This window comes from Salvelinus namaycush, unplaced genomic scaffold (genome assembly GCF_016432855.1).
Source record: "Salvelinus namaycush isolate Seneca unplaced genomic scaffold, SaNama_1.0 Scaffold18, whole genome shotgun sequence".
Taxonomy (NCBI): Eukaryota; Metazoa; Chordata; class Actinopteri; order Salmoniformes; family Salmonidae; genus Salvelinus; species Salvelinus namaycush.
Genome location: NW_024058563.1, coordinates 725,715 through 797,803, shown reverse-complemented (window position 1 = coordinate 797,803; position 72,089 = coordinate 725,715). Strand labels below are relative to the sequence as shown.

Genomic DNA, 72,089 nt, shown 5'->3' with positions numbered 1-72,089 from the left:
TTCTATAAATGTGCCATTGCAAAATGTCTCTATTGAGCTATAGCTTGGTGATATGTACCACTGCTTTGTTTTGTGATAAACTGGTCAATAAACCCGAGTGACAACAATGTATACAGTGCATGTCTCTACACACACACACGGACCAACTTTCATTATAGTGAAGTACAGCCTTTTTGTAATTACACTTTGTACCAGTAACAACATCCAAATATTTTACCTGCCAACAAATAAATGATGTTATTCCTGGATGTTTCAGTTACTCAGTGGCCTGGATTATGGCGTAATTACTGCACTTACCTGATATCTTGATACTGTTTTAATAGACCTGTGACCATTTATTTGTAGAGTCATCATTATCACTTACCATCATTTAAATGTGTAACCGGTAGACACTTTCTAATGTTCCCATGCAGGTCGCCTTTATTGTATCTGTTCACACCGAAAATGTGCTGGATGAACAAACATGCCTTATAGATAAGGTTACCTTGTTTACACCAGATCGTGTTTGGGTGGCACGGCAACAGGTCCAAAGTCAATCAGTTACTAACAGCTCCCACCTTAGACTCCCAAACAGAAAAGCTTGTTAATCTGTAGTTGACATAGCTAATAGAATGACCTATCTGGTGTGGATGTTTGCTCACCATGGAGATAGCAGTAGCTGGGTGAATCATTCACACTTGGACAGTCTGAGCTTCATTGACATAACAGCTGAAACCCCCCCGGCGTTGGATGTTCCGAGCCCCATTATACATAACAGTGGTTGGACGATCTACCTGGGTGTTGGAGCCCCATATACATAACAGTGGTTGGACGATCTACCTTGGTGTTGGAGCCCCATATACATAACAGTGGTTGGACGATCTACCTTGGTGTTGGAGCCCAATTATACATAACAGTGGTTGGACGATCTACCTTGCTCTGGGTGTTGGAGCCCCATATACATAACAGTGGTTGGACGATCTACCTTGGTGTTGGAGCCCCATATACATAACAGTGGTTGGACGATCTACCTTGGTGTTGGAGCCCCATATACATAACAGTGGTTGGACGATCTACCTTGGTGTTGGAGCCCCATATACATAACAGTGGTTGGACGATCTACCTTGGTGTTGGAGCCCCATATACATAACAGTGGTTGGACGATCTACCTTGGTGTTGGAGCCCCATATACATAACAGTGGTTGGACGATCTACCTTGGTGTTGGAGCCCCATTATACATAACAGTGGTTGGACAATCTACCTGGGTGTTGGAGCCCCATATACATAACAGTGGTTGGACGATCTACCTTGGTGTTGGAGCCCCATATACATAACAGTGGTTGGACGATCTACCTTGGTGTTGGAGCCCCATTATACATAACAGTGGTTGGACGATCTACCTTGGTGTTGGAGCCCCATATACATAACAGTGGTTGGACGATCTACCTGGGTGTTGGAGCCCCATTATACATAACAGTGGTTGGACGATCTACCTTGGTGTTGGAGCCCCATATACATAACAGTGGTTGGACGATCTACCTTGGTGTTGGAGCCCCATATACATAACAGTGGTTGGACGATCTACCTGGGTGTTGGAGCCCCATATACATAACAGTGGTTGGACGATCTACCTTGGTGTTGGAGCCCCATATACATAACAGTGGTTGGACGATCTACCTTGCTCTGGGTGTTGGAGCCCCATATACATAACAGTGGTTGGACGATCTACCTTGCTCTGGGTGTTGGAGCCCCATATACATAACAGTGGTTGGACGATCTACCTTGGTGTTGGAGCCCCATATACATAACAGTGGATGGACGATCTACCTTGGTGTTGGAGCCCCATATACATAACAGTGGTTGGACGATCTACCTTGCTCTGGGTGTTGGAGCCCCATATACATAACAGTGGTTGGACGATCTACCTTGGTGTTGGAGCCCCATATACATAACAGTGGATGGACGATCTACCTTGGTGTTGGAGCCCCATATACATAACAGTGGTTGGACGATCTACCTTGCTCTGGGTGTTGGAGCCCCATATACATAACAGTGGTTGGACGATCTACCTTGGTGTTGGAGCCCCATATACATAACAGTGGATGGACGATCTACCTTGGTGTTGGAGCCCCATATACATAACAGTGGATGGACGATCTACCTTGGTGTTGGAGCCCCATATACATAACAGTGGTTGGACGATCTACCTTGGTGTTGGAGCCCCATATACATAACAGTGGTTGGACGATCTACCTTGGTGTTGGAGCCCCATATACATAACAGTGGTTGGACGATCTACCTTGGTGTTGGAGCCCCATATACATAACAGTGGTTGGACGATCTACCTTGGTGTTGGAGCCCCATATACATAACAGTGGTTGGACGATCTACCTTGGTGTTGGAGCCCCATATACATAACAGTGGTTGGACGATCTACCTTGGTGTTGGAGCCCCATTATACATAACAGTGGTTGGACGATCTACCTTGGTGTTGGAGCCCCATATACATAACAGTGGTTGGACGATCTACCTTGGTGTTGGAGCCCCATTATACATAACAGTGGTTGGACGATCTACCTGGGTGTTGGAGCCCCATATACATAACAGTGGTTGGACGATCTACCTTGGTGTTGGAGCCCCATATACATAACAGTGGTTGGACGATCTACCTTGCTCTGGGTGTTGGAGCCCCATATACATAACAGTGGTTGGACGATCTACCTTGCTCTGGGTGTTGGAGCCCCATATACATAACAGTGGTTGGATGATCTACCTTGCTCTGGGTGTTGGAGCCCCATATACATAACAGTGGTTGGACGATCTACCTGGGTGTTGGAGCCCCATATACATAACAGTGGTTGGATGATCTACCTTGGTGTTAGAGCCCCATATACATAACAGTGGTTGGACGATCTACCTTGCTCTGGGTGTTGGAGCCCCATATACATAACAGTGGTTGGACGATCTACCTTGGTGTTGGAGCCCCATATACATAACAGTGGTTGGACGATCTACCTTGCTCTGGGTGTTGGAGCCCCATATACATAACAGTGGTTGGACGATCTACCTTGCTCTGGGTGTTGGAGCCCCATATACATAACAGTGGTTGGACGATCTACCTTGGTGTTGGAGCCCCATATACATAACAGTGGTTGGACGATCTACCTTGGTGTTGGAGCCCCATATACATAACAGTGGTTGGACGATCTACCTTGGTGTTGGAGCCCCATATACATAACAGTGGTTGGACAATCTACCTGGGTGTTGGAGCCCCATATACATAACAGTGTTTGGACGATCTACCTTGGTGTTGGAGCCCCATATACATAACAGTGGTTGGACGATCTACCTTGGTGTTGGAGCCCCATATACATAACAGTGGTTGGACGATCTACCTTGCTCTGGGTGTTGGAGCCCCATATACATAACAGTGGTTGGACGATCTACCTTGCTCTGGGTGTTGGAGCCCCATGGAGATAACATTAGTTGGACGATCTACCTTGGTGTTGGAGCCCCATATACATAACAGTGGTTGGACGATCTACCTTGGTGTTGGAGCCCCATATACATAACAGTGGTTGGACGATCTACCTGGGTGTTGGAGCCCCATATACATAACAGTGGTTGGACGATCTACCTGGGTGTTGGAGCCCCATATACATAACAGCGGTTGGACGATCTACCTTGCTCTGGGTGTTGGAGCCCCATATACATAACAGTGGTTGGACGATCTACCTTGCTCTGGGTGTTGGAGCCCCATGGAGATAACATTAGTTGGGTGAGTCATCTGTACTTGGAAAGTGTGAGTTTCATCTGCATAACAGCGGTTGGAAGACCCAGCTGCGGCCGGAGGTGTCAGCTCTGATTGGATTGTATGAGCAATGTTAGATGAACAGGGGGTGGAAGACCCAGCTGCGGCCGGAGGTGTCAGCTCTGATTGGATTGTATGAGCAACGTTAGATGAACAGCGGGTGGGCGACTCAGGAGTTATTGTACGATTCGAGGTTGTGTGCATAACATCGGAATGGACAATTCAGCAGTGGTTGGACGTATCGGAAGCCCGTAGAAACAGCAGTGGTTGGACGTATCGGAAGCCCGAAGAAACAGCAGTGGTTGGACGTATCGGAAGCCCGAAGAAACAGCAGTGGTTGGACGTATCGGAAGCCCGTAGAAACAGCGGTGGTTGGACGTATCGGAAGCCCGTAGAAACAGCGGTGGTTGGACGTATCGGAAGCCCGTAGAAACAGCAGTGGTTGGACGTATCGGAAGCCCGTAGAAACAGCAGTGGTTGGACGTATCGGAAGCCCGTAGAAACAGCGGTGGTTGGACGTATCGGAAGCCCGTAGAAACAGCGGTGGTTGGACGTATCGGAAGCCCGTAGAAACAGCGGTGGTTGGACGTATCGGAAGCCCGTAGAAACAGCAGTGGTTGGACGTATCGGAAGCCCGTAGAAACAGCAGTGGTTGGACGTATCGGAAGCCCGTAGAAACAGCAGTGGTTGGACGTATCGGAAGCCCGTAGAAACAGCAGTGGTTGGACGTATCGGAAGCCCGTAGAAACAGCAGTGGTTGGACGTATCGGAAGCCCGTAGAAACAGCAGTGGTTGGATGTATCGGAAGCCCGTAGAAACAGCAGTGGTTGGACGTATCGGAAGCCCGTAGAAACAGCAGTGGTTGGATACACAACCCACAGTGAGACATTGAAACTAGGTCACCTCAGGTTGACACCTAAGCAGTGAAACAGGAAAGATACATATAGTCTACCTGATGACACATTGTGGTGATTACTTCAAACGGCCTTGAAGCTTTTAGGAGGAGCCTCAGCTACATATATAAGATTAGTTACACAGACAGTGGAAAATTCAGTGTATATTTGCAGCTGAACCATGAACATGGTGTGAAGTACTTTACAAAACAACAAGAATTAGAAACAAAAGATAGAATGTCACATGACGTTTATTCAACATATAATAACAGAGGCGAATGGTACTACCAGCATCCCAATATGGGCCTAAGAGTTGAGGAATATACACAGTTGAGGGAATCTACACCCTCTCCCTTGCGCAACATACAGCAGAGAAGGTGGCATGAAAGAGCCTCTAATGACAGGCTGTATGACACAGAGGACCACAACACATATCAACACGACCTTCTGGTTCCACACAATGTACCTGTGTACCCTAGACACCCCCAACCCTTTGACTTAAGATGTAGGTCTGACAAAAACAGGTTACAACAAGTTAGTCATGACATAGGACTGTCACCGAAGACCAAGGGTTACAATGGACCGCCAACTCGGTACAACAAACGGCCACAAAACGTTTGTCATGCTCCTACTACAGCAAAGGTGAAACGCCGTATACCTCTGGAATGGATCCCTGTGAAGGACAACCTGCCAAAACACAACGCAAGACTGGTGAGAGACACGGACATCATGACAATGTCAGCAGCAGGCCCCAGCCCACCAGGGGCAGCCGTCGGTCCCACCCCCCAAGGGACAGCGTCGGGGCCCAGTCTCCCAGGGACCACAGCCGAGCTCACACCACCAGCGGCAGCAGAGACATGACCCATAGTTCTGTCAACCGTAGGCGAAGCAAAGAACCCAATACAGGCCTTAATGCTCAAAGGTTGTGTCCCGAAGTCTCCTGTAGCAGCGGCCGCAATGGTGGTCTTGGTAGCAGCGTCACATCAGCAAAGATTGGCAGATATGAAAACAGGTTTGCTTCACAAAGCCGCAGCATGCCTAGATCACATAGACCGTCCACTGGCCCACATCAGAAACCTGTGACTGTGGACAATATTAAGAAGAGATCGGTCGACATGTCCTACAATCAGCCTGGTTCTCAGTCGAGCGTTAAAAGTGGTTGCAGAAAGAGGGCCTGGATGTTCAACAGGAGACCAAACAACAGTGAAGAAGTAGACAATAGCACATCAGTGGTTCTACACCATGTCACGGATATCAATGAGGAGGCTAACCTACCTAGAGAACCCGGTGCAGATGATAGCGGAGATGAAAGCGATGACTCCAGCAGTGGAATCGGGGCTAAAGTACCTACAGAACCCGGTGCAGATGATAGCGGAGATGAAAGCTACACAAGTTCCTCCAGTGACTCTGTTCACACTAGCGATGATGACAAGGAGGACTGTCACAATTCTGTACCCAAACATGTCGCGGAAAGGGTATCCTCTCCAGTCAAACATAGTGTACCTATCAAACAAAAAAGTACCAGAGTGGCTGGAGTCCAACAAGACCCTGATACTGAACCATGTGTATCTGCTGAGCCAGAGTATCAGTATACAGAGGATGCTGCCTGTTCTGGGACGGTATGCACTGTGCCTAATTCCACCACAGATGACACAGAGCCTGAGTCGCAGACCCAGACCCAGGAGCCAGACTCTGATGAGACAGGCCAATGATGTAGTGTCTGCTGAGACTGTGTCTGCAGAGACGCAGACCCCAGACTCTGCTGAGACACAGACCGAGGAGCCAGACTCTGATGAGACTCAGACCAAGGTGCCAGACTGATGACACTCAGACCAAGGAGCCAGACTCTGATGAGACTCAGACCAAGGAGCCAGACTCTGATGAGACTCAGACCAAGGAGCCAGACTCTGATGAGACTCAGACCAAGGAGCCAGACTGATGAGACTCAGACCAAGGAGCCAGACTCTGATGAGACTCAGACCAAGGAGCCAGACTCTGATGAGACTCAGACCAAGGAGCCAGACTCTGATGAGACTCAGACCAAGGAGCCAGACTCTGATGAGACTCAGACCAAGGAGCCAGACTCTGATGAGACTCAGACCAAGGAGCCAGACTCTGATGAGACTCAGACCAAGGAGCCAGACTGATGAGACTCAGATCAAGGAGCCAGACTCTGATGAGACTCAGACCAAGGAGCCAGACTCTGATGAGACTCAGACCAAGGAGCCAGACTCTGATGAGACTCAGACCAAGGAGCCAGACTCTGATGAGACTCAGACCAAGGAGCCAGACTCTGATGAGACTCAGACCAAGGAGCCAGACTGATGAGACTCAGACCAAGGAGCCAGACTCTGATGAGACTCAGACCAAGGAGCCAGACTCTGATGAGACTCAGACCAAGGAGCCAGACTCTGATGAGACTCAGACCAAGGAGCCAGACTGATGAGACTCAGACCAAGGAGCCAGACTCTGATGAGACTCAGACCAAGGAGGTAGTGTCTGCTGTACCCAAGCCCCAGTCTACAACTGAACCATCGTTCCAACAACCTATTGGTGAAACATGTGAAATGTCTCACAATGTGCCTGAATGTAGAGTTGACCATGCAATTGTATTAGATGCGCCTGGGTATCATGATAGGGCTGATGAAGTTGTCTCTGCGACAGAGCACGTAAACAGGGCCTGATGTGCTACCTCAAAGGAGCTTCAGACTGCCGTGGATAGCATCACAGCCATGTCTGGGTGTGATACATCAGAGGAGGTTACTGCTGCCGTGGATAGCATCACAGCCATGTCTGGGTGTGATACATCAGAGGAGGTTGCTGCTGCCCTGGATAGCATCACAGCCATGTCTGGGTGTGATACATCAGAGGAGGTTGCTGCTGCCCTGGATAGCATCACAGCCATGTCTGGGTGTGATACATCAGAGGAGGTTACTGCTGCCCTGGATAGCATCACAGCCATGTCTGGGTGTGATACATCAGAGGAGGTTACTGCTGCCCTGGATAGCATCACAGCCATGTCTGGGTGTGATACATCAGAGGAGGTTACTGCTGTCCTGGATAGCATCACAGCCATGTCTGGGTGTGATACATCAGAGGAGGTTACTGCTGCCGTGGATAGCATCACAGCCATGTCTGGGTGTGATACATCAGAGGAGGTTACTGCTGTCCTGGATAGCATCACAGCCATGTCTGGGTGTGATACATCAGAGGAGGTTACTGCTGCCCTGGATAGCATCACAGCCATGTCTGGGTGTGATACATCAGAGGAGGTTACTGCTGCCCTGGATAGCATCACAGCCATGTCTGGGTGTGATACATCAGAGGAGGTTACTGCTGTCCTGGATAGCATCACAGCCATGTCTGGGTGTGATACATCAGAGGAGGTTACTGCTGCCGTGGATAGCATCACAGCCATGTCTGGGTGTGATACATCAGAGGAGGTTACTGCTGTCCTGGATAGCATCACAGCCATGTCTGGGTGTGATACATCAGAGGAGGTTACTGCTGCCGTGGATAGCATGACATGTGTCACGTAAGTGTAACTATTACACACATTGTGTTATTACTGAATAGTAATGTATTGCCTTTGGGTAGAGGGGTGACTTGTTTCTGCCTTGTGTTATTACTGAATAGTAATGTATTGCCTTTGGGTAGAGGGGTGACTTGTTTCTGCCTTGTGTTATTACTGAATAGTAATGTATTGTCTTTGGGTAGAGGGGTGACTTGTTTCTGCCTTGTGTTATTACTGAATAGTAATGTATTGCCTTTGGGTAGAGGGGTGACTTGTTTCCGCCTTGTGTTATTACTGAATAGTAATGTATTGCCTTTGGGTAGAGGGGTGACTTGTTTCCGCCTTGTGTTACAGGGGTACCGAGAGAGCTCCGGATGATATGCTAACCGATGTGGAATATGCAAATGCCTTTCAAGAGAGTGAAGTGTCCCAAGCATCCGAGCCACATTTCAGTAGGCCACAGTGGAACGTTGACTCTTGTCCAGGTTCAATATTTTCTGCTACAACCGATCCCCTTCCCACTATGAAACCACCTTCAAGCGCCATCTGTAATGAGGTAACCCAGCTTACAGATGTGGAACTCAGCACCTTCAACGCCTGTATTGGTGACATGGCCCCTCTCGGGTACCCAGAGAACTCCATGGCTGCTCTTGATAGGGTCTGTCGTGAATATGTCTTTCAACAACAACAGTCGGCACAGCCTCTAGAGCCCCAGCAGGTTGAGGTGCATCTGGAAACGTTTCATCAAGTGCCGCAGCAGGAGGCCCGGGTCCTACATCCCCAACAACCAGCATCTCAAGTGCCTGAAACTCCACAGCAGACTGTTGATATATGAGGGTTCAACGTGTGCAAACCCAAGCCAGTGACATCTTCACAGTCGCAAAGGACATTGTTCCCCACACCACCACAATCCGAAGCAGCTGTCACCTATGAAGAATCCGTGCCTGGTCCCAGCCGATATAACCTGTACAGCGACGGGGCTACCGTGTCGTCCATTGCGATGATAATCCCTGTGATGAAACAGTTGATTATATGCGCCACGTGTAAAAAGAAGTTCAACAGAGCGTTCATCTGTAACAACTACTTGATTCAGCTGAACAGGCCCGTGCAATGTGCTTGGGGCTGTGTATTGTGCAGACTGTGTTACAGTGAACAAAGTGGTTGTCGCCTTCACAATATATCGTCCACAAGGAGAGAGAGAGAGAGAGAGAGAGAGAGAGAGAGAGAGAGAGAGACAGAGAGAGAGAGAGAGAGAGAGAGAGGGGGGGAGGGGGGGTAGAGGAGAGATAGAGAGAGAGAGAGAGAGAGAGAGAGAGAGAGAGAGAGAGAGAGAGAGAGAGAGGGGGAGGGGGGGGAGGGGGGGAGATAGAGGAGAGATAGAGAGAGACAGAGAGAGAGAGAGAGAGAGAGAGAGAGACAGAGAGAGAGAGGGGGGGGGAGATAGAGGAGAGATAGAGAGAGACAGAGAGAGACAGAGAGAGAGAGAGACAGAGAGAGATAAATAGAGAGAGAGATACCACTCTAAGCACCACACCCTTGCCAATTGTCCCTGCTCTGGAGAATGTAGGAGACTGGGATCTGGAACTCAACATAGATGATAAGTTCAAGACTGACAAGGAGGTCAACGTCCATGTGCAGCTGATTATGAATGAGGACCAATCCTCTGGAGTTGACACCCTGCCAAGAGGTATGTATATTACCATGTGCAGCTGATTATGAATGAGGACCAATCCTCTGGAGTTGACACCCTGTGAAGAGGTATGTATATTACCATGTGCAGCTGATTATGAATGAGGACCAATCCTCTGGAGTTGACACCCTGTGAAGAGGTATGTATATTACCATGTGCAGCTGATTATGAATGAGGACCAATCCTCTGGAGTTGACACCCTGTGAAGAGGTATGTATATTTCCATGTATAGATATATCGGTCTATGTCTATGTTATACTACAATGACGAGCCCTGATCATGTAGCTGGACTGACAGTGTTCTCTTCCCACGCAGCGTTCAACCATCTCATCACAGTGAATGACACCATGTCCTTCAGGTACTGGGTAAGCAAAGCAATGCCAGAAGAGGTGGCCTACAGATATGTCTGCATCCCTCATGTACCTGGGTTCTGGGATCAGGTTGTGGCGGGAACCCGTCCCCTTCCCAGAACGGAGAAGCTGATCGGACCTGATGACTCCTTACCGAGATTGTTCAATGTGTCACTTGGGTCCTACAGGTTTCATTGGTGCTGTTTTGTCTTGAAGAAACAGATCATTTTGACTATGTGGTGCACTTTGTTGCCCAGGAGAGGGCAGTCTAAGGTAGTCACAGTTGTTGACAACACACTGAGAAACCTCACCTCGAGCATAGACTTTAGAAGAATGGTATTCTATCTTTGTAGGTGGTTTACAGCTCAGTACGTGTCACCACAAGACAGGCGGCTTAACCTTGTGTTAGATTGTAAACCCAGTGAAGGTGCTACTTTGGTCCATGTCATAGTTTTGTTTGCCTCCAGGATTGGGATGGAAACAGTAACACCTCACCTGGCCCAGCAATGGACCAAAGATGATAGCAATTACTGTTTCAATGGTAGGAATGCCAACAGCATGTTCACATGCCCCTCAGACGGTAATTCAGGAGGTAATTACATCGATATTGTTGAGGAGTTTAGCTCCTACCACAACAGTGGCGATGATGTTATTGGTCTCACTCACATGTCCACAACCACAGAGTGTTACAGCTTCCTTTAAAGTAGAGCAATGATGTTTGTATAGTGTTACCTCAGCCTACAAGAGTCTACATGTGGGACCGTGTGGTGACATGATGCCTAAAGGTTATTTTAGGTCTTGTTTGACAATGGGCCCTGACTGATAAAAATTAATATGGTGATGTTCTCAATGTCACATGTTTACGATTTTATACCTTACTTTAATTGACCATATTACACCTGGGTAATGTGTATACCCTTTTGTATCAGCCAGCCTTATATATCTATTGCCTTGAAATAAAATATGTCTTGCATATACATATATCTTGGTTGTGTTTATTTGAAAGATGACAGCGACACCACATTTTGAAAGACAATTGATGTGACAGTAATTGAGAATGAACTGCCTATGATCGGGTGCACATCTATGTGGATTACTCAGTAGACACTGGTTCTGTGTTGCATTCCCAGCCTTAGTTCTACACGGCCAGGGTCCGTTATCACCGCCAGAGGAAATCAGAAGCTATTTCATTCAGCACAGGGATCTATCTGTGTACTGTCTATTTAGAACTTACAAAGGAAGGTGCTACTCGCCTCCCTATGTCAGTGAATCTGCTGGTCTTTCCATGTGATAGGGTAGTGGGGTATATGGTATCACTGTCGTCGTCGCTGTCCTCATCGTCGCTGTCGTCCTGGTAGTAGTGGTAATAACCACCACCTCGGTTTAGGTTGCTCAGGGTTGTTAGCCTGTCTCAGCCTGTTGCTACACAGACAACATAAGGCTCTGAACAGCATCCAGCTGGAGGCTCGGCTCATAAGCTGCGCACTTTGTAAGTATACGGGAAAGCACGTTGGTATCGTGAACCAGACATCAAACGCTTAATAGTACAGACACCTTGGGCTATCCGATAGGACCGTGCAGGGAGATGACGAGAGCTACTACGAGCGGGTCCAGAGAGCATCTTTTCCGTTGCGAGAAGGAGCTTGCCGAAGCCGCTCTGGAAGACAGAGGGAGCTCCTACGTATTAGACATCTTCAGAAAACGTGAGCTTAGTCATCGTGAAAGGGTTCAGTGTGACAATGTCGACTACGAGCGTTACGGGTTGATCCCTATCCATCGGGACGTCAACTCCTAGGCTTACGTAAGTAAGGGTTTGGAAGTAAGCATTTCAAGGTAATGCCTACACCTGTTGTGTTTGATGCAGTTGACAAATACAATTTGATTTAATTTCATTTTAACTATGCGTTTAATACACTTTATGTTGGTGTTTCTTTTATTTTGGCAGATACAGTACATGTACTGTATGTCTTTTTGATAGTTATTTTTGTAGAAACTATTGATCCTCTTTGGCTAAATTATGCTCTGTTGTATTTTAAACATTGAGAGCGGGCTCCTGTGGTTGGATTAAAAAAAAATATATAATTGTAAAAAGTATTTATTTTGTATTTGTTTTGCCCCTTGGGCCCCATACGGGCTTGGTCCCAGCTCCTGAATCACACATTTTACTAGTCACATTTATTTATTATGCAGTTTATATATTTTTTATTAATCAATTAATTAAACAAGTGTCCCCCCTACCTCCTCTCCTCCCCATCTGACAAATAACAAAGTGTCCGCAGCAGCAGGCCTCTACACTCATTGAGAGTGGGCTCCTGAATGCCCCTGTGGTTGGCGGTTGCAGTAAAAAATAAATATATACTACATACTGTATATTGTTGTATTTCTCCGGGGCCCAGGCCCAATAGCCCAGGTAAGCCAGCCCTTCCTATGTCAGAAAATAGCCAAGGCCTTTGACCTTATTCCTATTTGTTTCTGGATCAATCAATACAATTTCTGAATCCTTAAAATGTACATTTTGGTGTCTTGAAGTTTCCTATGACCTATAGGCCGAGGGAAATGCATTCATTTTGCAATGTATTAGCCTATTTCTTAGGTCTATAGAATATTTACTACACAACTGAAATATCAACATCAGTCATGTCGATTGTATAGGATTCCAGCGCCTTGACAGATGCACACACACCACTGTGGTGACACGTCCCCTATATGACTATCTCTGTCCCCACGTTGTGACTGCCCCTCCCCCACTCCACTTTACCGCGCAGAGCCAGAGAGGGAAAATCACTTTCATCTGGAGAAGCTCGTCCGTTAACACCGGGCGGCCCATCTGCAGGTCCCCGCTGTTCCTAAAAGAAAGGTGAGCAATATCATATTTTCAACAATTGAAATGATATGGAAAGTTATTTTCATGCTGTAGTACAATTCCACCACCATAAATCGTTGTATTGGTTTATGAACTATGTTAGCCTAGTTAGCTTGTTTGTTGCTAGTGCTAATGGTCGCTCACTATCTAGCTAATGCACTAGTGAGCCAATGTTGTTGACATTTGGGCGGGTAGCTTGATTAGTTAACATAACTGTTGATAAAGAGACTGATATTTTATGGCTATTTCAGTCAATTCTATCAGTGTGGTTATAAGTAACATGCATAGACAGCTAAATGGGACACGTGCTCCCCATAGATGAACTTGAGACGGTAGCAGTTTGATAACATTAGATGGTGTTAGTTTAGCGAGCTAAAGTTGGCTGGCTGGAAACCAGGGGTTGTGCACCCCACCTTGCATCTCATAGCAGAGTGGAAGAGGGAAAGTCACAGATGGAATTTTTTACTGCTTCTAACGTGCTTGTTTTGTAGTCATCTAACAAACATACATTATGTCTCTTATAAATTGTAGGTTAAGCCATGAATGTTGATTGTCTGACAGCCTTGGTATAGTTAAGCAGTAAAGCACAAGGAAAGGTTGAGGACTGTTCTTACGTAAGAGGCAACGCAGAGTGCCTGCCTGGTTACAGCCCTTAACCTTGGTATATTGGCCATATACCACAAACCCCTGAGGTGCCTTATTTCTTAAATATACCACCGTTTCAGCCAATCAACATCCAGGACCCAAACTACCCAGTTTATAATGTCTGCTTTATTCCACAGATTAAGGATTTGAGTTGGCCTGACGGAGAGATCTTCCAGGCGACTCCGGCCCATGGAGGATGCAGAGCATCACATCAGATCAAACATTGATAAACCAGTACTTTACCAGCGTTTTATCAAAATCTTTAAAGGTAAGGTGAAGATTGAATATATTTCTGACAGTCCTAAATATGACAGCTATGAATTAGATGAATCAGATGTACATTTTAGAGGTTAGTGGGAAACAGTGAATTGGGATATATGGGCACAGTCACCCAGGAAAAAAGGTTTAAAGGAATAGCCATGTCTTTGTATTATGGTCATAGGATTCTTAAAGGTCCACTACAGTCACACGATGCTCCATCTGAAATCTCCTTCCACCTGAAAAGGCCCACCTTGAAAACCAATCATTGGTTTAGAAGACAAAGTAAGAGTGACAACTGAATCTAGCCTCTTGAAAGACAGAGCAGTGCATCCCCCTCCCTAAACCCCCTGCTGCACACCTGAACCTCATTTTGATTGGCAGTGATATGTGTGAGATCACTTTTAGACAGTGTGAGGTCATTTTATGAGAACAGCTGTTTTTGGAGAAGCTTGACAAGTTGAATGGGGTGATCATGTGACCGGAGTGGACCTCCAGACAGTGATTATTCTCTGTAATAATTGACAAGCACAATGCAATATCTCCTAATGTTTGTATTTTGTGTCTGCTAAGGACGGGGAGTTTTTGCCACTGAATTCATATCCAAAGGAGACTTTGTTGTGGAGTACCGAGGTGAACTGCTTACACAACAGGAGGGCGAGGTCCGAGCTGATCAGTACAATGATTCTGCAAAGGTGTTTCTTTTCGATTTCCAATGGAAAGGAAGAACATGGTGGTAAGTAGGATTGATGAGAACAAAATAAACATATTAATGCCTTTTGAGATCTAAAAAAAGCAACAACATTCAAATGGAGACAGACATTTAAATGGTTGGTGGCACAATATGCACTGTAGGCCTATCTCAGGCCCAGATCCTAATTTGACCGTGTCCCTGACCTAAACAGTAAGGAACAATATTAGTCTTCAAACCAACTGGTTCGCTATCAGAGCATCTGCACTCCTTTGTTAAACAACAGTTAGGGACTTTTCTGCCCCTTTTCTGGAATAGAAACCCTGTGCTGCAATATCTTCATTAAACTGTGACATGTTATGTTTCTATGCAGCATTGATGCATCTGAAGAAGACTCCTCCTTTGGGAGACTCGTTAATGATGATCACTAAAGACTCAATCTCAAAATGAAGGCCATACAAGCAAACGATGAGCCACACTTGTGCCTCTTCGCGACTCGAGATATTGCAGCTGGCGAAGAGTTGACTTATAGTTACGGTGATTCAGACTGGCCATGGAGAACACAGGTGAGGAACTTTTTTGCTAGATGAAATTACCACCCATCTTGGAAGAGCCGGGAGGATGAGCAATTCACTACCCTGTCATGCAATATGTTGTGATGCAGACAGTGTCTCTTAACTACTAAGATGTAATTGATGTCTAATTGTTGTCTTGGTTCACTTATTTCAGGTCATCAAAACTGAATTGTCGTCCAGCCCAAAACCTGGTAAGAACTTTACTAAAGTCATAGATCAATATGAGTTTATTTTTTTCTATTATCACATTTACTATTTCACTTTCACAAATACACATTTATAGTCTAACATCAATTGCACTGGAATGCAGTGCACTTGTTACATACATCAAAAGTTAACTAAATATACAATACATTCAAATATATGAAATAAAAACATTAGCAATAAGAACTCAGTAGTTAGGCTCTTGTGGGCTCATTTAGTAGCTCAACTCATGAGGGATTTGCTCTTCTCCTGAAAAGTTCAGTCCTGCATCTGACCAGAATAGGATGTTCAAAACTAAACGCTACACCAGGCATTTCCTGTGTGCTTTCTTATACAGTAGGTCCCCAGATGTATACAATGCATTAGATCACGTTTTTTGATTTGAGGGGATTTTTCAGTGTTTTAAAAATGTTGATTATGTTTCAGCATCCAGGGGTTTGTCAGTTTCTACAAAAACAGTCTCTTAGTGCATAGATGTCTGTGACTATTTTGCCTGTTGGTCACAGGCTGGGAGCAGAACAGGGGCTGTGGCAGAGCAGAGCACTTAGGGGTGAAGTCCCTTGCTCAAAGGCAAAACAGCAGTAGGTAGTACACAGGGATACACCGGTAACCCACCGGGCTTCAATATCACCGTATACTACCTACTGCCGTTGTGCCCATCAGCAAGGCACTTTACAACACACACATCACAGGCTGATAGCAGGACAGGGGCTGTGGCAGAGCATCAGAGCCCATCAGAAAGGCACTTTACAACACACACATCACAGGCTGATAGCAGGACAGGGGCTGTGGCAGAGCATCAGAGCCCATCAGAAAGGCACTTTACAACACACACATCACAGGCTGATAGCAGGACAGGGGCTCCATAAAATTATTGTTCTCTGTAATAATTGTGCCCGAGCACAAAACAACATATATGTAATTTTTGTCCTGTCTAAATCTGCCATGTCAGTCATTTTTAATTCCAACCAGAATAACCTCATGTTTTTTGGTCACCTGAAAGTACTAGTCCCGTGCGAATCAACATCAAGTTTTATTTGTCACATGCGCCGAATAAAACAGGTGCTTACTTACAAGCCCCTAACCAACAATGCAGTTCAAGAAATAGAGTTAAGAAAATATATACTAAATAAAATAAGTCAGCTTTTGCAGACACGTCTCGCCCCGCATCAGTATAGAAAGGGTCCCTAGCAAACTGCATCAGTATAGAAAGGGTCCCTAACAAACTGCATCAGTATAGAAAGGGTCCCTAACAAACTGCATCACCTTTGTGGGGAGACTAAAATCATCAAATCTTGTTGCAAAGTTACAATGTGTATATCATTGACCGCTAGCCAGAAATAGCAATGTTTTTCTTCCTTCCTCGTTATGCAGACATAAGCACACCTGGCACCATCGAGGTGCAGCTGTTTACTTTCTACACGGGTTGTTATTTTTCAGTTTCCTCCTAAGAACAGATTGTAGTGGTAAAATAAAAAGGGATACATTTCTTTGGTGCCATTTAGGTGACATTGATCTCCAAGCTTCACTCCAGTCAAAACGGGCTTTGCGAGTGTTTGATTCCATTCATTTGCTGTGGGCTGGCGCTAGTGCTCCAGCTTATTTGTATTTAAAACAACTTTTTAAACTTTTATTTAACTCGTCAAGTCAGTTAAGAACAAATTCTTATTTTCAATGACGGCCAGTGGGTTAATTGCCTTGTTCAGGGGGCAGAATGACAGATTTTTACCTTGTCAGCTCGGGGATTCAATCTTGCAACCTTTCGGTTACTAGTCCAACGCTCTAACCACTAGGCTACCTGCCGTCCCTACACTCTAACCACTAGGCTACCTGCCGTCCCTACACTCTAACCACTAGGCTACCTGCCGTCCCTACACTCTAACCACTAGGCTACCTGCCCAACGCTCTAACCACTAGGCTACCTGCCGTCCCTACACTCTAACCACTAGGCTACCTGCCGTCCCTACACTCTAACCACTAGGCTACCTGCCGTCCCTACACTCTAACCACTAGGCTACCTGCCGTCCCTACACTCTAACCACTAGGCTACCTGCCGTCCCTACACTCTAACCACTAGGCTACCTGCCGTCCCTACGCTCTAACCACTAGGCTACCTGCCGTCCCTACACTCTAACCACTAGGCTACCTGCCGTCCCTACACTCTAACCACTAGGCTACCTGCCGTCCCTACACTCTAACCACTAGGCTACCTGCCGTCCCTACACTCTAACCACTAGGCTACCTGCCGTCCCTACACTCTAACCACTAGGCTACCTGCCGTCCCTACACTCTAACCACTAGGCTACCTGCCGTCCCTACACTCTAACCACTAGGCTACCTGCCGTCCCTACACTCTAACCACTAGGCTACCTGCCGTCCCTACACTCTAACCACTAGGCTACCTGCCGTCCCTACACTCTAACCACTAGGCTACCTGCCGTCCCTACACTCTAACCACTAGGCTACCTGCCGTCCCTACACTCTAACCACTAGGCTACCTGCCGTCCCTACACTCTAACCACTAGGCTACCTGCCGTCCCTACACTCTAACCACTAGGCTACCTGCCGTCCCTACACTCTAACCACTAGGCTACCTGCCGTCCCTACACTCTAACCACTAGGCTACCTGCCGTCCCTACACTCTAACCACTAGGCTACCTGCCGTCCCTACACTCTAACCACTAGGCTACCTGCCGTCCCTACACTCTAACCACTAGGCTACCTGCCGTCCCTACACTCTAACCACTAGGCTACCTGCCGTCCCTACACTCTAACCACTAGGCTACCTGCCGCCCCTACACTCTAACCACTAGGCTACCTGCCGTCCCTACACTCTAACCACTAGGCTACCTGCCGTCCCTACACTCTAACCACTAGGCTACCTGCCGTCCCTACACTCTAACCACTAGGCTACCTGCCGTCCCTACACTCTAACCACTAGGCTACCTGCCGTCCCTACACTCTAACCACTAGGCTACCTGCCGTCCCTACACTCTAACCACTAGGCTACCTGCCGTCCCTACACTCTAACCACTAGGCTACCTGCCGTCCCTACACTCTAACCACTAGGCTACCTGCCGCCCCTACACTCTAACCACTAGGCTACCTGCCGTCCCTACACTCTAACCACTAGGCTACCTGCCCCCCCCCTCCACTCTAACCACTAGGCTACCTGCCGTCCCTACACTCTAACCACTAGGCTACCTGCCGTCCCTACACTCTAACCACTAGGCTACCTGCCGTCCCTACACTCTAACCACTAGGCTACCTGCCGTCCCTACACTCTAACCACTAGGCTACCTGCCGTCCCTACACTCTAACCACTAGGCTACCTGCCGTCCCTACACTCTAACCACTAGGCTACCTGCCGTCCCTACACTCTAACCACTAGGCTACCTGCCGTCCCTACACTCTAACCACTAGGCTACCTGCCGTCCCTACACTCTAACCACTAGGCTACCTGCCGCCCCTACACTCTAACCACTAGGCTACCTGCCGTCCCTACACTCTAACCACTAGGCTACCTGCCGTCCCTACACTCTAACCACTAGGCTACCTGCCGTCCCTACACTCTAACCACTAGGCTACCTGCCGTCCCTACACTCTAACCACTAGGCTACCTGCCGTCCCTACACTCTAACCACTAGGCTACCTGCCGTCCCTACACTCTAACCACTAGGCTACCTGCCGTCCCTACACTCTAACCACTAGGCTACCTGCCGTCCCTACACTCTAACCACTAGGCTACCTGCCGTCCCTACACTCTAACCACTAGGCTACCTGCCGCCCCTACACTCTAACCACTAGGCTACCTGCCGTCCCTACACTCTAACCACTAGGCTACCTGCCCCCCCCCTCCACTCTAACCACTAGGCTACCTGCCGTCCCTACACTCTAACCACTAGGCTACCTGCCGCCCCTACACTCTAACCACTAGGCTACCTGCCGTCCCTACACTCTAACCACTAGGCTACCTGCCCCCCCCCTACACTCTAACCACTAGGCTACCTGCCGTCCCTACACTCTAACCACTAGGCTACCTGCCGTCCCTACACTCTAACCACTAGGCTACCTGCCGTCCCTACACTCTAACCACTAGGCTACCTGCCGTCCCTACACTCTAACCACTAGTCTACCTGCCGTCCCTACACTCTAACCACTAGGCTACCTGCCGTCCCTACACTCTAACCACTAGGCTACCTGCCTCCCCAGCTTAGCCAACGTTTGCTTGCCATTTTTCTTCCTTGACCTTTTCCATTGTCCAGCCTTCTATAGTTACCCACTGTATTGTCCAGCCCAGCCTTCTATAGTTACCCACTGTATTGTCCAGCCCAGCCTTCTATAGTTACCCACTGTATTGTCCAGCCAGCCTTCTATAGTTACCCACTGTATTGTCCAGCCCAGCCTTCTATAGTTACCCACTGTATTGTCCAGCCTAGCCTTCTATAGTTACCCACTGTATTGTCCAGCCCAGCCTTCTATAGTTACCCACTGTATTGTCCAGCCCAGCCTTCTATAGTTACCCACTGTATTGTCCAGCCTAGCCTTCTATAGTTACCTACTGTATTGTCCAGCCCAGCCTTCTATAGTTACCCACTGTATTGTCCAGCCCAGCCTTCTATAGTTACCCACTGTATTGTCCAGCCTAGCCTTCTATAGTTACCCACTGTATTGTCCAGCCCAGCCTTCTATAGTTACCTACTGTATTGTCCAGCCCAGCCTTCTATAGTTACCCACTGTATTGTCCAGCCCAGCCTTCTATAGTTACCCACTGTATTGTCCAGCCCAGCCTTCTATAGTTACCCACTGTATTGTCCAGCCTAGCCTTCTATAGTTACCCACTGTATTGTCCAGCCCAGCCTTCTATAGTTACCCACTGTATTGTCCAGCCCAGCCTTCTATAGTTACCCACTGTATTGTCCAGCCCAGCCTTCTATAGTTACCCACTGTATTGTCCAGCCAGCCTTCTATAGTTACCCACTGTATTGTCCAGCCCAGCCTTCTATAGTTACCCACTGTATTGTCCAGCCAGCCTTCTATAGTTACCCACTGTATTGTCCAGCCCAGCCTTCTATAGTTACCCACTGTATTGTCCAGCCCAGCCTTCTATAGTTACCCACTGTATTGTCCAGCCCAGCCTTCTATAGTTACCTTTTCTATTGTCCAGCCCAGCCTTCTATAGTTACCCACTGTATTGTCCAGCCCAGCCTTCTATAGTTACCCACTGTATTGTCCAGCCAGCCTTCTATAGTTACCCACTGTATTGTCCAGCCAGCCTTCTATAGTTACCCACTGTATTGTCCAGCCAGCCTTCTATAGTTACCCACTGTATTGTCCAGCCAGCCTTCTATAGTTACCCACTGTATTGTCCAGCCAGCCTTCTATAGTTACCCACTGTATTGTCCAGCCAGCCTTCTATAGTTACCCACTGTATTGTCCAGCCCAGCCTTCTATAGTTACCCACTGTATTGTCCAGCCCAGCCTTCTATAGTTACCCACTGTATTGTCCAGCCAGCCTTCTATAGTTACCCACTGTATTGTCCAGCCAGCCTTCTATAGTTACCCACTGTATTGTCCAGCCCAGCCTTCTATAGTTACCCACTGTATTGTCCAGCCCAGCCTTCTATAGTTACCCACTGTATTGTCCAGCCTAGCCTTCTATAGTTACCCACTGTATTGTCCAGCCCAGCCTTCTATAGTTACCCACTGTATTGTCCAGCCCAGCCTTCTATAGTTACCCACTGTATTGTCCAGCCAACCTTCTATAGTTACCCACTGTATTGTCCAGCCCAGCCTTCTATAGTTACCCACTGTATTGTCCAGTCAGCCTTCTATAGTTACCCACTGTATTGTCCAGTCAGCCTTCTATAGTTACCCACTGTATTGTCCAGCCCAGCCTTCTATAGTTACCCACTGTATTGTCCAGTCAGCCTTCTATAGTTACCCACTGTATTGTCCAGCCTAGCCTTCTATAGTTACCCACTGTATTGTCCAGCCAACCTTCTATAGTTACCCACTGTATTGTCCAGCCCAGCCTTCTATAGTTACCCACTGTATTGTCCAGTCAGCCTTCTATAGTTACCCACTGTATTGTCCAGTCAGCCTTCTATAGTTACCCACTGTATTGTCCAGCCCAGCCTTCTATAGTTACCCACTGTATTGTCCAGTCAGCCTTCTATAGTTACCCACTGTATTGTCCAGCCCAGCCTTCTATAGTTACCCACTGTATTGTCCAGTCAGCCTTCTATAGTTACCCACTGTATTGTCCAGTCCAGCCTTCTATAGTTACCCACTGTATTGTCCAGCCCAGCCTTCTATAGTTACCCACTGTATTGTCCAGCCTAGCCTTCTATAGTTACCCACTGTATTGTCCAGTCAGCCTTCTATAGTTACCCACTGTATTGTCCAGTCAGCCTTCTATAGTTACCCACTGTATTGTCCAGCCCAGCCTTCTATAGTTACCCACTGTATTGTCCAGTCAGCCTTCTATAGTTACCCACTGTATTGTCCAGCCCAGCCTTCTATAGTTACCCACTGTATTGTCCAGTCAGCCTTCTATAGTTACCCACTGTATTGTCCAGTCCAGCCTTCTATAGTTACCCACTGTATTGTCCAGCCCAGCCTTCTATAGTTACCCACTGTATTGTCCAGCCAGCCTTCTATAGTTACCCACTGTATTGTCCAGTCAGCCTTCTATAGTTACCCACTGTATTGTCCAGCCCAGCCTTCTATAGTTACCCACTGTATTGTCCAGCCTAGCCTTCTATAGTTACCCACTGTATTGTCCAGTCAGCCTTCTATAGTTACCCACTGTATTGTCCAGTCCAGCCTTCTATAGTTACCCACTGTATTGTCCAGCCCAGCCTTCTATAGTTACCCACTGTATTGTCCAGCCAGCCTTCTATAGTTACCCACTGTATTGTCCAGTCAGCCTTCTATAGTTACCCACTGTATTGTCCAGCCCAGCCTTCTATAGTTACCCACTGTATTGTCCAGTCAGCCTTCTATAGTTACCCACTGTATTGTCCAGCCTAGCCTTCTATAGTTACCCACTGTATTGTCCAGCCAGCCTTCTATAGTTACCCACTGTATTGTCCAGTCCAGCCTTCTATAGTTACCCACTGTATTGTCCAGTCCAGCCTTCTATAGTTACCCACTGTATTGTCCAGCCTAGCCTTCTATAGTTACCCACTGTATTGTCCAGCCAGCCTTCTATAGTTACCCACTGTATTGTCCAGCCAGCCTTCTATAGTTACCCACTGTATTGTCCAGCCCAGCCTTCTATAGTTACCCACTGTATTGTCCAGCCAGCCTTCTATAGTTACCCACTGTATTGTCCAGCCCAGCCTTCTATAGTTACCCACTGTATTGTCCAGCCCAGCCTTCTATAGTTACCCACTGTATTGTCCAGCCAGCCTTCTATAGTTACCCACTGTAGGGAAAAGGTTTTGGGGGGGCTCATATCAGAGGAAAAAAGAAAAGCAGTCAATCATGTCAATAACTGTTTTATCCCTCCTCTGTAGTCCCACGTTAAGTCCAAGTGATTGATGATGTCACTCAATAAACAAACCTCAGCTACAAACTCCTCATCAAGCATTTACACTAGTATGTGTTGGGTTTGTTGTGGCGGCAATTGCAGAGAAATGCAATTATCTCCTCCCTAAACTCTCATACTCTCTTGAGAGCATTAGGCCTACCCTTACTCAGCTACCTAACATCATTATGTAAAAGTAGATCATGATGCTCAGCAGACTACGAAACGAGCCATGTTGAAGGATAAATGTTGATCGGATAAAGTTTATGATAGTCAAAGCTGAGTCCAATGTTCTTTAAGTCAAAGCTGAGTTTAGCCAAAGCATGTTCAGGCAGTGTGGTCTATCCGCGTCGAAAGAGCCAATGGGCGGGCAGACAGACCCTTGTACCCCTGTTAGCAGCTCTGATTGGCAGTAACTGGTATGTTACTGATATTGATTGACAGCACTTAATGGGCAGGACTATAGGAAAACAGATTCTCCCATTGGATAATATTGAGCAAGGGCTCATTTTGTTACTAAATATCAGATTTATTTCTGCTGGGATTTTTTTTTAAATGTAAGCAAAATGATCTTTAAAAAATTTATAAAACAACATCTCATGGCACATTAGGGACTGTGTAATGACACACAATAACACACGCACACAGACACAGTCTATCACACTAACACACACAATCTACACCCACATTATTCTTTAGTTGTATTGTTTGTATAAGTCATAGTATTCTAACCCTAATGCTGATTCTAACCCTAATGATGATTCTAACCCTAATGCTGATTCTAACCCTAATGCTGATTCTAACCCTAATGCTGATTCTAACCCTAATGCTGATTCTAACCCTAATGCTGATTCTATCCCTAATGCTGATTCTAACCCTAATGCTGATTCTAACCCTAATGCTGATTCTAACCCTAATGATGATTCTAACCCTAATGCTGATTCTAACCCTAATGATGATTCTAACCCTAATGCTGATTCTAACCCTAATGCTGATTCTAACCCTAATGCTGATTCTAACCCTAATGCTGATTCTAACCCTAAACCCCCTAGAAATAGCCATATTCATTGTCTGGACCTGCAAATGTCCCCAGTTGGTCGAATGTTTGTTAGTTTTCTATTCTTGCGTGGACTTCTGGTCCCCACAAGTATAGTTAAACATGTCCACTCTCACACTCGAACACACACAATCTACACACACATTATTCTTTAGGTATATTGTTGTATTTAATATTTGTGTGAATGTTTTTGGCTATTAGTGTGTCCGTGCTTGGTTACTTGTCGTGTTTTATGGTAATTTTTGTTGGATTGTACCTCAACTTTAAAGGAGCTAATAGTATTTAAGTATTTCTGTGCCACGTAGGTTTATTTTGTTTGCCTTGTTTGACTGATTTCAGCTCATTGACGCGTTGCAGAATGACAACTCCCAACCCTTTCAGAACAGCAGGGACACGGATGGATCAGATTCCAACTTGAAAGAAGATGCGGAGACCGTGTCTGTGTCTTCCAGCCCCAAACCCACGGTAAGAGAACTTGAATGATGGCCACAGTCGATCGTTGATCCCCCTTTAAATTGTCTATCAGCCTAACTCCCCAGTTATTATAGCCCCTAGCGTATTAACCTAGATCAGGGCTATTCAACTATATTTTTACAGTTGGCAGATTTGAAAAAGGTTATTTACTGGGGACCAGACATTTTTCACATGCGATTGCTTTCCCTAAGACCGGTATGAACCACTTTTTTGGCCGACTTATAACACAGTTGACCTGCATTACATTCTTCATACATAGCTTTGTTTTTGATTTTTATTTACACATAGGAAACCTTTTATGCATGGCATATGTCAGCTGACCAGCATCACATTCCATTCTGTATTTATTTAATTTCATTCTTTCCTGTTTTACACAATTTATTTTGAACATAAAAAACACACAAGTGTTTCCCTTCGAATGGAAGAAATTGCACTTTGGGAGAGAGCAGAAAAGTGCAACCCGCCGGTATGAAGATTCACATTTGACAGGAAGAAACAGTGTTTGTTTTCATGTGAGAGAAGCTGGATTTACACGTGTCTGTTTAGGAATTATTCTGCAATAATATGCTCAGTCCAAAACGTTGCACAGCCCACAGACTGAAGTGCCTCAGATAAGATGTTTGCACGTCTCCGAACTCTAGGTAGAGGGAACCCTTGTCATGTGACATTGGCACCTTAGCATTCGCAGAGAAGTCTCCCCGTCGCATCGGTATAGAAAGGATCCCTAACAAACTGCATCACCTTTGTGGGGAGACTAAACTCATCAAATCATGTTGCAAAGCTATCTTTCAGCTTAACTGAAAACTCTGACATTACTGGTGTCATCTGTACTCGGGATGGCTTTATGAGGCTGGACAAATGACATTTTTAACAACGCTTTTTTTCTGGTAAAAATGAGTTCATTGCATCCGTCGTGGAGCCCAGTTTCATAATATTACCATATGTCCCAGTTGCTTGCTTTAGTTTTGAAGTAATCGTGAAAAAACAGGCCTTATTTTAGGTCATTTTTCACCCTGCCATCTCCTATTAGTTCTACTGAGCACCGTGGCACCAACTGGCTTTCCGAACGTTCTATTCCCAGCCCATTGTTCTGCATCACAATGCCATCTCCTATTAGTTCTACTGAGCACCGTGGCACCAACTCGCGTTCCGAACGTTCTATTCCCAGCCCATTGTTCTGCATCACAATGCCTGCATTGCTATTGTTGGCAATGAGACCTGCCCACGTTGGTAGTTAAAAGGTCAACCACAACAAGAAATTACTCATGGAACTCTGAGGTCGTCCCATTGTTTCCTATGGGGAAATATAGGTATGTCTGTCTATTTTGATAAATATCTCGCAATGTGTATATTTAGATTTTTTTTTCTCGAATTGGACACCATTGGACACCTTTTTCTAATTATGTAAGGCTGGGCAGCGTACTCCGTTGTCATCCAACGTCCCGATAATACCTGTTGCCCTTGGAGCGCTGAGCTCCCCCCATTGTTTTCCTATGGAGAGGCATGCTGGTGTCGTGTTTTTACTGTCATTAAATTGAAGACTTATAGTTTTTATCAAAGATTCTCTGTAATTAGTTATTACGCGATCAACTAAATAATAACGTAACAAATTGTTTTTTTTGTTTTTTTTTTTAAATACATTTCTCCCCTTTTCTCCCCAATTTTCATGGTATCCAATTGCTAGTAATTACTATCTTGTCTCATCGCTACAACTCCCGTACGGGCTCGGGAGAGACGAAGGTCGAAAGCCATGCGTCCTCCGAAGCACAACCCAACCAAGCCGCACTGCTTCTTAACACAGCGCGCCTCCAACCCGGAAGCCAGCCGCACCAATGTGTCGGAGGAAACACCGTGCCCCTGGCCCCCTTGGTTAGCGCGCACTGCGCCCGGCCCGCCACAGGAGTGGCTGGAGCGCGATGAGACAAGGATATCCCTACCGGCCAAACCCTCCCTAGCCCAAAGAAGTTAACATGCTTTTCTTGTTTCAAGTATGTTTTATTATGAAAAGTACAATATATCCTTGTATACTTGTACAACTATGGAGCGTATGTCCATATATAATTATACAATTTGTTATTCAACATAAAAGACAACAAATGATCACATTGATATTTTAACGGTGTTATTGTCACAATTATAGGAAGACACGCATGTGTGTGTGTGAGAGTGTGTCCAGTGTGTGTGTTTGTCCAGTGGGTGTGTGTATCTGTCCAGTGTGTGTGTGTGTGTGTGTCAAGTGTGTGTGTGTCCAGTGTGTGTGTGTCCAGTGTGTCTGTGTGTGTGTCCAGTGTGTGTGTGTGTGTGTCCAGAATGTCTGTGTGTCCAGTGTGTGTATCTGTCCAGTGTGTCTGTGTGTGTGTCCAGAATGTGTGTGTGTCCAGTGTGTGTGTGTGTGTGTGTCCAGAATGTGTGTGTGTCCAGTGTGTGTGTGTGTGTCCAGTGTGTGTGTGTGTGTGTCCAGTGTGTGTGTGTCTGTCCAGTGTGTGTGTGTGTCCAGTGTGTGTGTGTCTGTCCAGTGTGTGTGTATCTGTCCAGTGTGTGTGTGTGTATCTGTCCAGTGTGTCCAGTGTGTGTGTGTGTGTGTCCAGTGTGTGTGTGTGTCCAGTGTGAGTGTGTGTGTGTGTGTGTCCAGTGTGTGTGTGTGTGTCCAGTGTGTGTGTGTGTGTGTGTGTGTCCTGTGTGTGTGTGTGTCCAGTGTGTGCTTGTGAGTTTGTCCAGTGTGTGTGTGTGTGTCCAGTGTGTGTGTGTGTCCAGTGTGTGTGTGTGTCCAGTGTGTGTGTGTATATATGTGTGTGTATGTATATATGTGTGTGTGTGTGTGTGTGTGCGTGCGAATGTGTGTGTGTGTGTGTGTCTATGTGTGTGTGTGTGTGTGTCCAGAATGTCTGTGTGTCCAGTGTGTGTATCTGTCCAGTGTGTCTGTGTATATCTGTCCAGTGTGTCTGTGTGTGTGTCCAGTGTGTGTGTGTGTGTGTGTCCAGAATGTGTGTGTGTCCAGTGTGTGTGTGTGTGTGTGTGTCCAGTGTGTGTGTGTGTGTGTCCAGTGTGTGTATCTGTCCAGTGTGTGTGTGTGTGTGTGTGTGTGTCCAGTGTGTGTGTGTGTGTGTGTGTGTCCAGTGTGTGTGTCAAGTGTGTGTGTGTGTGTGTCCAGTGTGAGTGTGTGTGTGTCCAGTGTGAGTGTGTGTGTGTCCAGTGTGAGTGTGTCCAGTGTGTGTGTGTGTGTGTCCAGTGTGTGTGTGTCCAGTGTGTGTGTGTGTCCTGTGTGTTTGTGTGTCCAGTGTGTGTGTGTGTGTGTGTGTGAGTTTGTCCAGTGTGTGTGTGTGTGTGTGGTTGTCCAGCGTGTATGTGTGTGTGTGGTTGTCCAGCGTGTATGTGTGTTTGTCCAGTGTGTGTGTGTGTCCAGTGTGTGTGTGTATGTGTATGTGTGTGTGTGTGTGTGCGTGCGAATGTGTGTGTGTGTGTGTGTGTGTGTGTGTGTCAGGTTATTATTTCAGGGACACTGAGGAGTCATAATCAACCCCAAACCCTGGATAGAGGGGCTCAGTGAATGTGGAGGTGAATGTGATCAGGTGGGTCAGTGTGTCAGAGGAGGCTCTATAGAAGGACAGAGTGCCGGCTGGCCAGTCCAGATACACTCCTACTCTGTGGGAGCTGGAGGGGCGGACGTCTATGGTAGTCCGATTATTATTGTGACTGGCAGTGTATCTGTTGTCATCGCAGAACAGACACCAGGACTTGTCATTCCATCCAAGACAACAGTCATTAACCCCTCCTCTCCTGCTGATTCCTTTATATGTCACTCCTATATCAGCCCCCCCAATCCACTGTACCTCCCAGTAACAGCGCCCAGTCAGACCCTCTCTACACAGCACCTGTCCCCAGTCCTCAAATCTCTCTGGGTGATTAGGATACGGCTGCTTCTCTCTCCAACATGTCACCTTTCTGTTCTCCTCAGACAGAGAGAGGAGTCTGTCTACTGTGTTGAGGTCCAGTGTGAGATCACAGACATCTGATGGATGAAACCAGACACAATATTAGAAATCATCATCATTCACATTAGAATGTTAATTCACTTTTCACTAATTCATTTAATGTAGATGTTTCTAGGTATCAAAAGGAGAAGTTAAGGTAACTTGAGACTTGTTGAATGATCATATGTTATACTGTATGGTAATATAAAACACACTTATTCCCATTAATTACACACACACACACACACACACACACACACACACACACACACACACACACACACACACACACACACACACACACACACACACACACACACACACACACACACACACACACACACACACAGGACACACACACACAGGACACACACACAGGACACACACACACACAGGACACACACACACACAGGACACACACACACACAGGACACACACACACACACACCCTCTATCCAGGGTTTGGGGTTTGGGATGATGGCGACTCAGTGTCCCTTTGTCAGTGATACACACACTCGATTCACACACACACACTGGACTCACACACACACTGGACTCACACACACACACAGCAGACCAATGTCCAGTGTTTGTGTGTGTGTCCAGTGTTTGTGTGTGTGTGTCCAATGTGGGGTTAGGGTTGGACACTGGACACACACCCTCGACACAGACAGGAAAGACACACACACAGGACAGACACACACTTACTGGACACACACACAGATTGGACACACACACAGACTGGACACACACACACACAGTCAGGATATAACTTTGTCCAAGTGGTGGTAAGAATGTTTGTCTTAACCAGCCTGATAAGTCAAACATGTCTGATATGAACATTGACATAAACCCTCTACATACTTGAGTTTCTCCAGTCTGCAGTGTGGATCCTCCAGTCCAGCAGAGAGCAGTCTGACTCCTGAGTCTCCTGGGTGATTGTAGCTCAGGTCCAGCTCTCTCAGGTGTGAGGGGTTTGACCTCAGAGCTGAGACCAGAGAAGCACAGCCTTCCTCTGTGACTAGACAGCCTGACAGCCTGCAAAGAGTCAAATCATATTAAAATCACACTGCTATTCTTTGGTGGTGAAAATAGTGGCAGTATATTTTATTATATATACTGTATATTTTTCTCCATATTCATGTCACACACTGATCTGTTTCACCTGTCTTGTGCTTGTCTCCACCCCCTCCAGGTGTCGCTTATTTCCCTGGTGTATATATCCCTGTGTTTCCCTGGTGTATATATCCCTGTGTTTCCCTGGTGTATATATCCATGTGTTTCCCTGGTGTATATATCCCTGTGTTTCCCTGGTGTATATATCCCTGTGTTTCCCCGGTGTATATATCCCTGTGTTTCCCCGGTGTATATATCCCTGTGTTTCCCTGGTGTATTTATCCCTGTGTTTCCCTGGTGTATATATCCCTGTGTTTCCCTGGTGTATATATCCCTGTGTTTCCCTGGTGTATATATCCCTGTGTTTCCCTGGTGTATATATCCCTGTGTTTCCCTGGTGTATATATCCCTGTGTTTCCCTGGTGTATATATCCCTGTGTTTCCCTGGTGTATATATCCCTGGTGTATATATTCCTGTTTTTCCCTGGTGTATATATCCCTGTGTTTCCCTGGTGTATATATCCCTGTGTTTCCCTGGTGTAAATATCCCTGATGTATATATCCCTGTGTTTCCCTGGTGTATATATCCCTGGGTTTCCCTGGTGTATATATCCCTGTGATTCCCTGGTGTATGTTTCCCTGGTGTATATATTCCTGTGTTTCCCTGGTGTATATATTCCTGTGTTTCCCTGGTGTATATATCCCTGTGTTTCCCTGGTGTATATATCCCTGTGTTTCCCTGGTGTAAATATCCCTGTGTTTCCCTGGTGTATATATCCCTGTGTTTCCCTGGTGTATATATCCCCGTGTTTCCCTGGTGTATATATCCCTGTGTTTCCCTGGTGTATATGTCCCTGTGTTTCCCTGGTGTATATATCCCTGTGTTTCCCTGGTGTATATGTCCCTGTGTTTCCCTGGTGTATATATCCCTGTGTTTCCCCGGTGTATATATCCCTGTGTTTCCCCGGTGTATATATCCCTGTGTTTCCCTGGTGTATATATCCCTGTGTTTCCCTGGTGTATATATCCCTGTGTTTCCCTGGTGTATATATCCCTGTGCTTCCCTGGTGTATATGTCCCTGTGTTTCCCTGGTGTATATATCCCTGTGTTTCCCCGGTGTATATATCCCTGTGTTTCCCTGGTGTATATATCCCTGTGTTTCCCTGGTGTATTTATCCCTGTGTTTCCCTGGTGTATATATCCCTGGTGTATATATCCCTGTGTTTCCCTGGTGTATATATTCCTGTGTTTCCCTGGTGTATATATCCCTGTGTTTCCCTGGTGTATATATCCCTGGTGTATATATCCCTGTGTTTCCCTGGTGTATATATCCCTGTGTTTCCCCGGTGTATATATCCCTGTGTTTCCCTGGTGTATATATCCCTGTGATTCCCTGGTGTATATATCCCTATGTTTCCCTGGTGTATATATCCCCGTATTTCCCTGGTGTATATATCCCCGTGTATATATCCCTGTGTTTCCCTGGTGTATATATCCCTGTGTTTCCCTGGTGTATATATCCCTGTGTTTCCCTGGTGTATATATCCCTGTGTTTCCCTGGTGTATATATTCCTGTTTTTCCCTGGTGTATATATCCCTGTGTTTCCCCGGTGTAAATATCCCTGATGTATATATCCATCCCTGTGTTTCCTGTGTATATATCCCCGTGTATATATCCCTGTGTTTCCCTGGTGTATATATCCCTGTGTTTCCCTGGTGTATATATCCCTGTGTTTCCCTGGTGTATATATCCCTGTGTTTCCCTGGTGTATATATCCCTGTGTTTCCCTGGTGTTTATATCCCTGTGTTTCCCTGGTGTATATATCCCTGTGTTTCCCTGGTGTATATATCCCTGTGTTTCCCTGGTGTATATATCCCTGTGTTTCCCTGGTGTATATATCCCTGTGATTCCTGTTTCTCTGTACCAGTTCGTCTTGTATGTTCATCAAGTCAACCAGCTACTCCTGCTTCTACTCTTTTTTGATAGTCCTCCCGGTTTTTGTCCCTTGCCTGTTTTCTGGACTCTGTACCCGCCTGCCTGACTATTCTGCCTCTCCTGACCTCTAGCCTGCCTGACCATTCTGCCTGTCCTGACCTCTAGCCTGCCTGACCATTCTGCCTGTCCTGACCTCTAGCCTGCCTGACCATTCTGCCTGTCCTGACCTCTAGCCTGCCTGACCATTCTGCCTGTCCTGACCTCTAGCCTGCCTGACCATTCTGCCTGTCCTGACCTCTAGCCTGCCTGACCATTCTGCCTGTCCTGACCTCTAGCCTGCCTGACCATTCTGCCTGTCCTGACCTCTAGCCTGCCTGACCATTCTGCCTGTCCTGACCTCTAGCCTGCCTGACCATTCTGCCTGTCCTGACCTCTAGCCTGCCTGACCATTCTGCCTGTCCTGACCTCTAGTCTGCCTGACCATTCTGCCTGTCCTGACCTCGAGCCTGCCTGACCATTCTGCCTGTCCTGACCATTCTGCCTGTCCTGACCTCTAGCCTGCCTGACCATTCTGCCTGTCCTGACCTCTAGCCTGCCTGACCATTCTGCCTGTCCTGACCTCGAATCTGCCTGCCACACTGTACATCCTGGACTCTGATCTGGTTATGACCTTTTGCCTGTCCACGACCATTCTCTTGCCTACCCCTTTTAGTATATTAATAAATATCAAAGACTTTATCCATTCTGCCTCCTGTGCCATCTGGGTCTCGCCTTGTGCCTTAAACCACACTGCTATTCTTTGAGGGTATCACCTTTTATTTGAAGTATTCTGACCAATTCACTAATAGTGTATTAAAGTAGTCAATAGTTTAGTATTTGGTCCCATATTCTTTGAACACAATGACTGCATCACGCATGTGACTGCCATGATTGAGAAAGATCATGAATGAATCATGAATAATAATGAGTGAGAAAGTCTCCATTACCAAAAACAGAGACTACAACAAAACATGCTAACCTCTCTCCATTACCAATAACAGAGGCTACAACAAAACATGCTAACCTCTCACCATTACCAATAACAGAGGCTACAACAAAAACATGCTAACCTCTCACCATTACCAATAACAGAGGCTACAACAAAACATGCTAACCTCTCACCATTACCAATAACAGAGGCTACAACAAAACATGCTAACCTCTCACCATTACCAATAACAGAGACTACAACAAAACAAGCTAACCTCTCACCATTACCAATAACAGAGGCTACAACAAAACATGCTAACCTCTCACCATTACCAATAACAGAGGCTACAACAAATCATGCTAACCTCTCACCATTACCAATAACAGAGGCTACAACAAAACATGCTGACCTCTCACCATTACCGATAACAGAGACAACAACAAAACATGCTAACCTCTCACCATTACCAATAACAGAGGCTACAACAAAACATGCTAACCTCTCACCATTACCGATAACAGAGACTACAACAAAACATGCTAACCTCTCACCATTACCGATAACAGAGACTACAACAAAACATACTAACCTCTCACCATTACCAATAACAGAGGCGACAACAAAACATGCTAACCTCTCACCATTACCAATAACAGAGGCGACAACAAAACATGCTAACCTCTCACCATTACCAATAACAGAGGATACAACAAAACATGCTAACCTTTCACCATTACCAATAACAGAGGCTACAACAAAACATGCTAACCTCTCACCATTACCAATAACAGAGGCTACAACAAAACATGTTACCTCTCACCATTACCAATAACAGAGACTACAACAAAACATGCTACCCTCTCACCATTACCGATAACAGAGACTACAACAAAACATACTAACCTCTCACCATTACCGATAACAGAGGCGACAACAAAACATGCTAACCTCTCACCATTACCAATAACAGAGACTACAACAAAACATGCTAACCTCTCACCATTACCAATAATAAAAGCGACAACAAAACATGCTAACCTCTCACCATTACCAATAACAGAGGCGACAACAAAACATGCTAACCTCTCACCATTACCAATAACAGAGGATACAACAAAACATGCTAACCTCTCACCATTACCAATAACAGAGACTACAACAAAACCTGCTAACCTCTCACCAGTACAAATAACAGAGGCTACAACAAAACATACTAACCTCTCACCATTACCAATAACAGAGACTACAACAAAACATGCTAACCTCTCACCATTACAAATAACAGAGGCTACAACAAAACATGCTAACCTCTCACCATTACCAATAACAGAGGCTACAACAAAACATGCTAACCTCTCACCATTACCAATAACAGAGACTACAACAAAACAAGCTAACCTCTCACCATTACCAATAACAGAGGCTACAACAAAACATGCTAACCTTTTACATTTTTACTAACGACATGCCACTTTCAGTAAGGCCAGTGTGTCTATGTATGTGGATGACTCAACACGTCAGCGACTGAAATGACTGCAACACTTAACCTCTCATAATGTCTGGAACAGAGTGAATGAAATGGAACACTTGGTAACCACGTGTTTGATACCATTCCACTTATTCCCCCCAGACATTACAAGCCGCTCCTCCACAATTAACAAAGAGCTGCAGTTAGTTTCAGAGTGGGTGGCAAGGAATAAGTTAGCCCTAAATATTTATAAAACTAAAAACATTGTATTTGGGACAAATCACTCACTAAAACTTAAACCTCAAATAAATATTGTAATAAATCATGTGGAAATTTAGCAAGTTGAGATGACTAAACTGCTTGAAGTAACCCTGGATTGTAAACTGTCATGATCAAAACATATTGAAACAATAGTAGCTAAGATGGGGAGAAGACTGTCCATAATAAAGCACTGCTCTGCCTTCTTAACAACACTATCAACAAGGCAGGTCCTACAGGCCCTAGTTTCTACCTTCTTAACAACACTATCAACAAGGCAGGTCCTACAGGCCCTAGTTTCTACCTTCTTAACAACACTATCAACAAGGCAGGTCCTACAGGCCCTAGTTTCTACCTTCTTAACAACACTATCAACAAGGCAGGTCCTACAGGCCCTAGTTTCTACCTTCTTAACAACACTATCAACAAGGCAGGTCCTACAGGCCCTAGTTTCTACCTTCTTAACAACACTATCAACAAGGCAGGTCCTACAAGCCCTAGTTTCTACCTTCTTAACAACACTATCAACAAGGCAGGTCCTACAGGCCCTAGTTTCTACCTTCTTAACAACACTATCAACAAGGCAGGTCCTACAGGCCCTAGTTTCTACCTTCTTAACAACACTATCAACAAGGCAGGTCCTACAGGCCCTAGTTTCTATCTTCTTAACAACACTATCAACCAGGCAGGTCCTACAGGCCCTAGTTTCTACCTTCTTAACAACACTATCAACAAGGCAGGTCCTACAGGCCCTAGTTTCTACCTTTTTAACAACACTATCAACAAGGCAGGTCCTACAGGCCCTAGTTTCTACCTTCTTAACAACACTATCAACAAGGCAGGTCCTACAGGCCCTAGTTTCTTCCTTCTTAACAACACTATCAACAAGGCAGGTCCTACAGGCCCTAGATTCTACCTTCTCAACAACACTATCAACAAGGCAGGTCCTACAGGCCCTAGTTTCTACCTTCTTAACAACACTATCAACAAGGCAGGTCCTACAGGCTCTAGTTTCTACCTTCTTAACAACACTATCAACAAGGCAGGTCCTACAGGCCCTAGTTTCTACCTTCTTAACAGCACCATCAACAAGGCAGGTCCTACAGGCTCTAGTTTCTACCTTCTTAACAACACTATCAACAAGGCAGGTCCTACAGGCCCCAGTTTTATCGCATCTTGACTACTGTTCAGTCGTGTGGTCAGGTGCCACAAAAAAGGATTTAGGAAAGTTGCAATTGGCTCAGAACAGGGCAGCACGGTTGGCCCTTGGATGGACACAGAGAGCTAATATTAATAATATGCATCTCAATCTCTCCTGGCTGAAAGTGGAGGAGAGATTGACTTCATCACTACCAGTATTTGTAAAATGTGCTGACATTCTGAATGTACCGTGCTGTCTTTTTAAACAACTAGCTCACAGCTCAGACACCCATGTATACCCCACAAGACATGACACAAGAGGTCTCTTCACAGTCCCCAAGTCCAGAACAGACTATGGGAGGCACACAGTACTACATAGAGCCATGACTACATGGAACTCTATTCCACAGTACTACATAGAGCCATGACTACATGGAACTATATTCCACAGTACTACATAGAGCCATGACTACATGGAACTCTATTCCACAGTACTACATAGAGCCATGACTACATGGAACTCTATTCCACAGTACTACATAGAGCCATGACTACATGGAACTCTATTCCACAGTACTACATAGAGCCATGACTACCTGGAACTCTATTCCACAGTACTACATAGAGCCATGACTACATGAAACTCTATTCCACAGTACTACATAGAGCCATGACTACATGGAACTCTATTCCACAGTACTAAATAGAGCCATGACTACATGGAACTCTATTCCACAGTACTACATAGAGCCATGACTACATGGAACTCTATTCCACAGTACTACATAGAGCCATGACTACATGGAACTCTATTCCACATCAAGTAACTGAAAATTAGATTTAAAAAACAGATAAAAACACCTTATGGAACAGAGGGGCCTGTAAAGATACACACATTGGCACACACACACACACACACACACACACACACACACACACACACACACACACACACACACACACACACACACACACACACACACACACACACACACACACACACACACACACACACACACACACACACACACACACACGATAAACATGGATTTAGTACTGTAGATATGTGGTAGGGGCCTGAGGGCACACAGTGTGTTGTGAAGTCTGTGAATGTATTGTAATGTTTTAAAAGTCTATGAACTGCCTTAATTTTGCTGGACCCCAGAAGAGTAGCTGCTGCTTTGGCAGGAACTAATGGGGATCTATAATAAATACAATACAATACAAATACTTGTTGACCAACTACAGGAATACTGACCTCAGAGTCTCCAGTTTACAGTGGGGATTCCCCAGTCCAGCAGAGAGCAGCTTCACTCCTGAATCCTTCAGGTCATTGTTACTCAGGTCCAGCTCTCTCAGGTGTGAGGGGTTTGACCTCAGAGCTGAGACCAGAGAAGCACAGCCTTCCTCTGTGACTAGACAGCCTGACAGCCTGCAAAGAGTCAAATCATATTAAAATCACACTGCTATTCTTTGGTGGTGAAAATAGTGGCAGTATATTTTTTCAACCTATTTAGATACATCAGTGTCCTGAAACCTGCCATATCTATTCATAAATGGATGTTTCATTATTTGAAATGACAAATTATCAAAGTATTGCTTGTAGAGAGAAAAATGTGTATTACAAATATTTGAGAAGACTGACCAGACCAGTTTAAAAAGCAGTATCAGTCAAAAGACAGACAGTGAGGTATCAGATTTAGATTGTATTGAGTAAACAGTCCACACCATATCTATAATGACAGTGAGGTATCAGATTTAGATTGTATTGAGTAAACAGTCCACATCATATCTATAATGACAGTGAGGTATCAGATTTAGATTGTATTGAGTATACAGTCTACACCATATCTATTTTGACAGTGAAGCTAACATTTTAAATGTGGCTCTATACTCCAACATTTTGGATTTCAGATCAAATGTTTTATATGAGGTGACATTGACACATTTGCAGTTTGTTTTGGGTTGTGTTTTGCCCAATAGAAACTCAATGGTGGATGATGACTGGAGTAATTTTCTTTCTAAGTGAGTAGATACCATGTTTCTAAACACTACTAAATTAATCCTGATGATGCCTTGATTAATACAAATCATGAATGAATCATGAATAATAATGAGTGAGAAAGTTACATAGGCTACAACAAAACATGCTAACCTCTTACCATTACCAATAACAGAGGCTACAACAAAACATGCTAACCTCTCAACATTACCAATAACAGAGGCTACAACAAAACATGATAACCTCTCACCATTACCAATAACAGAGACTACAACAAAACATGCTAACCTCTCACCATTACCAATAACAGAGGCTACAACAAAACATGCTAACCTCTCACCATTACCAATAACAGAGGCTACAACAAAACATGCTAACCTCTCACCATTACCAATAACAGAGGCTACAACAAAACATGCTAACCTCTCACCATTACCAATAACAGAGGCTACAACAAAACATGCTAACCTCTCACCATTACCAATAACAGAGGCTACAACAAAACATGTTACCTCTCACCATTACCAATAACAGAGACTACAACAAAACAAGCTAACCTCTCACCATTACAAATAACAGAGGCTACAACAAAACATGCTAACCTTTTACATTTTTACTAACGACATGCCACTTTCAGTAAGGCCAGTGTGTCTATGTATGTGGATGACTCAACATGCCACTTTGAGTAAGGCCAGTGTGTCTATGTATGTGGATGACTCAACACGTCAGCGACTGAAATGACTGCAACACTTAACCTCTCATAATGTCTGGAACAGAGTGAATGAAATGGAACACTTGGTAACCACGTGTTTGATACCATTCCACTTATTCCCCCCAGACATTACAAGCCTCTCCTCCACAATTAACAAAGAGCTGCAGTTAGTTTCAGAGTGGGTGGCAAGGAATAAGTTAGCCCTAAATATTTATAAAACTAAAAACATTGTATTTGGGACAAATAACTCACTAAAACTTAAACCTCAAATAAATAATGTAATAAATAATGTGGAAATTTAGCAAGTTGAGATGACTAAACTGCTTGAAGTAACCCTGGATTGTAAACTGTCATGATCAAAACATATTGATACAATAGTAGCTAAGATGGGGAGAAGTCTGTCCATAATAAAGCACTGCTCTGCCTTCTTAACGACACTATCAACAAGGCAGGTCCTACAGGCCCTAGTTTCTACCTTCTGAACACCACTATCAACAAGGCAGGTCCTACAGGCCCTAGTTTCTACCTTCTTAACAACACTATCAACAAGGCATGTCCTACAGGCCCTAGTTTCTACCTTTTTAACAACACTATCAACAAGGCAGGTCCTACAGGCCCTAGTTTCTACCTTCTTAACAACACTATCAACAAGGCAGGTCCTACAGGCCCTAGTTTCTACCTTCTTAACAACACTATCAACAAGGCAGGTCCTACAGGCCCTAGTTTCTACCTTCTTAACAACACTATCAACAAGGCAGGTCCTACAAGCCCTAGTTTCTACCTTCTTAACAACACTATCAACAAGGCAGGTCCTACAGGCCCTAGTTTCTACCTTCTTAACAACACTATCAACACGGCAGGTCCTACAGGCCCTAGTTTCTACCTTCTTAACAACACTATCAACAAGGCAGGTCCTACAGGCTCTAGTTTCTACCTTCTTAACAACACTATCAACAAGGCAGGTCCTACAGGCCCTAGTTTCTACCTTCTTAACAACACTATCAACAAGGCAGGTCCTACAGGCCCTAGTTTCTACCTTCTTAACAGCACTATCAACAAGGCAGGTCCTACAGGCCCTAGTTTCTACCTTCTTAACAGCACCATCAACAAGGCAGGTCCTACAGGCTCTAGTTTCTACCTTCTTAACAACACTATCAACAAGGCAGGTCCTACAGGCCCTAGTTTCTACCTTCTTAACAGCACTATCAACAAGGCAGGTCCTACAGGCCCCAGTTTTATCGCATCTTGACTACTGTTCAGTCGTGTGGTCAGGTGCCACAAAAAAGGATTTAGGAAAGTTTGCAATTGGCTCAGAACAGGGCAGCACGGTTGGCCCTTGGATGGACACAGAGAGCTAATATTAATAATATGCATGTCAATCTCTCCTGGCTGAAAGTGGAGGAGAGATTGACTTCATCACTACCAGTATTTGTAAAATGTGCTGACATTCTGAATGTACCGAGCTGTCTTTTTAAACAACTAGCTCACAGCTCAGACACCCATGTATACCCCACAAGACATGCCACAAGAGGTCTCTTCACAGTCCCCAAGTCCAGAACAGACTATGGGAGGCACACAGTACTACATAGAGCCATGACTACATGGAACTCTATTCCACAGTACTACATAGAGCCATGACTACATGGAACTCTATTCCACAGTACTACATAGAGCCATGACTACATGGAACTCTATTCCACATCAAGTAACTGAAAATTAGATTTAAAAAACAGATAAAAAACACCTTATGGAACAGAGGGACCTGTAAAGAGATACACACATTGGCACACACACACACACACACACACACACACACACACACACACACACACACACACACACACACACACACACACACACACACACACACACACACACGATAAACATGGATTTAGTACTGTAGATATGTGGTAGGGGCCTGAGGGCACACAGTGTGTTGTGAAATCTGTGAATGTATTGTAATGTTTTAAAAGTCTATGAACTGCCTTAATTTTGCTGGACCCCAGAAAGAGTAGCTGCTGCTTTAGCAGGAACTAATGGGGATCTATAATAAATACAATACAATACAAATACTTGTTGACCAACTACAGGAATACTGACCTCAGAGTCTCCAGTTTACAGTGGGGATTCCCCAGTCCATCAGAGATCAGCTTCACTCCTGAATCCTTCAGGTCATTGTTACTCAGGTCCAGCTCTCTCAGGTGTGAGGGGTTTGACCTCAGAGCTGAGACCAGAGAAGCACAGCCTTCCTCTGTGACTAGACAGCCTGACAGCCTGCAAAGAGTCAAATCATATTAAAATCACACTGCTATTCTTTGGTGGTGAAAATAGTGGCAGTATATTTTTTAAACCTATTTAGATACATCAGTGTCCTGAAACCTGCCATATCTATTCATAAATGGATGTTTCATTATTTGAAATGACAAATTATCAAAGTATTGCTTGTAGAGAGAAAAATGTGTATTACAAATATTTGAGAAGACTGACCAGACCAGTTTAAAAAGCAGTATCAGTCAAAAGACAGACAGTGAGGTATCAGATTTAGATTGTATTGAGTATACAGTCTACACCATATCTATTTTGACAGTGAAGCTAACATTTTAAATGTGGCTCTATACTCCAACATTTTGGATTTCAGATCAAATGTTTTATATGAGGTGACATTGACACATTTGCAGTTTGTTTTGGGTTGTGTTTTGCCCAATAGAAACTCAATGGTGGATGATGACTGGAGTAATTTTCTTTATAAGTGAGTAGATACCATGTTTCTAAACACTACTAAATTAATCCTGATGATGCCTTGATTAATACAAATCATGAATGAATCATGAATAATAATGAGTGAGAAAGTTACATAGGCTACAACAAAACATGCTAACCTCTCACCATTACCAATAACAGAGGCTTCAACAAAACATGCTAAACTCTCACCATTACCAATAACAGAGGCTACAACAAAACATGCTAACCTCTCACCATTATCAATAACAGAGGCTACAACAAAACATGCTAACCTCTCACCATTACCAATAACAGAGGCTACAACAAAACATGCTAACCTCTCACCATTACCAATAACAGAGACTACAACAAAACATGCTAAACTCTCACCATTACCAATAACAGAGGCTACAACAAAACATGCTAACCTCTCACCATTACCAATAACAGAGGCTACAACAAAACATGCTAACCTCTCACCATTACCAATAACAGAGGCTACAACAAAACATGCTAACCTCTCACCATTACCAATAACAGAGGCTTCAACAAAACATGCTAAACTCTCACCATTACCAATAACAGAGGCTACAACAAAACATGCTAACCTCTCACCATTACCAATAACAGAGGCTACAACAAAACATACTAACCTCTCACCATTACCAATAACAGGGACTACAACAAAACATGCTAACCTCTCACCATTACCAATAAAAGAGGCTACAACAAAACATGCTAACCTTTCACCATTACCAATAACAGAGGATACAACAAAACATGCTAACCTCTCACCATTACCAATAACAGAGACTACAACAAAACATGCTAACCTCTCAACATTACAAATAACAGAGGCTACAACAAAACATGCTAACCTCTCATCATTACCAATAACAGAGGCTACAACAAAACATGCTAACCTCTCACCATTACCAATAACAGAGACTACAATAAAACATACTAACCTCTCACCATTACCAATAACAGAGGCTACAACAAAACATGCTAACCTCTCACCATTACCAATAACAGAGACTACAACAAAACATGCTAACCTCTCAACATTACCAATAACAGAGACTACAACAAAACATGCTAACCTCTCACCATTACCAATAACAGAGACTACAACAAAACATGATAACCTCTCACCATTACCAATAACAGAGACTACAACAAAACATGATAACCTCTCACCATTACCAATAACAGAGACTACAACAAAACATGCTAACCTCTCACCATTACCAATAACAGAGACTACAACAAAACATGCTAACCTCTCACCATTACCAATAACAGAGGACACAACAAAACATGCTAACCTCTCACCATTACCAATAACAGAGGCTACAACAAAACATGCTAACCTCTCACCATTACCAATAACAGAGACTACAACAAAACATGCTAACCTCTCAACATTACCAATAACAGAGGCTACAACAAAACATGCTAACCTCTCACCATTTCCAATAACAGAGCCTACAACAAAACATGCTAACCTCTCACCATTACCAATAACAGAGGCTACAACAAAACATGCTAACCTCTCACCATTACCAATAACAGAGGCTACAACAAAACATGCTAACCTCTCACCATTACCAATACCAAGGGAAATTAGCATTTATACTGATATTTGTGCCTCTATAACTTTGTTATTCATCATTATTCACTATTCATATCTAAACGGTAAAATGTATGTATGAATTCCCTCAAATAGAAGGTAACATTCTGTACGGTCGCCTAATATGAAACATTCTATCTCAAATCCAAAATGCTGGAGCATAATACCAAATGTAAAACTTTAAGCTTCACTGTCCAAACACATATGGTGTGGACTATGTGTGTCTGGTAAACACATGTGGATCTGGTGAACAGTTATCACTTGTTGACCAACTACAGGAATACTGACCTCAGAGTCTCCAGTTTACAGTGGGGATTCCCCAGTCCAGCAGAGAGCAGCTTCACTCCTGAATCCTTCAGGTCATTGTTACTCAGATCCAGCTCTCTCAGGTGTGAGGGGTTTGACCTCAGAGCTGAGACCAGAGAAGCACAGCCTTCCTCTGTGACTAGACAGCCTGACAGCCTGCAAAGAGTCAAATCATATTAAAATCACACTGTTATTCTTTGGTGGTGATAATAGTGGCAGTATATTTTTGTTCAACATATTCAGATACATCAGTGTCCTGAAACCTGTCTTATCTATTCAGAAAATTAATGTATCATTATTAGAAATGACAAATTATCAAAGTATTGCCTGCAGATAGAAGCATGTATAGTACAAATATTTAAGTAGACTGACCAGACCAGTTTAAAAAGCATTATCAGTCAAAAGACAGACAGTGAGGTATCAGATTTAGATTATATTGAGTATACAGTCCACACCATATCTATTTTGACAGTGAAGCTAACATTTTAAATGTTGCTCTATAACTCCAACATTTTGGATTTCAGATCAAATGTTTCATATGAGGTATACAGTATATAATGTCACCTTTTATTTGAGGGTATTTTAATACATATCTGTTTCACCATTTAGAAATGAAAGCACTTTATGTATCTAGTCCCCCCATACTTTGATAATTTGAAGTCGTAAATATTCTGATCAATTTACTTATAGTGTATTAAAGTAGTCAAAAGTGTAGTATTTGGTTCCAAACTCATTGGTTGCATTTTCAGTTTGTTTTGGTTGTGTTTTGGGTTGTGTTTTGCCCAATAGTAACTGAACTGTGGATGATGACTGGAGTAATTTTCTATCTAAGGGAGTAGATAACACGTTTCTAAACACTACTAAATTAATCCTGATTATGCCTTGATTAATACAAATCATAAATAAATAATGAATAATAACACTAAGAGTTGGTTTAAACAGATCTGAATCAGGAAACTAAGAGTTGGTTTAAACAGATCTGAATCAGGAAACTAAGAGTTGGTTTGAACAGATCTGAATCAGGAAACTAAGAGTTGGTTTAAACAGATCTGAATCAGGACACTAAGAGTTGGTTTAAACAGATCTGAATCAGGACACTAAGAGTTGGTTTAAACAGATCTGAATCAGGAAACTAAGAGTTGGTTTGAACAGATCTGAATCAGGAAACTAAGAGTTGGTTTGAACAGATCTGAATCAGGACACTAAGAGTTGGTTTGAACAGATCTGAATCAGGACACTAAGAGTTGGTTTAAACAGATCTGAATCAGGAAACTAAGAGTTAGTTTAATCAGATCTGAATCTGATTAAAGATAGAACTGCCAAAGGGGGTGGAGTTGCAATCTACTGTAGAGACAGCCTGCAGAGTTCTGTCCTACTATCCAGGTCTGTACCCAAACAATTCCAGCTTCTACTTTTATAAATCCACCTTTCCAGAAACAAGTCTCTCACCGTCGCCGCTTGCTATAGACCACCCTCTGCCCCCAGCTGTGCCCTGGACACCATATGTGAACTGATTGCCCCCCATCTATCTTCAGAGCTCGTGCTGCTAGGTGACCTAAACTGGGACATGCTTAACACCCCTGCCATCCTACAATCTAAGCTTGATGCCGTCAATCTCTCACAAATTGTCAATGAACCCACCAGGTACAACCCCAAATCCGTAAACACGGGCACCCTCAACGATATCATCCTAACCAACTTGCCCTCCAAATACACCTCCGCTGTTTTCAACCAAGATCTCAGCGATCACTGCCTCATTGCCTGCATCCGTAACGGGTCTGCGGTCAAACGACCACCCCTCATCACAATCAAACGCTCCCTAAAACACTTCAGCGAGCAGGCCTTCCTAATCGACCTGGCCCGGGTATCCTGGAAGGATATTGACCTCATCCCGTCAGTAGAGGACGCCTGGTCATTCTTTAAAAGTGCCTTCCTCACCATCTTAAATAAGCATGCCCCTTTCAAAAATGTTTGAACCAGGAACAGATATAGCCCTTGGTTCTCTCCAGACCTGACTGCCCTTGACCAGCACAAAAACATCCTGTGGCATTCTGCATTAGCATCGAATAGCCCCCGTGATATGCAGCTTTTCAGGGAAGTCAGGAACAAATATACACAGGCAGTTAGGAAAGCTAAGGTTAGCTTTTTCAAGCAGATATTTGCATCCTGTAGCACAAACTCAAAAAAGTTCTGGGACACTGTAAAGTCCATGGAGAATAAGAGCACCTCCTCCCAGCTGCCCACTGCACTGAGGCTAGGAAACTCTGTCACCACGATAAATCCACTATAATTGAGAACTTAAAATATTTTTCTACGGCTGGCCATGCTTTCCACCTGGCTAACCCTACCCCGGTCAACAGCCATGCACTCCCCACAGCAACTCGCCCAAGCCTCCCCTATTTCTCCTTCACCCAAATCCAGTCAGCTGATGTTCTGAAAGAGCTGCAAAACCTGGACCCCTACAAATGAGCCGGGCTAGACAATCTGGACCCTCTCTTTCTAAAATGATCTGCTGAAATTGTTGCAACCACAATTACTAGCCTGTTCAACCTCTCTTTCGTATCGTCTGAGATTCCCAAAGATTGGAAAGCTGCCGCAGTCATCCCCGTCTTCAAAGGGGGAGACACTCGAGACCCAAACTGCTACAGACCTATTACTATCCTGCCCTGCCTTTCTAAGGTCTTCAAAAGCCAAGTTAACAAACAGATTACTGACCATTTCGAATCCCACCGTACCTTCTCCGCTGTGCAATCTGGTTTCAGAGCTGGTCATGGGTGCACCTCAGCCACGCTCAAGGTCCTAAACGATATCAGAACCGCCATCGATAAGAGACATTACTGTGCAGCCGTATTTATCGACCTGGCCAAGGCTTTCGACTCTGTCAATCACCACATTCTTATTGGCAGACTCAACAGCCTTGGTTTTTCAAATGATTGCCTCGCCTGGTTCACCAACTACTTCTCTGATAGAGTTCAGTGTGTCAAATCGGAGTGCCTGTTGTCCGGACCTCTTGCAGTCTCTATGGGGGTGCCACAGGGTTCAATTCTCGGGCCGACTCTCTTCTCTGTATACATCAATGATGTCGCTCTCGCTGCTGATGATTCTTTGATCCACCTCTACGCAGACGACACCATCCTGTATACTTCTGGCAAACTGATCACTGCCCGCACCCGCCCGACCGTCCAGCATCACTACTCTGGACGGCTCTGATTTAGAATATGTGGACAACTACAAATACCTAGGTTTTTGGTTAGACTGTAAACTCTCCTTCCAGACTCACATTAAGCATCTCCAATCCAAAATTAAATCTAGAATCGGCTTCCTATTTCGCAACAAAGCATCCTTCACTCATGCAGCCAAACATACCCTCGTAAAACTGACCATCCTACCGATCCTCGACTTCAGCAATGTCATCTATAAAATAGCCTCCAACACTCTACTCAACAAATTGGATGCAGTTTATCACAGTGCCATCCGTTTTGTCACCAAAGCCCCATATACTACCCACCACTGCGACCTGTACGCTCTCGTTGGCTGGCCATCGCTTCATACTCATTGCCAAACCATCTGGCTCCAGGTCATCTACAAGTCTCTGCTAGGTAAAGCCCCGCCTTATCTCAGCTCACTGGTCACCATAGCAGCACCCACTCGTAGCACGCGCTCCAGCAGGTATTTTTCACTGGTCACCCCCAAAGCCAATTCCTCATTTGGCCGCCTCTCCTTCCAGTTCTCTGCTGCCAATGACTGGAACCAACTGCAAAAATCTCTGAAGCTGGAGACTCTTATCTCCCTCACTAGCTTTAAGCACCAGCTGTCAGAGCAGCTCACAGATCACTGCACCTGTACATAGCCCATCTGTAAATAGCCCATCTATCTACCTCATCCCCATACTGTATTTATTTATTTATCTTGCTCCTTTGCACCCCAGTATCTCTACTTGCACATTCATCTTCTGTACATCTACCATTCCAGTGTTTAATTGCTATAATGGAATTACTTCGCCACCATGGCCTATTTATTGCCTTAACTCCCTTATCTTACCTCATTTGCACTCACTGTATATAGACTTTTTGTTTTCTTTTGTTCTACTGTATTATTGACTATGTTTTGTTTATTCCATGTGTAACTCTGTGTTGTTGTATGTCTCAAATTGCTATGCTTTATCTTGGCCAGGTCGCAGTTGCATATGAGAACTCAACTAGCTTACCTGGTTAAATAAAGGTGAAATATAAAAATAAAAAAACACAATGATTGAGAAAGTTAGAGGCTACAACAAAACATGCTAACCTCTCACCATTACCAATAACAGAGACTACAACAAAACATGCTAACCTCTCACCATTACCAATAACAGAGGCTACAACAAAACATGCTAACCTCTCACCATTACCAATAACAGAGGCTACAACAAAACATGCTAACCTCTCACCATTACCAATAACAGAGGCTAAAACAAAACATGCTAACCTCTCACCATTACCAATAACAGAGGCTAAAACAAAACATGCTAACCTCTCAGCATTACCAATAACAGAGGCTACAACAAAACATGCTAACCTCTCAGCATTACCAATAACAGAGGCTACAACAAAACATGCTAACCTCTCAGCATTACCAATAACAGAGGCTACAACAAAACATGCTAACCTCTCAGCATTACCAATAACAGAGGCTACAACAAAACATGCTAACCTCTCAGCATTACCAATAACAGAGGCTACAACAAAACATGCTAACCTCTCAGCATTACCAATAACAGAGGCTACAACAAAACATGCTAACCTCTCAGCATTACCAATAACAGAGACTACAACAAAACATGCTAACCTCTCAGCATTACCAATAACAGAGACTACAACAAAACATGCTAACCTCTCAGCATTACCAATAACAGAGGCTACAACAAAACATGCTAACCTCTCAGCATTACCAATAACAGAGGCTACAACAAAACATGCTAACCTCTCACCATTACCAATAACAGAGGCTACAACAAAACATGCTAACCTCTCACCATTACCAAGAACAGAGGCTACAACAAAACATGCTAAACTCTCACCATTACCAATAACAGAGTCCACAACAAAACATACTAACCTCTCACCATTACCAATAACAGAGGCTACAACAAAACATGCTAACCTCTCAGCATTACCAATAACAGAGGCTACAACAAAACATGCTAACCTCTCACCATTACCAATAACAGAGGCTACAACAAAACATGCTAACCTCTCACCATTACCAATATATGTGAATATGTCCAAATAATGAAGACTTCTTCAAATGGGAGAACTACAGTGCCTTGCAGAGGTATTCATCCCCCTTGGTGTTTTTCCTATTTTGTTGCATTACAACATGTCATTTAAATAGATTATATTTGGATTTCATGTAATGGACAAACACAAAATAGTCCAAATTGGTCAAGAGAAATTTAAAAAAATAACTTATTTAAAAAATAAAAAACAGAAAAGTGGTGCGTTCATATGTATTCACCCCCTTTGCTATGAAGCCCCTAAATAAGATCTGGTGCAACCAATTACCTTCAGAAGTCACATAATTAGTTAAATAAAGTCCACCTGTGTGCAATCTAAGTGTCACATGATCTGTCACATGATCTCAGTATATATACACCTGTTCTGCAAGGTCCCAGAGTCTACAACTCCACTAAGCAAGGGACACCACCAAGCAAGCGGCACCATGAAGACCAAGGAGCTCTCCAAACAGGTCAGGGACAAAGTTGAGGAGAAGTACAGATCAGGGTTGGGTTATAAAAAAATATCTGAAACTTTGAAAATCCCACGGAGCACCATTAAATCCATTATTAAAAAATGGAAAGAATATGGCACCACAACAAACCTGCCAAGAGAAGGCCGCCCACCAAAACTCACGGACCAGGCAAGGAGGGCATTAATCAGAGGCAACAAAGAGACCAAAGATAACCCTGAAGGAGCTGCAAAGCTCAACAGCAGAGATTGGAGTATCTGTCCATAGGACCACTTTAAGCCGTACACTCCACAGAGCTGGGCTTTATGGAAGAGTGGACAGAAAAAAGACATTGCTTGAAGAAAAGAATAAGCAAACACGTTTGGTGTTAACCAAAAGGCATGTGGCATGTGGGAGACTCCCCAAACATATGGAAGAAGGTACTGTGGTCAGATGAGACAAAAATTTAGCTTTTTGGCCATCAAGGAAAACGCTATGTCTGGCGCAAACCCAATACCTCTCATCACCCCAAGAACACCATCCCCACAGTGAAGCATGGTGGTCGCAGCATCATGCTGTGGGTTTGTTTTTCATCGGCAGGGACTTGGAAACTGGTCAGAATTGAAGGAATGATGGATGGCGCTAAATACAGGGAAATTCTTGAGGGAAACCTGTTTCAGTCTTCCAGAGATTTGAGACTGGGATGGAGGTTCAAGCTAAAGCAACACTTGAGCATTCTGAATTTTGGATGAATAGCATGCCCAAATTAAACTGCCAGCTACTCATCCCCAGAAGATAAGATATGCATATTATTAGTATATTTGGATAGAAAACACTCTGAAGTTTCCAAAACTGTTTGAATCATGTCTGTGAGTATAACAGAACTTATTTAGCAGGCGAATCCCTGAGGACAAACCATTCAGAAATTTTTTTTTTTGGGGGGGGAAATTTTCATTGGGAATCCAGATTTCTAATGGACTTTCTTGCAGTTCCTACAGCTTTCACTGGATGTCAACAGTCTTTAGAAATTGGTTGAGGTTATTCCTTTGTGTAATGAAGAAGTACGGCCATCTTGAACTAGGGTCACTGGAAGTGTACTGTTTGTTAGAGATGCGTGACCAGAAAGCTAACTACAGTTTGTTTTAATCCCGTATTGAACACAGTCTTCAATTTTATCGATTATTTACATTAACAAATACCAAAAGTTGTATTACAAAAGTAGTTTGAAATGTTTTTGCAAAGTTTACAGGTAACCTTTGAGATATTTTGTAGTCACGTTTCACAATTTGGAACCGGTGTTTTTCTGGATCAAACGCGCCAAATAAGACGGAATTAATCGAACAAAAGGACCATTTGTGATGTTTATGGGACATATTGGAGTGCCAACAAAAGAAGCTCGTCAAAGGGAAGGCATGATTTATATTTCTATTTCTGCGTTTTGTGTCGCGCCTGCAGGGTTGAAATATGCTTCTATCTCTTTGTTTACTATTGTGCTATGCTCAGATAATAGCATCGTTTGCTTTCGCCGAAAAGCCTATTTGAATACTGCCATATCAAATATGAATACTGACCTCAGAGTCTCCAGTTTACAGTGGGGATTCCCCAGTCCAGCAGAGAGACGCTTCACTCCTGAATCCTTCAGGTCATTGTTACTCAGGTCCAGCTCTCTCAGGTGTGAGGGGTTTGACTCCAAAGCTGAGACCAGAGAAGCACAGCCTTCCTCTGTGACTAGACAGCCTGACAGCCTGACAAAGAGATCATCATGATTTAATGAGTAGTGTAGAAGGACAATGGCAGATGCATTTTGTTAATTATTCAAAACAACATATAGATTCATCTTCCATCTCCTAGAATTGTATGGTCATAATATTATACTAATGTGAAAATCAATGCATTTATTGAATATGTATATAATTTTATATTGAAAAACATATATTATTTACATCATTTTCTCTAAACTGGATATTTCTTCCTGATGATTAGTTCTTATATGTCATTTTTATTTACTCACAGAACAGATCTGGAGGCTTTGACCACTGGCAGCAGCCTCAGAAGACCTTCCTCTGATCTGGAGTATTTCTTCAGGTCAAACACATCCAGCTCCTTTTCTGAAGTCAGCAACACAAAGACCAGAGCTGACCACTGTGCAGGTGACAGTTCGTCTTCTGAGAGACTTCCTGATCTCAGGTAGCTTTGGATCTCCTCCACTAGAGAATGGTCATTCAGTTCATTCAGACAGTGGAACAGATTGATGCTCCTCTCTGGAGAGGGATTCTCCCTGATCTTCTCCTTGATGTACTTGACTGTTTCTTCATGGCTCTGTGGGCTGCTTCTTGTCTTTGTCATTAGACCTTGTAAGTACTTCTGATTGGACTCCAGTGAGAGGCCCAGAAGGAAGCGAAGGAAAAGGTCCAGGTTTCCCGTCTCACTTTGTAATGCTTTATCCACAGCTCTCTTGTAGAAAGTAACTTCAGACTTGTCTTTTGTTTGCAGATTGTCCATTAGATTCTCATTGTTGTTGATGAATGAGAGGAACACATATACAGCAGCCAGAAACTCCTGAATGCTCAGATGAACAAAGCAGTACACCTTGTCCTGGTACAGCACACATTCCTCTTTAAAGAGCTGTGTGCACAATCCTGAGTACACTGAGGCTTCACTGACATCAATGCCAGCCACTTTCATGTCTTCTTCATAGAAAATCAGATTGCCCTTCACAAGCTGTTGAAAAGCCAGTTTTCCCAGTGACAGAATGCTCTCTTTATTCCAGTGTGGACCTGTCTCTTCTTTCCCAAGATACTTTTCATTCTTCTGTTTGGTATGAAACACCACAAGGTGTGTGTACATCTCAGTCAGAGTCTTGGGCATCTCTTCTCTCTTATGTTTCAGCATGTGTTCAAGGACTGTTGCAGAAATCCAACAGAAGACTGGAATGTGGCACATGATGTGGAGGCTCCTTGATTTCTTTATGTGCGAGATGATTCTGCTGGCCAGGTCCTCATCACTGAGTCTCTTCCTGAAGTACTCCTCCTTCTGTGGGTCATTGAACCCTCGTACCTCTGTCACCTGGTGAACACACTCTGAAGGGATCTTATTGGCTGCTGCAGGTCGGGTAGTTATCCAGAGGAGAGCAGAGGGAAGCAGATTTCCCTGGATGAGATTTGTCAGCAGAACATCCACTGAGGTTGACTCTGTGACGTCCCAACAGATCTTGTTCTTCTGGAAGTCTAGGGGCAGTCGGCACTCATCCAGGCCATCAAAGATGAACAGAACTTTGTACTTGTTGTAGATGGAGATTCCTGATTGTTTGGTTTCCATTGAGAAGTGATTGAGAAGTTCAATGAAAGTGTGTTTGTCCCCTTTCATCAAATTCAGCTCCCGAAAAGGGAATGAAAATACAAATTGGACATCCTGATTTGCTTTTCCTTCAGCCCAGTCCAGAATGAACTTCTGCACAGAGACTGTTTTTCCAATGCCAGCGACTCCCTTTGTCAGCACAGTTCTGATACGTTTGTCTTGTCCAGTTAAGGGTTTGAAGATGTCGTTACATTTGATTGCAGTCTCTGGTCTTGCTTGTTTCCTGGTTGTTGTCTCAATCTGTCTCAGCTCATGCTCATTATTGACCTCTCCTGTTCCACCCTCTGTGATGTAGAGCTCTGTGTAGATCTTATTGAGAAGTGTTGGGTTTCCTTGTTTAGCGATCCCCTCAAATACACTTTGAAACTTCTTCTTTAGATTAGATTTGAGTTCACGTTGGCAAATCACAGCAAGCTCATCTGAATCTAGAAATAACACAGAGGATATTAATATTACGTCTGTTTTAATGCCTACAGTATTGTAAGACGGTTATAACGTTTTACATTATAATAATTTATTCTCTTAACTGACTGTATAAATGTGTAAATGTTTTCATAATGCATTACAGACTGTTGTGACTGATTATATTATTATTGGTATTATTGATGGTATTATTAATGTTCTCTCTCTCTCTCTAAATGAATCACCACAACACATCCCTGCTGCTACTTGATGAGGTCACTAGGTGTTGTGTTAAGGATAGAGGTCGACCGATTAATCGGAATGGCCGATTAATTAGGGCCGATTTCAAGTTTTCATAACAATCGGAAATCGGTATTTTGGACACCGATGTTTTATTTTTTTATTCTTTATTTAACAAGTCAGTTAAGAACACATTCTTATTTTCAATGACGGTGGGTTAACTGCCTTGTTCAAGGGCAGAATGACAGATTTTCACCTTGTCAGCTCGGGGGATCCAATATTGCCACCTTCAGGTTAACTAGTCCAACGCTATTACAACCTGCCTGCCTCTCGTTGCACTCCTCAAGGAGACTGCCTGTTACGCGAATGCAGCAAGCCAAGGTAAGTTGCTAGCTAGCATTAAACTTATCTTATAAAAAACAATCAATCATAATCACTAGTTAACTACACATGGTTGATGATATTACTAGAATATTATCTAGCGTGTCCTGCGTTGCATATAATCTGACTGAGCATACAAGCATACAAGTATCTAAGTATCTGACTGAGCGGTGGTAGGCAGAAGCAGGCGCGTAAACATTCATTCAAACAGCACTTTCGTGCGTTTTGCCAGCGTTTTGCCTTCATTGTGTATCAAGCATTATGACTTCAAGCCTATCAGCTGTCTATGACTTCAAGCCTATCAACTCCCGAGATGAGGCTGGTGTAACCGAAGTGAAATGGCTAGCTAGTTAGCGCGCGCTAATAGCGTTTCAAACGTCACTCGCTCTGAGCCTTGGAGTGGTTGTTCCCCTTGCTCTGCATGGGTAATGCTGCTTCGAGGGTGGCTGTTGTCGTTGTGTTCCTGGTTCGAGCCCAGGGAGGAGCGAGGAGAGGCACGGAAGCTATACTGTTACACTGGCAATACTAAAGTGCCTATAAGAACATCCAATAGTCAAAGGTTAATGAAATACAAATGGTATAGAGGGAAATAGTCCTATAATTCCTATAATAACTACAACCTAAAACTTCTTATCTGGGAATATTGAAGACTCATGTTAAAAGGAACCACCAGCTTTCATATGTTCTCATGTTCTGAGCAAGGAACTTAAACGTTAGCTTTTTTACATGGCACATATTGCACTTTTACTTTCTTCTCCAACACTTTCATTTTGCATTATTTCAACCAAATTGAACATGTTTCATTATTTATTTGAGGCTAAATTGATTTTATTGATGGATTATATTAAGTTAAAATAAGTGTTCATTCAGTATTGTTGTAATTGTCATTATTACATGAGTACATTGTAAAAAAATTGGCCGATTAATCGGTATCGGCTTTTTTGGTCGTCCAATAATCGGTATCGGTATCTGCATTGATAAATCCTAATCGGTCGACCTCTAGTTAAGGCTGCTACAATATCATTGAGTTACACAGCTACTTTAGCTGTACTTTAGCTACAGCTTTTAAATGTTATAAAACACCATTCAACATGAGGTAGACAGATCTTACATTTCTCCAGTGTGTCAGCAAGCTCCTTCTGGTTCATTTTCCTCAGGACGTGCAGTGTGATCTTCAGAGCCCCCTCTCTGGCACTGCTCTCCTGCTTCTCATCTTCAGCATCCACCACTTCCTTATCCTGATTCTGACTCTCAAAGCCTTCTGGGAGTTCTGGACTAAGAATCCTCTTGAACATCTTCAGCTCGTTCTTTACAAATGTCATAATTTTCTCCTCAAGCATCTGGAATAAATTAAGTAAATAAGTTAAGCAAAAGAATAAACACTTTCTCATTAACACATTAATTAATGATTGACAGATCAACTTTACTTGGGGTAAACAAAAACAAATGTACATAACAGGACCACATACACTGAATATGGAGGCCAGGTCTGTTTGATGACTCTGGGAAGACTGACCACTGAGAATCTCTGACTCTGATCTCTCCTGTTGGTTTCTGTGGACAAAACATGAGATTACATCTCCTCATCCAGGGAGTACACACACACACACACACACACACACACACACACACACACACACACACACACACACACACACATACACACATACACACATACACACATACACACACACACACACACACACACACACACACACACACACACACACACACACACAGAGAGAATGTTGTGTTTGTTTAATATTGTTTTAGGACTAGTACTATGGAAATGGAAAAAAGGATTAGCCTATGGATTATGAAGACAACGAAATAAATGGGAAAATGGGAGAGGAGAAATGACTAGAGACAGTGTTGTTTAACTCACTGACAAAGACCCATGAGTTCTTCTTACCTTTGTTCAGTAGAAAAGTCTCCCTCTCTAAACTCTATAGGTTGACGCATAGACCGGTCACTCTTCATGGACACACAGCTGGGTACAGGGGAGGATGTTCTCTTCCGCTTGATTGGCCTTCAACACAACAGAGACAAACATTACATCTCTCATCTACTCTGAGCTCAGATGGGGAAACATAAGAAGACTTTCATTCCAAAACGCTATATATCACTTTTCAGAAATGTTGGTAAATTCGATTTTATTGTTTGAAGAAATTATGAAAGAGATTGGTGATTTTTCACTATCTAATCATGGCATGGGTATGTTCAATGACAGACATGTATTTTTTTTAAACTATCACTTGATGGCTACATTTCAGAGACAAATAATCATGTTTTTTTGCAAAATTCTGTATCTGCCTCACTCTCGCTAGGTTTTACACAGTAATAATATATATCTGTCTCACTCTCAGAGAAATCAGTAGTACTGCTAGGTTTTACACAGTAATAATATATATCTACCTCACTCTCAGAGAAATCAGTAGTACTGCTAGGTTTTACACAGTAATAATATATATCTGCCTCACTCAGAGAAATCAGTAGTACTGCTAGGTTTTACACAGTAATAATATATATATGCCTCACTCAGTGAAATCAGTAGTACTGCTAGGTTTTACACAGTAATAATATATATCTGCCTCACTCAGAGAAATCAGTAGTACTGCTAGGTTTTACACAGTAATAATATATATCTGCCTCACTCAGAGAAATCAGTAGTACTGCTAGGTTTTACACAGTAATAATATATATCTGCCTCACTCAGAGAAATCAGTAGTACTGCTAGGTTTTACACAGTAATAATATATATCTGCCTCACTCAGAGAAATCAGTAGTACTGCTAGGTTTTACACAGTAATAATATATATCTGCCTCACTCTCAGAGAAATCAGTAGTACTGCTAGGTTTTACACAGCAATAATATATATCTGCCTCACTCAGAGAAATCAGTAGTACTGCTAGGTTTTACACAGTAATAATATATATCTGCCTCACTCAGAGAAATCAGTAGTACTGCTAGGTTTTACACAGTAATAATATATATCTGCCTCACTCAGAGAAATCAGTAGTACTGCTAGGTTTTACACAGTAATAATATATATCTGCCTCACTCAGAGAAATCAGTAGTACTGCTAGGTTTTACACAGTAATAATATATATCTGCCTCACTCAGAGAAATCAGTAGTACTGCTAGGTTTTACACAGTAATAATATATATCTGCCTCACTCAGAGAAATCAGTAGTACTGCTAGGTTTTACACAGTAATAATATATATCTGCCTCACTCTCAGAGAAATCAGTAGTACTGCTAGGTTTTACACAGTAATAATATATATCTGCCTCACTCAGAGAAATCAGTAGTACTGCTAGGTTTTACACAGTAATAATATATATCTGCCTCACTCAGAGAAATCAGTAGTACTGCTAGGTTTTACACAGTAATAATATATATCTGCCTCACTCAGAGAAATCAGTAGTACTGCTAGGTTTTAAACAGTAATAATATATATCTGCCTCACTCTCAGAGAAATCAGTAGTACTGCTAGGTTTTACACAGTAATAATATATATCTGCCCCACTCTCAGAGAAATCAGTAGTACTGCTAGGTTTTATACAGTAATAATATATATCTGCCTTACTCTCAGAGAAATCAGTAGTACTGCTAGGTTTTATACAGTAATAATATATATCTGCCTCACTCTCAGAGAAATCAGTAGTACTGCTAGGTTTTACACAGTAATAATATATATATCTTCCTCACTCAGAGAAATCAGTAGTACTGCTAGGTTTTACACAGTAATAATATATATATCTGCCTCACTCAGAGAAATCAGTAGTACTGCTAGGTTTTACACAGTAATAATATATATCTGCCTCACTCAGAGAAATCAGTAGTACTGCTAGGTTTTACACAGTAATAATATATATCTGCCTCACTCAGAGAAATCAGTAGTACTGCTAGGTTTTACACAGTAATAATATATATCTGCCTCACTCAGAGAAATCAGTAGTACTGCTAGGTTTTACACAGTAATAATATATATCTGCCTCACTCAGAGAAATCAGTAGTACTGCTAGGTTTTACACAGTAATAATATATATCTGCCTCACTCTCAGAGAAATCAGTAGTACTGCTAGGTTTTACACAGTAATAATATATATCTGCCTCACTCAGAGAAATCAGTAGTACTGCTAGGTTTTACACAGTAATAATATATATCTGCCTCACTCAGAGAAATCAGTAGTACTGCTAGGTTTTACACAGTAATAATATATATCTGCCTCACTCAGAGAAATCAGTAGTACTGCTAGGTTTTACACAGTAATAATATATATCTGCCTCACTCAGAGAAATCAGTAGTACTGCTAGGTTTTACACAGTAATAATATATATCTGCCTCACTCAGAGAAATCAGTAGTACTGCTAGGTTTTACACAGTAATAATATATATCTGCCTCACTCAGAGAAATCAGTAGTACTGCTAGGTTTTACACAGTAATAATATATATCTGCCTCACTCTCAGAGAAATCAGTAGTACTGCTAGGTTTTACACAGTAATAATATATATCTGCCTCACTCAGAGAAATCAGTAGTACTGCTAGGTTTTATACAGTAATAATATATATCTGCCTCACTCTCAGAGAAATCAGTAGTACTGCTAGGTTTTACACAGTAATAATATATATCTGCCTCACTCTCAGAGAAATCAGTAGTACTGCTAGGTTTTACACAGTAATAATATATATATCTGCCTCACTCTGAGAAATCAGTAGTACTGCTAGGTTTTACACAGTAATAATATATATCTGCCTCACTCAGAGAAATCAGTAGTACTGCTAGGTTTTACACAGTAATAATATATATCTGCCTCACTCAGAGAAATCAGTAGTACTGCTAGGTTTTACACAGTAATAATATATATCTGCCTCACTCAGAGAAATCAGTAGTACTGCTAGGTTTTACACAGTAATAATATATATCTGCCTCACTCTCAGAGAAATCAGTAGTACTGCTAGGTTTTACACAGTAATAATATATATCTGCCTCACTCAGAGAAATCAGTAGAACTGCTAGGTTTTATACAGTAATAATATATATCTGCCTCACTCAGAGAAATCAGTAGTACTGCTAGGTTTTACACAGTAATAATATATATCTGCCTCACTCTCAGAGAAATCAGTAGTACTGATAGGTTTTACACAGTCAAATGTGACCAACTGTGTCGATTCGTTCGCCAAATTTGAAAAGGTGTTTTTTACATTGGATAAAAGTAGAGACCCAGGGCTAGAAAATAGTATATCATACACTACAGTTGAGGAACAATGGGAAAGTCATTCTTCTTTGAACATTGATAAACTTGTAACCTCACTTTTGAGAAAATGTCCTTTGAATATTTTGGTACCTACTGGAGAGCTCTTCTTTGTCTACAGGGCTGTTACTTTGGCAGATAATGTCACCCATCTAAATAAATAGATTTATTTTATTTGTTATAATTTATTCAAATACATTTTTATTAGTCACATGCGCCGAATACAAAAAGGTGTAGATCTTACAGTGAAATGCTTAGTGCCCCTAACCAACAATGCAGAAAAATACAGATAAGAATAAGAGATAAAAGTGATTAAAGAGCAGCAGTAAAATAACAACAGTGAGACTATATACAGGGGGGGGGGGGGGGGGGGTACCGATAAAGAGTCAATGTGCGGGGGCACCGGTTATTTGATGTAATATTGACATGTAGGTAGAGTTATTAAAGTGACTATGCATAGATGACAACAGAGAGTAGCAGCGATGTAAAAGGGGGGGGGCAATGCAAATGGTCTGGATAGCCATTTGACTAGATGTTCAGGAGTCAATGCTGTATGTATTTTAATTATGTATAACAAGTGATACCATGTATAACTGCATAGCATTTTGTCTTCATTTTGGCAGATTAACTCATGCTTATTTCTGAAGAGAAACTCAGGCTGGAGTTGGAGCTGTGGCTGAAAGGTGGCTGGTTTGAATCCCTGGCCGGGCGCTGGAAAAAACAGGCGGAATTGATCTGACCACTGGAGGGCTGCTGGGTTCACATCCTCAAAACATTCACCTTTCGTTGATCAGAACTCTAGAGGTTCATCTTCACTGAACCCAAAAATATATATAACTTTTAGTGAGTCCATATATTAAGGAAGTGATAGAAGCCTTTTTGGTTCTATAAGGAACCTTCTTTTCTAAGAGTGTATAATAAACACGTTTTTCTTTTGATTATTTAATTATCTACATCATGTTATTTCAAGTTCTCCCTTTGGAGCGCAACATCATATTGTTAATAAATAATCCTAAATTGGGCATGGCTATAAATTGGTCAATTGAAGGCATCTAGTTGCGTAATATGTGTTTGATGAAAATTAACATTTTAGGCAACATTATTGGCAAGGGACTTGATGCTACTATGCCAAAGCTATTTAGAGTTGTTAAACGGGTGTGAAGAGTGTGTTGATATAACGGTAATATTGTCAAAATTCTTATGGAACAACAATCAGAATTGGTAAAAACAATATGCATTCCATTATATTAGGCAATAATTAAGAGTAGGCAAAGTGGTCGTTTTGTGTGAAAATTCTATCAAATGTCTTACATTGCAACGAGTACAGTCAGGGTGCCGTGGAACCTCTGCAGTACCTCCACAGACCCCGGACTGAGAACCCTGCAGTACCTCCACAGACCCCGGATTGAGAACCTCTGCAGTACCTCCACAGACCCCAGATTGAGAACCCCTGCAGTACCTCCACAGACCCCGGATTGAGAACCCCTGCAGTACCTCCACAGACCCCGGATTGAGAACCCCTGCAGTACCTCCACAGACCCCGGATTGAGAACCCCTGCAGTACCTCCACAGACCCCGGATTGAGAACCCCTGCAGTACCTCCACAGACCCCGGATTGAGAACCCCTGCAGTACCTCCACAGACCCCGGATTGAGAAGACCGGGGTCTGTGGAGAACCCCTGATTTAGCAGATGGTCTTATCCAGAGAGATTTACAGTAAGTGCATTCATCTTAAGATAGCTATTTATTTTGGAAATAAACTTAATAAATTCTTCATAAAATTGTCATCTTACCTCTTAGCTTTGGTGTCATGTCCCCCAGAGAGATGCATTTTAGAGGCAGGGCCCCCCTCCTCTCTCTCCCCAGAGAGACTCATTTTAGAGGCAGGGCCCCCCTCCTCTCTCTCCCCAGAGAGACTCATTTTAGAGCATTGGCCCCTAAACAGAGATCCAACATGTTGGTTGTGGTTAACACAGTGACAAGTCATTCTTGAATGTCACTTGTTCTCATTTATCTTTGAGAAATAAAACATTTACTAACAGATATATCGAAACAGTCAGGTGATTTAATGCATCACATGAACATGTAGTTGAGACATTTCATCTCCATGGTAACTGTCAATAATGATAATAAGTCACTGTTTGTTACTTCTTATGGCTGAAGGGGCAGTATTGAGTAGCTTGGATGAAAGGTGCCCATATCAAACAGCCTGCTCCTCAGTCATAGTTGCTAATATTTGCATATTATTATTAGAATTGGATAGAAAACACTCTAAAGTTTCTAAAACTGTTTGAATTATGTTTGTGAGATTAACAGAACTCATTTTGGCATGTAAAATCCTAAATTGAAATCAAAACAGGAAGTCAGAAATCTGAGCTTGTATGTATTCACCAGAGTCCCCAATGAAATCCCCTTGAGATATGAATGATTGTGCACTGCCTAGGGGTTCCACTAGATGTCAACCATCAATAGAAATTATAATGAGACTTCTATGATGTTGTGGGAGTGAATGAGAGCAGAATCAGTCAGGTGTCCATCAAGCAGCCATTTTGAGATCACACTTTTTCCTCATGCTAGTCACTTGTGTTCCATTGCTCACGAAGACAAGAAAGAATACTCCGGTTGGAACTTTATTGAAATGTTATAAACATCCTAATGATTGATTCTGTACTTAGTTTGAAATGTTTCTTCGACCGGTAATATCACTTTTTGAAGTTTTTGTCGATATAACGCTGACCAGAATTAGCGTTTGGATACGTATACCAAACGCGCTAACAAAAGAAGGTATTTGGACATAAATAACGGATTTTTTCGAACAAAACAAACATTTATTGTGGACCTGGGATTCCTGGTGTGCTTTCTGATGTAGATCATCAAAGATAAGGGAATATTTATCATATATTTTCTTGTTTATGTTGACGCCATCTTTGCGGCTGTGGTGTTTTACTTTTGAGCGCCGTCTCAGATTATTGCATGCGTTTATTTTTCCGTAAAGTTTTTTTGAAATCTGACACAACGGTTGCATTAAGGAGAGGTATATCTATAATTCCATGTGTATAACTTGTATTATCATCTATATTTATGATGAGTATTTCTGTTGAAACGATGTGGCTATGCAAAGTCACTTGATGTTTTTGCATTTAGTGAATCTAACGCCTCAATGTAAACTCAGATTTTTTGATATAAATATGAATTTAATCAAACAAAACATGCATGTATTGTGAAACATGAAGTCCTATGAGTGTCATCTGATGAAAATAATCGAAGGTTAGTGATTAATTTTATCTCTATTCTGGTTTTTGTGAAGTTATCTTTAGCTGGAAAAAATGGCTGTGGTTATTGTGGTTTTGTGGTGACCTAACATAATCGTTTGTAGTGCTTTCGCTGAAAAGCCTATTTGAAATCGGACACTTTGGTTGGATTAACAACAGATTACCTTTAAAATGATATAAGACACATGAATGTCTGAGGAATTTTAATTATGAGATTTCTGATTTTTTAATTTGGCGCCCTGCACTTCGACTGCCTGTTGTCATATCGATCCCGTTAACGGGACTGCAGCCATAAGAAGTTTTAAGGTAGTTATAGACAGTACAGCAACAACAATAACAATAATAATAATAATAAGTCACTGTTTGTTAAGGTAGGTATAGACAGTACAGCAACAGCAACAATAATAATAATAATAATAATAATAAGTCACTGTTTGTTAAGGTAGTTATAGACAGTACAGCAACAATAATAATAATAATAATAATAATAATAATAATAATAATAATAAGTCACTGTTTGTTAAGGTAGTTCTAGACAGTACAACAACAATAATAATAATAATAATAATAATAATAATAATAAGTCACTGTTTGTTAAGGTAGTTCTAGACAGTACAACAACAATAATAATAATAATAATAATAATAATAATAATAATAATAATAATAAGTCACTGTTTGTTAAGGTAGTTATAGACAGTACAGCAACAATAATAATAATAATAAGTCACTGTTTGTTAAGGTAGTTATAGACAGTACAGCAACAATAATAATAATATTAATAATAATAACAATAAGTCACTGTTTGTTAAGGTAGTTATAGACAGTACAGCAACAATAATAATAATAATAAGTAACTGTTTTTTAAGGTCGTTATAGACAGTACAGCAACAATAATAATAATAATAATAAGTCACTGTTTAAGGTAGTTCTAGACAGTACAGCAACAATAATAATAATAACAATAATAATAAGTCACTGTTTGTTAAGGTAGTTATAGACAGTACAGCAACAACAATAATAATAATAATAATAATAATAATAAGTCACTGTTTGTTAAGGTAGTTATAGACAGTACAGCAACAATAATAATAATAATAATAATAATAATAATAATAATAAGTCACTGTTTGTTAAGGTAGTTATAGACAGTACAGCAACAATAACAATAATAATAATAAGTCACTGTTTGTTAAGGTAGTTATAGACAGTACAGCAACAATAATAATAATAATAATAAGTCACTGTTTAAGGTAGTTATAGACAGTACAGCAACAATAATAATAATAATAATAATAATAAGTCACTGTTTGTTAAGGTAGTTTATTTTATTTTATTTTATTTAACCTTTATTTAACCAGGTAGGCAAATTGAGAACACGTTCTCATTTACAATTGCGACCTGGCCAAGATAAAGCAAAGCAGTTCGACACATACAACAACACATAGTTACACATGGAGTAAAAACAAACATATAGTCAATAATACAGTGAAAAAAAATAAGTCTATATACAATGTGAGCAAGTGAGGTGAGATAAGGGAGGTGAAGGCAAACAAATATATGTATAAATAAATAAAAATATAAAAGGCCATGGAGGCGAAGTGAGTACAACACAGCAAGTAAAATAAAAACTAAAAATAAAATAAAAAAATAATAAATAAAAAATAAATAAAAATAAAAAATAAAAACACTGGAATGGTTGGTTTGCATTGGAAGAAAGTGCAAAGTAGAGACAGAAATAATGGGGTGCAAAGGAGCAAAATAAATTAATAAATAAGTACAGTAGGTAAAGAGGTAGTTGTTTGGGCTAAATTGTAGATGGGTTATGTACAGGTGCAGTAATCTATGAGCTGCTCTGACAGCTGGTGCTTAAAGCTAGTGAGGGAGATAGGTGTTTCCAGTTTCAGAGATTTTTGTAGTTCGTTCCAGTCATTGGCAGCAGAGAACTGGAAGGAGAGGCGTCCAAAGGAAGAATTGGTTTTGGGGGTGACTAGAGAGATATACCTGCTGGAGCGCGTGCTACAGGTAGGTGCTGCTATGGTGACCAGCGAGCTGAGATAAGGGGGGACTTTACCTAGCAGGGTCTTGTAGATGACCTGGAACCAGTGGGTTTGGCGACGAGTATGAAGCGAGGGCCAGCCAACGAGAGTGTACAGGTCGCAGTGGTGGGTAGTATATGGGGCTTTGGTGACAAAACGGATGGCACTGTGATAGACTGCATCCAATTTATTGAGTAGGGTTTTGGAGGCTATTTTGTAAATGACATCACCGAAGTCGAGGATTGGTAGGATGGTCAGTTTTACAAGGGTATGTTTGGCAGCATGAGTAAAGGATGCTTTGTTGCGGAATAGGAAGCCAATTCTAGATTTGACTTTGGATTGGAGATGTTTGATGTGGGTCTGGAAGGAGAGTTTACAGTCTAACCAGACACCTAGGTATTTGTAGTTGTCCACATATTCTAAGTCAGAGCCGTCCAAAGTAGTGATGTTGGACAGGCGGGCAGGAGCAGGCAGCGATCGGTTGAAGAGCATGCATTTGGTTTTACTTGTATTTAAGAGCAGTTGGAGGCCACGGAAGGAGAGTTGTATGGCATTGAAGCTCGCCTGGAGGGTTGTTAACACAGTGTCAAAAGAAGGGCCAGAAGTATACAGAATAGTGTCGTCTGCGTAGAGGTGGATCAGAGAATCACCAGCAGCAAGAGCGACATCATTGATGTAAACAGAGAAGAGAGTCGGTCCAAGAATTGAACCCTGTGGCACCCCCATAGAGACTGCCAGAGGCCCGGACAACAGACCCTCCGATTTGACACACTGAACTCTATCAGAGAAGTAGTTGGTGAACCAGGCGAGGCAATCATTAGAGAAACCAAGGCTGTCGAGTCTGCCAATGAGGATGTGGTGATTGACAGAGTCAAAAGCCTTGGCCAGGTCAATGAATACGGCTGCACAGTATTGTTTCCTATCGATGGCGGTTACGATATCGTTTATGACCTTGAGCGTGGCTGAGGTGCACCCATGACCAGCTCTGAAACCAGATTGCATAGCGGAGAAGGTGTGGTGTGATTCGAAATGGTCGGTAATCTGTTTGTTGACTTGGCTTTCGAAGACCTTAGAAAGGCAGGGTAGGATAGATATAGGTCTGTAGCAGTTAGGGTCAAGGGTGTCCCCCCCTTTGAAGAGGGGGATAACCGCAGCTGCTTTCCAATCTTTGGGGATCTCAGACGACACGAAAGAGAGGTTGAAGAGGCTAGTAATAGGGGTGGCAACAATTTCAGCAGATAGTTTTAGAAAGAAAGGGTCCAGATTATCTAGCCCGGCTGATTTGTAAGGGTCCAGATTTTGCAGCTCATTAAGAACATCAGCTGACTGTATTTGGGAGAAAGAGAAATGGGGAAGGCTTGGGCGAGTAGCAGAGGGGAGGGCAGTGCTGTTGTCCGGGGTAGGGGTAGCCAGGTGGAAAGCATGGCCAGCCGTAGAAAAATGCTTATTGAAATTCTCAATTATAGTGGATTTGTCGGTGGTGACAGTGTTTCCTATCTTCAGAGCGGTTGGAAGCTGGGAGGAGGTGTTCTTATTCTCCATGGACTTTACGGTGTCCCAGAACTTTTTTGAATTTGTGTTGCAGGAAGCAAATTTCTGCTTGAAAAAGCTAGCCTTGGCTGTTCTAACTGCCTGTGTATATTGGTTTCTGGCTTCCCTGAAAAGTTGCATATCACGGGGGCTGTTCGATGCTAATGCAGAACGCCATAGTATGTTTTTCTGTTGGTTAAGGGCAGTCAGGTCAGGAGAGAACCAAGGGCTATATCTGTTCCTGGTTCTAAATTTCTTGAATGGGGCATGCTTATTCAAGATGGTGAGGAAGGCATTTTTAAAAAATGACCAGGCATCCTCTACTGACGGGATGAGATCAATATCCTTCCAGGATACCCCGGCCAGGTCGATTAGGAAGGCCTGCTCGCTGAAGTGTTTCAGGGAGCGTTTGACAGTGATGAGTGGAGGTCGTTTGACCGCTGACCCATTACGGATGCAGGCAATGAGGCAGTGATCGCTGAGATCTTGGTTGAAAACAGCAGAGGTGTATTTGGAGGGCAAGTTTGTTAGGATGATATCTATGAGGGTACCCGTGTTTACGGAATTGGGGTGGTACCTGGTAGGTTCATTGATAATTTGTGTGAGATTGAGGGCATCAAGCTTAGATTGTAGGGTGGCTGGGGTGTTGAGCATGTTCAAATTTAGGTCGCCTAGCAGCACGAGCTCTGAAGATAGATGGGGGGCAATCAGTTCACATATAGTGTCCAGAGCACAGCTGGGGGCAGAGGGTGGTCTATAGCAGGCGGCAACGGTGAGAGACTTGTTTTTAGAGAGGTGGATTTTTAAAAGTAGAAGTTCAAATTGTTTGGGAACAGACCTGGATAGTATAACAGAACTCTGCAGGCAGTCTTTGCAGTAGATTGCAACACCGCCCCCTTTGGCCGTTCTATCTTGTCTGAAAATATTGTAATTGGGGATAAAAATGTCTGAATTTTTGGTGGTCTTTCTAAGCCAGGATTCAGACACGGCTAAAACATCCGGGTTGGTAGAGTGTGCTAAAGCAGTGAACAAAACAAACTTAGGGAGGAGGCTTCTAATGTTAACATGCATGAAGCCAAGGCTATTACGGTTACAGAAGTCATCAAAAGAGAGCGCCTGGGGAATAGGAGTGGAGCCAGGTACTGCAGGGCCTGGATTCACCTCTACATCACCAGAGGAACAGAGGAGAAGTACGATAAGGGTACGGCTAAAAGCTATGAGAATTGGTCGCCTAGAGCTACTAGAGCAGAGAGTAAAAGGAAGTTTCTGGGGGCGATAAAATAGTTTAAAGGAATAATGTACAGACAAAGGTATGGTAGGATGTGAATACAGTGGAGGTAAACCTAGGTATTGAGTGATGATGAGAGAGATCTTGTCTCTAGAAACATCATTGAAACCAGGTGATGTCATCGCATATGTGGGTGGTGGAACTGAGAGGTTGGATATGGTATAGAGAGCAGGGCTAGAATCTCTACAGTGAAATAAGCCAATAAACACTAACCAGAACAGCAATGGACAAGGCATATTTACATTAAGGAGAGGCATGCTTAATCGAGTGATCAATAAGGGTCCAGTGAGTAGAGGTTGGTTGGGGTCGTGGCGATCCAGACAGCTGGCCGGGTATATGGCTATCGGTAGCAGCATAGGATGGAGGTCTGTTTGTAGATACCTTGTGCGTTTCCGTCGGTAGGTTCCGTGTAGTGGGGTTTTGTTCAGATAGCAGCCGATAAGACAGCTAACGATTAGCGGGCCTCAGATGAGCGTTCAGGTAACGTCGGGACGGAGGTGCCGGTTGGATAAATCCCTCGGGCAGATAACGTCGGCAGTCAGTCGTGAAGGCCCGGTGGGGTTCCGTATCTGCAGCAGCAACAAAAGAAACGGGTCCGGATGGTGATGGAACTCCTCAGCTGGCTAGCTCCAGCATGATTTGAGTTTGCTCCGGGGTCGACGTAAGCCAATAGTCACAAGGTATGCAGCTAGCTAGCTGCGAAATCAAGGTGCAAGTGTCCAGAGCCTGCGGTTGGAATCCGGGGAAACTGAGAGAAAAAAAGTCCCGGAATGCTCCGGTCCGAGTCGCGTTGCACAAAAGTGCCGGTAGATTATCGAGCTAAAGGAATAGCTGATGACCGCAAAACGTGGGCAGCTGAAACACCAACGCTAGCCAGCAAACCGGCTAATTTCGGGGCAGCTACAGATTAGCTTCTGGCTAGCTATCGGAGTAGCTTCTGGTTAGCTTTCAGGCTAGCTTCTGAATTAGCCCCTGGCTATCTTCCACGATGGATTTTCAGATTGAGGTAAATAATACTTATTGTAATTGGTGAAGCGGGTTGCAGGAAAGCTTTTGCAGGAAAGCTTTTGTAGTTGAGTTCTTGGATAATAAAATAAATTAAAGATATGTGAAGAAAAGGTGTAAATATATATATATACAGGACACGACACGACAACACGGAAAAAGACGTCTGAACTGCTAAGCCACCTTGGACAGACAGCAACACAAGGTCATGTCTCACTTATTTGTATTCACTAACAGTAGGCTATTTATTGTCTTTAAAGCTGTTATTTTCTAAATGTATCTGAGAATGTAGACAGAAGGGCTAAAACGGACATGATTGATCTGAGGGGGAAATCATTGATCCATTCAGAAAGTTTATTTACAACAAGTAAGAGATGTTATACTATGTAAAGTAGACTAGGTTATAATGTATAGTAGTGGGTTGTTAGTGATATGTAGATGTTATATTATGTAAAGTAGACTAGGTTATAATGTATAGTAGTGGGTTGTTAGTGATATGTAGATGTTATATTATGTAAAGTAGACTAGGTTATAATGTATAGTAGTGGGTTGTTAGTGATATGTAGATGTTATATTATGTAAAGTAGACTAGGTTATAATGTATAATAGTGGGTTGTTGGTGATATGTAGATGTTATATTATGTAAAGTAGACTAGGTTATAATGTATAGTAGTGGGTTGTTAGTGATATGTAGATGTTATATTATGTAAAGTAGGCTAGGTTATAATGTATAGTAGTGGGTTGTTAGTGATATGTAGATGTTATATTATGTAAAGTAGGCCAGGTTATAATGTATAGTAGTGGGTTGTTAGTGATATGTAGATGTTATATTATGTAAAGTAGACTAGGTTATAATGTATAGTAGTGGGTTGTTAGTGATATGTAGATGTTATATTATGTAAAGTAGACTAGGTTATAATGTATAGTAGTGGGTTGTTAGTGATATGTAGATGTTATATTATGTAAAGTAGACTAGGTTATAATGTATAGTAGTGGGTTGTTAGTGATATGTAGATGTTATATTATGTAAAGTAGGCTAGGTTATAATGTATAGTAGTGGGTTGTTAGTGATATGTAGATGTTATATTATGTAAAGTAGACTAGGTTATAATGTATAGTAGTGGGTTGTTAGTGATATGTAGATGTTATATTATGTAAAGTAGACTAGGTTATAATGTATAATAGAGGGTTGTTAGTGATATGTAGATGTTATATTATGTATAGTAGACTAGGTTATAATGTATAGTAGTGGGTTGTTAGTGATATGTAGATGTTATATTATGTAAAGTAGACTAGGTTATAATGTATAGTAGTGGGTTGTTAGTGATATGTAGATGTTATATTATGTAAAGTAGACTAGGTTATAATGTATAGTAGTGGGTTGTTAGTGATATGTATATGTTATATTATGTAAAGTAGACTAGGTTATAATGTATAGTAGTGGTCTGTTAGTGATATGTAGATGTTATATTATGTAAAGTAGACTAGGTTATAATGTATAGTAGTGGGTTGTTAGTGATATGTAGATGTTATATTATGTAAAGTAGACTAGGTTATAATGTATAGTAGTGGGTTGTTAGTGATATGTAGATGTTATATTATGTAAAGTAGACTAGGTTATAATGTATAGTAGTGGGTTGTTAGTGATATGTAGATGTTATATTATGTAAAGTAGACTAGGTTATAATGTATAGTAGTGGGTTGTTAGTGATATGTAGATGTTATATTATGTAAAGTAGACTAGGTTATAATGTATAGTAGTGGGTTGTTAGTGATATGTAGATGTTATATTATGTAAAGTAGACTAGGTTATAATGTATAGTAGACTAGGTTATAATGTATAGTAGTGGGTTGTTAGTGATATGTTATATTATGTAAAGTAGACTAGGTTATAATGTATAGTAGTGGGTTGTTAGTGATATGTAGATGTTATATTATGTAAAGTAGACTAGGTTATAATGTATAGTAGTGGGTTGTTAGTGATATGTAGATGTTATATTATGTAAAGTAGACTAGGTTATAATGTATAGTAGACTAGGTTATAATGTATAGTAGTGGGTTGTTAGTGATATGTTATATTATGTAAAGTAGACTAGGTTATAATGTATAGTAGTGGGTTGTTAGTGATATGTAGATGTTATATTATGTAAAGTAGACTAGGTTATAATGTATAGTAGTGGTCTGTTAGTGATATGTAGATGTTATATTATGTAAAGTAGACTAGGTTATAATGTATAGTAGTGGGTTGTTAGTGATATGTAGATGTTATATTATGTAAAGTAGGCTAGGTTATAATGTATAGTAGTGGGTTGTTAGTGATATGTAGATGTTATATTATGTAAAGTAGACTAGGTTATAATGTATAGTAGTGGGTTGTTAGTGATATGTAGATGTTATATTATGTAAAGTAGACTAGGTTATAATGTATAGTAGTGGGTTGTTAGTGATATGTAGATGTTATATTATGTAAAGTAGACTAGGTTATAATGTATAGTAGTGGGTTGTTAGTGATATGTAGATGTTATATTATGTAAAGTAGGCTAGGTTATAATGTATAATAGTGGGTTGTTAGTGATATGTAGATGTTATATTATGTAAAGTAGACTAGGTTATAATGTATAGTAGTGGGTTGTTAGATATATGTAGATGTTATATTATGTAAAGTAGACTAGGTTATAATGTATAGTAGTGGGTTGTTAGTGATATGTAGATGTTATATTATGTAAAGTAGACTAGGTTATAATGTATAGTAGTGGGTTGTTAGTGATATGTAGATGTTATATTATGTAAAGTAGACTAGGTTATAATGTATAGTAGTGGGTTGTTAGTGATATGTAGATGTTATATTATGTAAAGTAGACTAGGTTATAATGTATAGTAGTGGGTTGTTAGTGATATGTAGATGTTATATTATGTAAAGTAGACTAGGTTATAATGTATAGTAGTGGGTTGTTAGTGATATGTAGATGTTATATTATGTAAAGTAGACTAGGTTATAATGTATAGTAGTGGGTTGTTAGTGATATGTAGATGTTATATTATGTAAAGTAGACTAGGTTATAATGTATAGTAGTGGGTTGTTAGTGATATGTAGATGTTATATTATGTAAAGTAGGCTAGGTTATAATGTATAATAGTGGGTTGTTAGTGATATGTAGATGTTATATTATGTAAAGTAGACTAGGTTATAATGTATAGTAGTGGGTTGTTAGATATATGTAGATGTTATATTATGTAAAGTAGACTAGGTTATAATGTATAGTAGTGGGTTGTTAGTGATATGTAGATGTTATATTATGTAAAGTAGACTAGGTTATAATGTATAGTAGTGAGTTGTTAGTGATATGTAGATGTTATATTATGTAAAGTAGACTAGGTTATAATGTATAGGAGTGGGTTGTTAGTGATATGTAGATGTTATATTATGTAAAGTAGACTAGGTTATAATGTATAGTAGTGGGTTGTTAGTGATATGTAGATGTTATATTATGTAAAGTAGGCTAGGTTATAATGTATAGTAGTGGGTTGTTAGTGATATGTAGATGTTATATTATGTAAAGTAGGCTAGGTTATAATGTATAATAGCAGTTTGTTAGTGATATGCAGATCGAGGTCTATACCTCGGCTATAGCCTACATATCATAGATGACCAGTCTAAACCTGTTCAGGTCAGTTCACATAATGTTATAGTCCTACCAGTAGCAGGACAGAGAATGTACTGTATATAGCCTACATATCATAGATGACCAGCCTAAACCTGTTCAGGTCAGTTCACATAATGTTATAGTCCTACCAGTAGCAGGACAGCGCATGTACACTATATATACAAAAGTATGTGGACACCCCTTCAAATTAGTGGATTCAGCTATTTCAGCCACACTCGTTGCTGACAGGTCTATAAAATCAAGCAGACAGCCATGCAATCTCCATAGACAAAACATTCGCAGTAGAATTACCCGTACCAAAGAGCTCAGTGACTTTCAACATGGCACCGTCATAGGATGCCACATTTCCAACAGAGACCATCAGGTTGGTCGGCATGATTAGTGATCATACTGTAGCTCAAACCTACTGTGACTGTTGAATGTCTGACGATGACCTAACTTTATAATAGTTCGTAGCCTACCTACCAGAATCTGCCTGTCTTTCTTTCAAATCAACACATTTATCTGTCTTCTTATCTTCTAATGCAGTGGTGTAAAGTACTTAAGTAAAAATACTATAAAGTACTACTTACAGTTGAAGTTAGAAGTTTACATACACCTTAGCCAAAAACATTTAAACTCAGTTGTTCACAATTCCTGACATTAAATCCGAGTCAGAATTCCCTGTCTTAGGTCAGTTAGGATCACCACTTTATTTTAAGAATGTGAAATTGTAGAGAGAATGATTTATTTAAGTTTTTATTTCTTTCATCACATTCCCAGTGGGTCAGACGTTTACATACACTCAAAGTATTTGGTAGCATTGCCTTTAAATTGTTAAACTTGAGTCAAACATTTTGGGAAGCCTTCCACAAGCTTCACACAATAAGTTGAGTGAATTTTGGCCCATTCCTCCTGACAGAGCTGGTGTAACTGAGTTAGGTTTGTAGGCCTCCTTGCTCGCACACGCTTTTTCAGTTCTGCCCACAAATGTTCTATAGGATTAAAAAATATATATATATATTTCACCTTTATTTAACCAGGTAGGCAAGTTGAGAACACGTTCTCATTTACAACTGCGACCTGGCAGGATTGAAGTCAGGGCTTTGTGATGGCCGCTCCAATAGCTTAACTTTGTTGTCCTTAAGCCATTTTGCCACAACTTTGGAAGTATGCTTGGGGTCATTGTA

The 72,089-nt window shown here is 42.4% G+C and overlaps 1 long non-coding RNA gene across 1 annotated transcript; it reads right to left on the bottom strand.

Moving 5' to 3' along the window:
• Window positions 1-54,368: 54,368 nt before the first annotated feature.
• On the bottom strand, window positions 54,369-59,954 carry LOC120037646. The gene is made up of 3 exons (XR_005474838.1): window positions 59,916-59,954; window positions 54,773-54,889; window positions 54,369-54,414 (listed from the first exon to the last, which is right to left on the bottom strand). It is a non-coding gene; the product is annotated as an uncharacterized LOC120037646 (long non-coding RNA).
• Window positions 59,955-72,089: the final 12,135 nt, after the last annotated feature.